The 72,089-nt window shown below is 32.0% G+C and overlaps 4 protein-coding genes and 1 long non-coding RNA gene across 5 annotated transcripts; 2 read left to right on the forward strand and 3 right to left on the reverse strand.

Annotated features, from left to right (window-relative positions):
* Nucleotides 1-11,251: 11,251 nt before the first annotated feature.
* Nucleotides 11,252-12,265, forward strand: LOC120178439 (ethylene-responsive transcription factor ERF086-like). Its single transcript, XM_039184282.1, has one exon. It carries the CDS (start codon nucleotides 11,337-11,339, stop codon nucleotides 12,129-12,131), a length of 795 nt encoding a protein of 264 aa, XP_039040213.1. The 5' UTR covers nucleotides 11,252-11,336; the 3' UTR covers nucleotides 12,132-12,265.
* A 745-nt stretch (nucleotides 12,266-13,010) lies between these two features.
* Nucleotides 13,011-13,666, reverse strand: LOC120178423 (the record flags this gene model as incomplete). Its single annotated transcript, XM_039184268.1, has 2 exons — nucleotides 13,011-13,408; nucleotides 13,519-13,666. Coding segments are annotated over 2 exons (546 nt in total), but the record flags the coding sequence as incomplete, so codon positions are not given.
* Nucleotides 13,667-17,106: 3,440 nt separating this feature from the next.
* Nucleotides 17,107-17,700, reverse strand: LOC120178424. The gene has a single exon (XM_039184269.1). The coding sequence runs from the start codon at nucleotides 17,698-17,700 to the stop codon at nucleotides 17,107-17,109; it is 594 nt and encodes a 197-aa protein (XP_039040200.1).
* Nucleotides 17,701-34,073: 16,373 nt separating this feature from the next.
* On the forward strand, nucleotides 34,074-34,531 carry LOC120178441. The gene is made up of 2 exons (XR_005521513.1): nucleotides 34,074-34,368; nucleotides 34,443-34,531. It is a non-coding gene; the product is annotated as an uncharacterized LOC120178441 (long non-coding RNA).
* Nucleotides 34,532-50,078: 15,547 nt separating this feature from the next.
* LOC120178425 lies at nucleotides 50,079-50,651 on the reverse strand. Its single transcript, XM_039184270.1, has one exon. The coding sequence runs from the start codon at nucleotides 50,649-50,651 to the stop codon at nucleotides 50,079-50,081; it is 573 nt and encodes a 190-aa protein (XP_039040201.1).
* Nucleotides 50,652-72,089: the final 21,438 nt, after the last annotated feature.

Below are 72,089 nucleotides of genomic sequence, written 5' to 3' on the forward strand. Positions count from 1 at the left end.
GACAAGTCAGACATCTGCCTACTGAGGTAACAAGTTAGACTCGAGATGATTCGACACTAAGCCAACAGTTAAAGATCACGAACCCCTGCTGAGGTAAAAAGATGGACTCGAAACGATTCAACACAAAGCCAACAGTTGAAGATCGCGAACCAGCTCGAAAGATTTATGAAAGTAGGAGATGAAGTAGAAGTTTTTAAGACGATGCAGAACCATGATGCTCGCAGGAGCTAGGCGACTTATAGATGTACCAGATCTTCACTTCCCCAGTGTACCGAGACATTGTCAGTTTTTCGAGAATTGTTCTAGGAACAATTATTTTGGGATCAATTCATTGTTGCATTTGCATCACGCATTTTGCACTCACATTTTTGCATATTTGCATTTGCATGTGCATCTTTTGCATTAGTATATGCACATTGTGCATTACATGGTATATATTGTATCTCAACATTTGCATTAATCACGGTTCCCGAGAGTAATTCGCGGAGAATCTTGTGATAAAGGTTTTAAGGTGAGATGAAGTCACCCCATTCGTACCAAAAAAAGTTTGAGAGCTATGGACGTGATGCTATCACCATCTGAAGATCAAGGTACCTTACTGATAATTGCGGGGCATTGAAGTGCAAAGTTCAGCATCTAATCGATTCAGGTGCATGGACATTTGATGAATGACAGGGCATTATGATGTAAACCGAGAAAAATCATTGCAGCCACTACGAACTTTTGATGCACTCACATATTGTCTTATTTGAACTTGTTTTTCTATTTATGTTTAAATATTTGTAAGTCACTTGACGTTCAAACATTTTAAATAAAATGTTTCCTTCTTAGGAAATTAACAATGAAAACATTTTAATCTTGAAATTCCTTGAATATCATCTTAATTAAAAGCTCTTTAATAATTGAGGTTGCAAATCTTTGACAAATGGCAAGATTGAACCCCAGTAAAACAAAAACCTCTTAATCCTACTCTAGAAATACATCACAATACATACCATTCTCTTGAAGGAACCGATCTAGTTTTCTCCTCGCATGAAGAGGCAATCAAAAGGTTTGGCATTCAGGTATGTGTCAAGAGCAAACAAAATGGGTCATCGGGCACATGAAATAGCAAAGCTGATTAGTTTATACTTCTGTTAATGACGTTCAATGATGATCATGATCTTCTCAGATGGAATAGTCGAGTAGGTGAATCTAATTAGGTTAGTTGCTTGGAAATTGAACTCTAACGATGAGATTTTCTGACCTACAACAAACACCGAGACTACAACAAGCTTAAGAAATGGAATCAGTATACCCAGAATATATATATGAATATATACAATAAAATTGAGCTATTCCGCTAAAGTAATTGGTTATAGAGGAAACTCGAAAGCCCTGGCTTTATGAATAGATTACATTCAAACCATGACAATGATTGGGTACTTGGCAGTTCGGTGTTTGCTCCATTGTGATTGTCAGGTCAAAGACTTTGTGACAACATGAATCCTTCAACTAGCCGAACAAAGGCAATTATAATATAAATGCAATAAAGCTGACTTCAACTAGCCAAACAATGGTAAATTATGTCTAATTTACTAAATAAGGAGTTTTGGTGAACATGGAAAGGGAGTTGAGGAACACATGTTATAGTTAACTTCACACAAGCACTCAGAAATCTCATTTTTAGACCGATATTTCTACACTGACTTTGGTAGAGGAGTCTACGAAGCTTCAAAAAATAGAAGGTTTCAGAGAACTGAAACAAAAAGTGTTAATAAAGAGTCTAATAATTGACTATGCTAGTTGTGCCATTTTGTACGCCTCCGATCAAAATGCCAAGCCAAGAAAGAGGGGCAGACCATGATCTTTATGATGACCAAATCTATGAAACAAACCTTAGAGTTTAGGTAGCTAACCTCGAAACCAACCTTTCAATCTTGATATTTGTTAAAGATTTACAGCTATTAAAGATTAAAAGAACAGTTGATTCTTTTGATATCCAATGAACTCCTATTTATGATTTGTTTCAATTGTGAAACATAGAAGGAAGCAATATTTTTTTTCAAAATTCCTTTTGATATTTTTCAAAATTTTGAAAATTCAAAGGAAGAAAAACATTTTCAAACGAGATAAGTTCTCTAGAAGTATCTTGGAATTCAACGAATATCCCTCCAAAGCACATGATCCAAGCTGGTGCAAGGGAAGATAAATTTTTGGGGTAAAATTTGATGGGGCAAGGAAAACAAATGGTCTCAAGATTGAAGTTTGCAAGAGTACACCCCGGTGAAAATGAAGACAGATTGAATCAGGGATAGACTGAAGACTGTTCATACAACTATTCCCTTATAGATTGAGAAAATATACTTCAACACATACATACATGATACATAAAATTTGCATCTTTGCATCAAACATGCATCACCATATGCAATAAAGACTTTGATTTCCCCTCTTTTGAGGACAAATTCAATAATTCATCAAACAAACGTCATCATGACACCCGAAAACATACAAGGCAATCATAAATACATCATTTCGATCTTTAGGAAATAAAAACTCAGAAATGACCAGATGTCTTCAACCTGAAAGAGAACAAGCAGATTGTCCATCGCCTTTGAGATTGTTTCCCTTGAAACCAATTTTATCTCGCTTGAGAATATTTCTTTCAAACAATTTTCGTCTCACTTGGGACATTTTTTTTCCTTTGAGATGCAAATTTCGAGTTTGTTTCACTTAAAACAAAGTTGATCTCACTTGAGATTGTTTCTTTCAAAACAATTTCGTCTCACTAGAGACATTTTTCTATAAAATACAAATTCTGAAATTGTTTCACTGGAAACAAAATTGATAAACTATGAGAACGTTTCCATGGAAACGAATTTTGTCTCTCTTGAGACATTTTTCCTTCAAACGAGTTTTGTCTCTCTTCAGACAGTTTCCTTTTAAACAAATTTTGTCTCTCTTGAGACAATTTTTGTCTCCCTTAAGACAATTTCTCTTGAAACATAAACTTTGAGAATGTTTCCCTTGAAACAAATTTTGCCTCTCTTAAGATCGTTTTCCTTGAAACGAATTTTTCTCCCTTGAAATGAATTTTGTCTCTCTTGAGACAAATTCCCTTGAAACGAGTTTTATCTCTCTTGAGATAGTTTCCCTTGAAACATATTTTGTCTCCCTTGAGATATTTTCTCTTGAAACATAAACTTTGAGAACGTTTCCCTTGAAACTAATTTTGTCTCTCTTGAGACAGTTTCCCTTGAAACAAATTTTGTTTCTCTTGAGATAGTTTCTCTTGAAACAAATTTTGTCTCTCTTGAGATAGTTTCTCTTGAAATACAAAATCTTTGAATCTGTTCCCTTGAAACAAATTTCATCTCCATTGAGACAGTTTCTCTTGAAACAAAGTTTTGTCTCTCTATAGACAGTTTCCCTTGAAACAAATTTTATCTCACTTGGGATAGTGAAGAAAAAGATTTCAGAAAAGAATTAGTCAACTTTTCAATCTTTGGAAATATGGATCTCAGCGATGATTCGAGGACCTTTAGGGTCAATACCTTGATACTTCAAACACCAAATTACTAATACATGATAATCTTTTACAGGTTTGAAAATCTTCAAAGAGAAGATAAACCGATCAACATTTCTAGTAGAGAATTCATAATGAAGAGATTGTTCAACTGTTTTCTCGATTATATCACAGAAGGAGGTAGATCAGCATCGACATCACGTTTGATTCCATCATAGAAGAGGTGGATCGATATTTTTATTTCGCTCAAATCCATCGTATAAGGATTTGGATCAACATCAACTTTTTGCTTGATTCTATCACAGAGGGAGGTAGATCAGCACGACATCTCGTTCGATTCCATCACAGAAGGAGGTAGATCGACAATTTTATTTCACTCAAATCTATCGCATAAGGAGTTGGATCAACATCAAATTTTTGCTCGATTCTATCACAGAAGGAGGTAGATCACAACGACATCTCGTTCAATTCCATCACATAAGGAGGTGGATAGACATTTTCATTTCGCTCAAATCCATCGCATACGGAGTTGAATCAACATCATCAATATTGCCATTCTTTCTCGATTCCTTCAAATACAGAGTTGGAACAACACCAATACTTGGCTTATCCATCTCATACGTAGTTGGATCAGCAACATCAACATTGTCATTAGCTCGATTCTTCACATATTAAGTTTAATCAGCAACACCTATCAACATAAGAGTGAAAAGTTCAGAATTAAAAGAACTTGGAGCTCAAAGATATCAGATGACCAAGCTGGATGAAAATTGGTGCTTTACGTCTTTGTTCTATTCCTGTTTCACAGCAACGAGCAAAGAGGGGCAGCTGTATTCACCAATTTTTAGCCCCGTACCAGGCCCAAAGTTCAACCCGGATCCAACCCGAAATTGACCCGACCCGGTAGGCCACCGTTTTATTCATCCACCGACAGCCACAATTGCTACCAACCGAATTCCAGCTGGATCCACAACAAAAGCACAACTTTTTCAATTATTTTGAAAAAAAGTAAAAAAAAGAATAAAAAATGTACAAATCAGGCTATATAAACCCGAACAGAAAATGTAATATGGGGGTTCCATTCCCATTCAAAAATCAATAAAAGCAGGAAAAAAGTTCAAAGATTTTTTCTGGTATTTATGTTTTGTTTTATTTTTATTAGATTTAAAAAAAAAACAAAAAAGAGGGAAAAAGGGAAAAAGGGCATTATAACGTTCTGTCGAAACCTCGCCGTGTTTCGAGGGTCGGTTCACCGATCTGAATGGTGATAAGGAGCGTCTCGAGGAGGGGAGCGACATACTGAAATTTAGGCTCGATCCAACGACGGACGGCGGAGCCCATATCCGTGACCACCGCGACGAGACGAACAAGCCTCGAAAATTTGGTGGCCAACGACCACCGGCCGTACTCCTAGAGAGATGAGAAATCCTCTCTCTACTTCTTTTAAAAAACAAAAAATGAAATTATAAAAAAAATAAACGTTTGTTATTTATAGAAGGACTTTAGGGGTAAATTTCGTTTTAAATCCCTGATATTTGCGCGTGTTTTGCATTCTGGTCACCTTTAGGGACCAAAATTGGTATTTTACCTTTCTTCTATGCATGCTTTATATTTTTTGTTTATTCACTGTTTTAGTCCCCAAAAGTTTCCCATGTGTTTACATTTTGGTCACTGGACCTTTCGTTTCTAATTTGTTGTAATTTTATTATTATGTTCTATTTTATTTTAATTAGTCACTGTTAGTTTCTGATATAGCTACCGTTATTTTAATTTTTTCATTTTTGTCACTGTTTATTTCTGATTTAGTTACTAACTTTTATTTTCTTGTATTTTAGTCATTTTATTTTATTTTGAATCAAGCTTTAATTTTTACTTTATTTTAATTTAGCCCCTTTGCATGTTTAATTTTAGTTTGGTGATTTAAAATTTATGCAATTAGGTCTTTGTACTTATTTTATTTTTTATTTTATGTTTTTTTTACTATTATTATTATTTGTTTTTTTAAATTATTTTATTTAAGTTTATTATTTGTTTTGATATGTTATAGATTTATTTCTTAGATTTAGTTTTAAATTAAATTAATATTCGAATCAAGCTTAGAAATTAGGATTTCACACTAGTTTTAATTAGGGAGCAATTCGAGTCGAGTTTTTGTAATAGATGCCCGATTACTCGAATCGACTGTTTGAATTTTAAAATTAATTAATAATTAATATTTTCTAAAAAACTTTAAGTTTAATAACTTAGATTAATTAAATTTTTAATTAGCCCCCTAACTTTAGAAGTTGTCATTTTAGGTCCTTATTCTTTTAAGTCTTTTAGAACTCGGTACTTTAAACCTTAACCTTTTTAGTCCCTGAACTTAGATTAGACTCTTAATATTGACATAATTAAATAGGTTAAATAGAGACTCCATTTTAACTTAGATCTCAAATTAGTCTATTAATTTAGGGGATAATTTGAAGTGACTCTCGCTTAAAAGCTCGAGGGGCCATTTCGGTAATTCGACTCAATAATTAATTAAAATCAAATATGATTAATATTAGAGCCTACATTTTATATTTAAGCCCTTGGGTTCTATAATTTTCATAATTTGTCACTGCAAGTTAGAAAAAGCCTTAATTTACTTTAGATTAATTAGGATTCAATAAAATTTTGTTTGATTGCATTTTATTTTAACTTAAAGCACTGTTCACTCATTTAAGGAATTAATAGTATATATCCCGCAATCATGCTCAGGGGTTGACTATTGGTAACTCCCTAAATAAGTCGACATCCTTTTCAAAACCGCATGTTTTCTAAAAAGCGAGGCAATGTTCGGTTATTAGACATAATAGTTGATCTCTCGTATTTATGCTCGGGGGCGGATGCTATCGGTCTCAATAAACGAATACCCTTTTCAAACTCTGCATCCTTAATGATTTTTAAATTAAATAAAGATCGAACTCAAAATTTCTGATTTTAAATATAGGGTAATCAACTAGGTACCAATTTTTGGGTGCTTGTGGGGGTGGTAATCCTTCCCCACGCGTAACCGACTTTCGAACCTAATTTTGGATTTTCGTAGACCCTAAAACTCAGTATTTTAATAAAAATAAAATGTTTTATTAAAATCACCCGGTTTTTACGGTGTTTCAATCTCACCTTACATGATTGGTGGCGACTCCTCACATTTCGAAAAATCATTTCAAAGAGAAAAACCCCGAGTCGGTATCAGTTTTCTTAATGGTTGGATATATGTTTAGTTTCCTAAGTGACCAAGGTTTGAATCTTTTTCGCCCCAATTTGTTTTCTTTGTTTTCTTTCAACCAGAGGGTGGCACGTGCCATTCTTTGATTGGTGGAAATAAATATATTAAATTAAAATAAAGTTAGTCATCCAGCCGAATGGTGACATGTGGCATGACATGTGACATCATTCGATTGGAGGATTCAATTTATTTTAATTTATTAAAAGTAGGATTAAATTGAGAGAATATGTAAATAGAAGGGACTAAATGTGTGATTATATCAAAATATTTAATTATTGTTAATGACATTTAACTCGGGGTGACCACATCTTAATTAAATAAAAACAAAAGTGACCATATCTTATATTTTTTGAAATCAGTGACCAAAAGTGGACAAAACACAAACATAAGTGATCATAGTGTAGTTAACCCTTTTTTTTAATAATACACCTGATGATATTGAATTATATGTGAATGTACATGCATTTTCATATTATATGGAACTCCAATTTTAAGCACGAAACCAAGGTCAACCTCTATAATCAAATTATTGTTAGTACTTGTAATGAAAAAAGGGTTGTTACCACTTCCCCCTAAGATCTTCAATTTTATGAAAAATTCTAGAATGGATGTCAAATATTGATATCCACCACTAATTTTATAAGGTAAAACTAATAAATGGACATTAACCTATATTAAAATTATATTTTTAGATAATAAACTTTCAAAAGTTATATAATAGACATTAAACATTAGATTTTATTATAAAATAGACACAACACCATTATATATCATTAAGATGATGCGGCATGTAAAATTAATAGAAAATATATTATTTGACCATTTAATTGTAACTAAAATTTTCTTTTAATGTTAATTTTAATTAAAATAATTTTTATTATGTTAGTTAAATTGAAAATAAATGAATATAAATAAATTAAATATTATTTTTTAGTTCATATTATAAATATTGACTTTATATCATACAAATTATTTGATATACTATCAAAAGTTAAGGATTGTTTCAATTATTTTTATTTAAGTTTGAATGTATTTTTCTTATTAATGTGATATTATAATTTTTTTGGATGTATTTTTTTAAAATTGTGTTTAAACTTCTCAAACAAAAGTCAAATGCTTGAATCACATCATTCAATAAAAAATAATTACATCGTTGAAAATTCAATTTTTTGGATATAAAAAATTATAAAATTATAATTTACAAATACAATACGATTAATAAATAATTAGTTATAAAAAATTTGATGAATTATTATTTTTAAATATATAATTTTTTAAATTTTAAAAATAAATTGGTTATATATATATATATTGAAAATTTTCTATTTTGTTTTTAATAAAATCTAAAGTTTAATGTCTATTTTATAACTTTTCAAAATCCAATGACAAGTGAAATCATTTTAATAAATTTAATGACAATTTCTGAATTTTACCGTATTTTAATTAGTGGTGCATATGGGTGCACATCATTAATGATGCACATCGGTGTGTCACTCCTATAGACTCATCCTGCACTTATATACTATCTCGATTATATTTAAAGTCTTAGTTTAAGTCCTTAAATAAAACAAATATCATATAATATATTATTTTTATCTATAAAACTTGAACTTAATTTTTTTAAAAATAATCTGAAATGATTATAAAATGGTATTTATTCAGAACTTTTTACCTATTGACAAGGTACATACATCAGACTCAAAACTTTTAGGGATATCGATATTTATGTTTTTACCACTAAAGTAAGGTGATAGTTAAACTTGAACCTAATAAATTACTTAAAAAGAATGAGGAATTTCTTGCGATAACAAATTCAAAGGTTTTTGGCTTTATATGACGGTGGAAGATTGACATTTCTATTTTGGTGCTTAGTTAAGAGATACAAATAATCCCTTTAACTACTCCCTTTGAAAAAAAAAGAAAACCGACAAATCCAAGAATTAATTTCTAAATCGACTGATTTAATTTTTGCTACATATGTGGATTCACATGTGTTAATCAGCATGCTAATTTGTTTCTTCCTCTTGTTTAAGCTGCGGTTTTTGTTTTTCTGGTTTTTTATTCAATCATAGTTTTATGAGTTCTCGAATTTAATTTTATTCGAATATTTTGAGCTATTTTAGTCATTGAATCAAATGTTCGAGAGACTATCAATCATTTGACAATAAACGTTCATATCCCTGCATACGTGATGCTTAAGTTGATGACTCTTATTTTATGATCAAACTTCATTTGATAAGATATATATTGATATATATAGGCTTAAATATACAAAAGGTGCCCAACGTATGCATTTAGTTCCAGTTTAGTGCCTAACGTTTATTTCGTTCCAGTTTAGTGTCTAACGTTTCATTCCGTAACTCAAATTGGGTCAGGCCGTGACGTACCGTTTAGTTTGGTTGTTAAGTGACAATTGTTACAACTTGGTAATTCTAAAATTTTATTTAAAATTAAAAAATTAAAATTATATATATTTTAAAAAGAGCACAAATTTTGAAATAAACCCAAAACTTAGAAAACCTTCATTTCAACCCATAAATCCAAGCCAGCCACAAGCTTTTGCCGTCAACGAAGCTCCACCAGACCTCCCCTCCCCTCAGCGACCTAAACCCCCATGAAATCTTGACCGATCGACGGTCGATTGGCCGTTGGAATCTCGTGGGATCGCGATTTTCATCCTAGGGTTCGTGGGGTATAAAACGTTGATTCATCATCGATCGATCGTCGATCGATCACGATTTAATGGGGTTTTGATCGCCGAGGGGAGGGGAGGTTGGGTGAAGCTTTGTCGACGGCAAAATCCGGCGACTGGCATGGGTTTAGGGGTTGAAATGAAGATTTTTAAAGTTTTGAGTTTATTTCAAAATTTGTGTTTTCTTTTTAAAAAATATATAGATAATTTTAATTTTTTAATTTTAAATAAAATTTTTAAATTTACTACGTTGTTTACATGTCACTTAACGGCCAAATTAACGTTGTTGATGGTCCGGGCACCTAAATGAGTAACGGAATGAAACATTAGACACCAAACTGAACGAAATAAACGTTAGGTACAAAGCTGGAACAAAAGGTATACGTTGGACCCTTTTTGTATATTTAAGCCATATATATAATGAGGACTTGATCTTTTATATAGTATCATACATATTTTATACGATTAAAGAAAATCATTTAAAATAAAATCAATATGTATCATACCATACCAACAATTTGATAAGGATAGTTAATGATATTAATATTTGTACCCACCAATAATACTATAAAGGTAGGAGAATAGATTATGGAAAATTAACGTATATGGATTAAGTCACAAATCCAAGCTTAATAAAGGGATTAAACAAATCAAAATTTGACCTTATCTTTTATATAGTTATACGGTGGGATAAAGTTTTGGTGTTTTTAATCGATTTTTTTAATAATTTGAGATCATTTGATAGGTTCAGTATTATCAAAACTTAATTGAATAAATCAGCTAATCGAGAAATCGATAGTCCGACCAATGGTACTAAATCAAATATAGAACATTTAAAAAAATTGAGAAAATTAAGCTAAAAACCAATCTCTATAATACCTATATCCTTCTTACTTATAAATCAAAGGATATTAGAACATGTTCGATCTCATATTTTCTTACATATTTTATTAATAATGATATCAATCGAATTAAACTCAATCAATTTTTATATATTTACTTAACTAAATTTGGATCCAAAATTGATGATTTGATTAGTTTGATCACTTTACTCAATTTGAAGTGATTACAAGGTTGTATCTCTTGAGAGTTTTTCTTAATCAATTGACAAAGCACACATTCCTACGTACACAATTTCTTGAATCCAAATCTTCTAAAAAGATGTTACCTTTTGTCAGTAAAATAAGGCTAAAAATAATTATATTTAAACATATTCGAATGAAACCCAAAGTAAAGTACATAAAAATGATAAAGTACACAAATGGTCCCTCTACTCTAACAAATTACTTTATTGAGTCTCTCAACTATTAAAAGTTACAAAAAACCTGACTATTAATTATGTTTCAAATTCGTCATTTTTTGTTAAAATTTTGATGTCAATTTGAGTTTTACTTTAATCTGCTGACTGAGATATGATAAAATTTTGATCTTATAATCTCAAATAATTATCATATCTTAGTCAACATATTAACGTCCAACTTAGACTATCGTTAAACTTTTAATGGAAAAGGACGAGTTTGGAACATAATGAATAGTTGAGTGACCATTTTGTAACTTATAATAATCGAGGGACTCAACAAAGTAAGTCCTATAGTCAAGGGATTATTTTGTAACTTTTTATAGTCAAGGCAGTCAATTAAGTATTATATTATAGTCGGGAGACTATTTGTGTACATCCTAAAAAATGTAAAAGTAAGTGAAAAAGGTAAGCTGTTCTTCCAGGGAATGACAACAGCAAGCAATGACCCTCTTTATAAGACTTCCTTCTACACTTTGAACTCACCACTTCCATCCAAAATACCATATCTCTCTTTTTCTCCCATCTCTACATTCTCACCTGTGCCATATATATATATATATAGAAGACTGGCTCCATTACTAATTTCATGGAGATGTCAACGTCAAAAACTTACGAAGCTATTGAAACCGAATCTGGTTTCGCTTTGCTTCAAAGGAACACCGCCCCATCACAGCCCGGCGAAAGGAGGGGTCGAAGAAAGCAGGCCGATCCGGGGCGGTTTCTAGGCGTCAGACGTAGGCCGTGGGGTCGATACGCGGCGGAAATCCGTGACCCGACGACGAAAGAAAGGCAGTGGCTCGGCACGTTCGACACGGCTCAAGCAGCAGCCCTTGCTTATGATAGAGCTGCACTTTCCATGAAAGGAACACAAGCAAGAACAAACTTCGTATACTCCAACAACACTACTACTGCAGCTGATTTGCATCCCCTTTTGTCTTTTGATGCAATCCAACCCACTATGGAATCTGATAACAACATTAATAGTGCAGATGAAAACAGTTTCTTTTTAAGCGGTGATCGAAGTGGAAACTCTGGTTATTTGTCTTGCATTGTCCCTGATAACTGCTTGAAACCTCCTCAGATACCAACTGGTTCTGTTTCTTCACATGTTCCAAACATCTGCAACTCTTACATGAGCCAAAACCCCATTGAAAACCGGTCGTTTTCTGGTAACTATGCTCAGGGTTCTGTTTGGAGTGGTGATCACATGCAGCAACAAACATCCTGGGAGATGAACTCTAATGAACTCTCGGCTATATTCAACCCTTCCCCATTGGTGGTTGAAGACGATACCAGCAACTACAACAACATGATGATCCAAGAAATCTCTTCAATGGCTCCTTTTAGTGATGTAGCCGACTTCGGGTATTCACTTTTTTGAGTTCTTTTTAAGGCTTTTGCAACTCAACGCATCTATCAGCATGGAAGGTTCAATGTCGTTTTCAGTTTGTCGATGTAATTAAAGTTTTGAATCCTCGTTTTGAGGAATGTTGTCACCTTAACTTTCCCAAAGTTAATGAAAGTTATGTTCGAAAGTGTTGTGTCATGAAGTTGAGAATCAACTTTGAAGTAGAAAGATCAATTCAATGGGGGTAGTATTGCATGATTGTCTGTCTCTTTGGGGCTACCTGCTCAAGGTTTTTTTTCCAACAACCCTAGTTATGTTGAGAATTAAATTTTAATGCTGAGATAAGGCATCTACATTGGTCACACAACAATCTCTGTTTTAATGCTGAGAGAATTAACAAATCTTTTAATTACATGCCTCTTTCTTGATGGGGAGCAGGGAATGGTGCCCACAAAACATGCAAGTCTGAAAGCCGCTGAAAGAACCCTTCTTTCGATAGGGTCTAACCGATTAAGAAGTAAGCGGCATGATGCCGTATACACGGTTACTTCCGGCATCCATGCTAACAAGCCGTCTAACACCTGAAATCATTTTTCATGATTATCGTAAATGAATCATCTCGAAATATCAATGTCTACATTAGGTATCCTAATGGCCACCACTGGATCCATCATCACTATAACTAGTAACCTTCTTAACAGTGCATGACCATACATAGCAGCACATCAGATCATTAGAGCACTGAGTCAACTTCAAGCTTTTGTATTGGCAAAAACAGTTAAAAGCAAAAAAAAAAACAAAAAAACAAAAAGTATTAAAGGCATTCATAACCAATATGTCAAGCATGATTTAGCTTAAAAGAATCAACTCAAAGGAACAAGATTAAGTTTCAACCTTTTTAATGTCAATATCCTATAAATGCTGCACCTTTAGCAGTTTTTCATGATATAGCTTTAGCAGCTGAGATGCTTCCGCTCTACGGCAGTGGTTGATAAAATTGTCAATAAACACACGATCTGAACACTCCAACAATGCCTGCAAGTTAATGCGGTTGATGACACCTTTGGACAACAAATCTAAAGCAAACAGACCCCTAGGAACAATCTTTTTCTCCATGCTCATCTGCACAAGTTGGGTACGTTTCGTAATAACTCTAGACGAAAAACCCATTTTGTTCACAAGGAAATCCATGGTTATCATCAATTTCTCGTCGGAATACCTAATGAACAAGGGATTCCTCCGAAAAGTTTCCAGAAGCTCCTCCTCAGACAAACCAAACTTCTCAAAAACTTCAATCTCCTTTACCATATCTTTTAACTTGATTGGATTTCTAGAAAATGTTGTAGGCTGTGAGCCAAGTGTTAAAGCAATATTACATTCAGCAACTCCATGATCCAGCAAAGTATTGATATTGGCTAACAAACAATAATCGGGAAGTACCCTATAAGGCGCGGTTGGCGTTTCAAAGCTCGAATAATCTTCTCATCGGACTCGAGCAAAGTACTAAGGAAATCATAAGATGGGATTATTGGATTTTCTAAGCTTGAGGACAAAATTCTGGGGTTACAAGACAAGGGGGTGTTTGGTAAACAATTTTTAAGAAGATTTTAGCTTATTTTAGCATAAATAGTTTATTGGTAGTTAAACATTTCATTTTTAGTGTTTGATAAACACTTTTTTAAAAGAATTTATTGTGTTGCGCAAAATAAACTGAAAATTAAAACGTTGAAAAATCCAGCGGTTTGAGAGAGCTTATTGTAAAATAAGATGTTAGATGACATATTTGACCTTATAAGTTTCATAATTACATCCTTGCTATAAAATTTAATCTAATGAAATATTCTTATTCGTTTGTACTTGTTTGGATTTATATCTCTTTCTTGAATATTTATGTAATCTAAATTTATTTTCAATGAATTTTGTGTAAAATGAATTTTATGCAGCGTCTAATGATGAATTAATGAAATTTTATTTTATTATTATATTTTTTTGTTGTATATTCTAAAATATATTTTAGTTAAGAAAATATAGCAAACATGAAAGTGATATTTTATACATGATTAATAATACTTATCAATCTCACAAAATTAATATTTTGTATATATTAAAATTAAAAAATATATTAAATTTTTTAAAAAATATTCACTAATTTCTTAAGAAATTTTAATTCCTTCCCAAAATAATTTTATCAAAATAATTTGATCACAATAAAAACTAAAATATAATATATATATATATATATATATTCACTTAACAATTAAATGTATCATCCCTTATTTATCATTTTACTCATATTAACTATAAATTATCAATTAAATTTTACTAGAATAAACGTTAATTAAATCAATTTCTTAAATCAACTAATCAAATTAGTTGATCAAACACACTACTAGAATCAACTACCAACTATAAATTCTTTGCCAAACACCATCAAAATATAGCAAGGGCAAGGTCAGGGATCGAAACACCTTTAGAGATTAAGAAATCGAGTTTAGGCAAAATGGTTTTTTTAACCTTTGAGGTAATCACCACTGGGCGTCTCATGATGAGGCGGGCGATTTTGGGTTTTGAGAAACCATGGTTCTGGTGAACTTCAATGACCGAGTCGGGTTTTCCTGGGTTTCGAAATGAACATGTTTGGAGGCTCTTAAAGCATATTCTAAGGACAACCCACATTTGTTCTTGCTGTATGATACTGTAAATGAATGCTCATTTGAAGAACTTGACAAGCATCTGAGAATTATCAGAGACTGTGAAATTCCTAAAAGATTGTGAATTTGAGTGGTCCTCCCATGGAGAATTGTTTTGCAGAGAAAGTAAAACATGGGAAAGTGTAATTAAGTTAAAAAAGACAATGGATTTACCAGGTTTTGGGTGGAAAAGAAAATAGATTTCCTCTTTGAAATTTGAATGGAGGCAGCTTCTGGGTATAAAGGAAGAAAACCCCTGCAGTAAACCTTAAAATAAAAAAGAAACAACAATTCTTGTCTATACTACTGTTTTTTTGAAATTAATCATTAATATCCGATCTATTGACCGACTAATCCAGATCGAGTACTGCAGAGGCGAGAACTGTCCTCCAAACTCAGTTTGCTCTATTTGCAAACGTCAGGATTCAAACCCCTGACATTACTTAAGGAACCTAATGCCTCATCCCACTATACTAGCTTATTGGTTGTCTATCCTACTGTTTAGCTTCATTAGAGAAACAAAGCTTATTGAGTTTAGGATTAATTCCTATTCTAGCCCTTATACTATAGTAAAAAATTCATTTAGTCATCTTTTATATAATGTCTAAATTATCTATAACACCTTAACCCACAATTTTTAAAGCACAGTCAAATTCATTATCTTATTCATGTTGTAATAATAATAACATCAATCATATTAAGATTCAATTGATTTTTTACTAGATCGATATGTGTTTAAATATTTTAGGTTTTATTTTGAACCGATTGATTTTAAATCGAGTGAATTTCGAATTTGAGTTCTAATCACTTTGATTCCAATTATTTTAGGTTTGAATGTCAGGATTTTCTAGTTGTATCACTTCATATTCAATAATTCGAGTTCAATTTCACATATTAATGGGTTTAAGTTAGATAATAATAAATTAAAAGTTTATTTGTAATTTTGTTCATGTATTATCAATTTGACCATTAAAATTGTTTGAATTGAATCATATTTACCACATAAATTATTATGATTTAACATGTAAATAACTCATTGTGTTACGGTACACATTGGCATAGTAGTATTCAATCCCTCCTTAAAACCTATTCAAATTACAGACTACAAACTAAATGATTTCAATGATTAAGAAATTGTTATCGGTTGCAGTCTCAAATTTGAACATAGCATATGCTAAGATATGAATGTTTATTGTCAAATGATGAGACTATGACATCTACATCGGCCACGTAATTTCTGCTTTTGACACTGAGAATTAACCAACCTTTTAATTTACAAAGCTCTTTCTTGGGGCATTGGGGGAGCAGGGATGAAACAACCCGTTCCTCGATACATGATCGGCAATTTACTCAACTCTAACCGAGTAAGTACTGAAAAATGTCGGTAAGAGATGATCCATCCACACGGTTACTTACGACTTCCACAACAAGAAGCCATCTAACACCTGAAACCGGTTTTCACAGTAATAGTAAATGATTTATATCCCAAAATAGACGGCTAAGTTCGAGATAGCGGACTTTAAAAATTAAAGAAAGAAAGAAAGCAAGTCACCGGGGTTTAGCCAATTGTTCCATCACTTTAGGCCAAGAATCAGTGCGCAAGATTAGGAAAGCTGAATCCAAGTACATGCAACTTATATTAGTAGGAACATGAGAATATTCTTAAATTATAACTTTCATACGAAGACGACGTTTAATGTCGAATCAGCTGTTCACTACATTCACAGTTCGAAACTGAGATTCTTCGATCAAAATTACCAATCATGCAACCTCCGGACTTCAAGAACATTGTAAAGGTACAAAAAAGAAGGCAATATCAACAGTTAAACGCATAAACCAAAGAAAAGGAAAACTGATTTCACAAGTCACAACAGCTACCTAATGCACAGTCATTTCATTCAGATTATGTATAAGCTCTGCCTGCAATTGAAGCTGAAAGTAAATTTTGCATGCTTGAAAGATTATCAATCAAGAAAAAAGCTACGAGATTGTATCAAAAGCATTCTTACCGAAAACCAAGTATGATTTAGTTAAATGACAGACTAAAATGGAACACGAATAAAATCTGAACCATTAATCTCAATAATCAACATCCTATAAATGCTTCACTTATCACCATCTACTCCCCAATTCTTAGAAAGATCCAACTTTCATGATATAGCTTTAACAGCTAAGGTGCTTCAGCTTTATGGCGGTTGATAAAGTTCTCGAAAAAAACACATGATCAGTAGTGTCCAACAATGTCGCATGTTAATGCACTTGACGACACCTTTGGACAATAATCTTAGAGCAAACAGACCCTCGGAACAATCCTGTTCTCATGCTCCTCTCAGAACCTGGGGACGTTTCACAATAACACTAGACGGAAAGCCCATTTTGTTCACAAGGAAATCCATCATCACCATAGATTTATCCTCAGACACCAACATGAACTTGGGACACCTATGTAAGGCTCCGGAAACGTCCTCCTCGGTCCAACCAAAATTCTTAAAAGCTTCAACCTTGCTCTTGAATGTCGGTTTGCTTATCATACTCATCGCATAGAGTGCTACCATAAACATCCGCTTGGACGGATCAAATCCCATTTCCTTTGCTTCCTCTACCTTAACCTTAAACTTATTTGGACTGGTAACAAATGTTATAGGCATTGAACAAATTGCTGAAGCAATGTTACATTTAGCAACTCCATTATCCAGCAAAGTATTGATATTGGGTGACAAAATATCACAAGGATTGTATCCCATAAGGCGCGGACAGCGTTTCATAGAAAAGAAAACCTTCTCATCGGATTTAAGCAAGGTTCTAAGGAAATTATAAGATGGGATTATTCGATTTTCTAAGCTTGATGAAAAAAAGGATGGGTTATTAGACAAGATATGGGCAAGGCTATGGATTGAAACACCTTTAGACATCAAGAAATCGAGTTTAGGCAAAATGATTTTTTTAATATTTGAGACGAGCTCTGCTGGGTTTCTCTAATGAGTCGGGTGATTTGGGTTTTGAGAACCATGGTTCTCTAGAACTTCAATGACCGAGTCGGGTTTTTCTGGGGACTCGAAATGGACACGTTTGGAGGCTCTTAAAGCAGATTCTAAGGACAACTCACATTTTTTCTTGAGGTATGAAACTATAAATGAGTGCTCGTTTGAAGAACTGGAAACTCATCTGAGAATTATCAGAGACTGAAATTCCTAAAAGATCGTGACTTTGAGAGGTCCTCCCATGGAGAATAGTTTTGCAGAGAAAGTAAAACATGAGAGAGTGTAATCAAGTTAAAAAGATGGGATTTACCTGATTTTGGGCTGAAAAGAAAATAGTTCTCTTCTATGAAATTTGAATGGGGGCAGCTTCTGGGTTTAAAGGAAGAGAACCCCAGCAGTAAGGCTAAAATTATCGGACATTTCAGTTGATTTTGCAGGTCGGGTAAAATTAGATATATGTTAACTCAGGTTGATTTGACATTAATCCAGACCGGGTTCAGGTCAGTTATTTTCAGTTCAGATCGATATCATTCAGGTCAAAAGTTCATGTCCGAAGCATATAAAGATCAGGTTAATTTAGGTTCGGGTGAAATTCAGTCGGATCGTTCGATTGGGTCACATCATTGACAAATAATTCAGGTCGGATGTTTATCGGATACAGATTGAGTTCAGGTCGGGTCGTTTTATTTTTAGGATTAATTATTTTGTCATCTTTCGTGATTGTTGAATTGAAGTTGTAATTGTATATGATTTCGAGTAAATTAAGAGAAAATAAATATCCATGATCAATTTTTAAAAAATATAAATTTAAGACAAAATTGAAGAAATGTAAAATTACAATAAATTTTTAAAATATAAATTAAACAACATACATAGGTAAATGACTAAATCGAAATAAATTTAAAATGTGAAGTTTTTAATTAATATAAAAATGACTAAATTAAACACATTTAAAAAGTTCTGGGTCAGTAACAAAAATATAAATAACAGCAAACAATGAGCCAAATGAAGATATAAATATAAATTTAAGGACTAAATTGAATACATATAAAAGTGAAATATTTAAAATTGAAATAAATTAAAAAACACAAAAAGATTAAATCGAAATAAATGCAAAATGTGAAGAAATGATGAAAAATATAGTAAATTGCAATCATTTAAAAAATTGAAAAAATATAATATATATATATAATATAAGTTTATATATAAACTATAATTATATTATAAACTATATAATTATTATAAGCTATATATATAAATTATGTTTATATGAACTATATATGTAAATTATATATGTATAAACTATAAAAAATATATAGTTTATAAACTATAATTTATATTATATATATATATATATATATATATATATTATTCAAAGTGAGTGGTGAGATAAAGCTTTTTAAAATAAAGATTTTTTTGTATGAAATTTTTTGATTTTATTTGGGAATTTAGAGGGAAATTGAGAAATTTTGAAAATAAAGGGAAATTGAGAATTTAGAGAGAAATTAAAAAATTGGAGGGAAATTGAGAATTTAAATTTTATTTGGAAAGATATTTTGGGTTAATTAGGCTCATGCTCCAAAAAATATATAGTTTATAAACTATAATTTATATTATATATATATATATTATATATATTATTCAAAGTGAGGGGTGAGATAAAGCTTTTTAAAATAAAGATTTTTTGTGAAATTTTTTGATTTTTTGGGAATTATTGAGAAATTTTGAAAATAAGGGAAATTGAGAATTTAGAGAGAAATTAAAATTGGAGGGAAATTGAGAATTTAAATTTTATTTGGAAATATTTTGGGTTAATTAGGCTCATGCTCCTCCAACAATCATCATTTTTCAACTGGTATTTGATTTTTGATTTCTTTCATTTTAGTTATGGTTTAATTGTAAATATCTTCTTGAATTTTCATTCGATGCAATTTAATCATGTATACATTCTAATTACTTTTAATTTCTCTCTCCCTCCCCCTCTCTCTCTCTCTCTATATATATATATATATATATATATATATATAATATATATATATTATAAACACTATGCATAAACTATATAAAGTAATAAATTACATATTTTATAAAACCCTAACCCTAAACCTAAACCCTAATCATAAACCCTAACCTTAACCCTTAACTCTAAACCCTAACCTCTAAACTATATATAACTTATAGTACATGTATATAAACCATGTATAGTATATATAAACTAGATATATATAACCTATATATATATAACTATATAAAGTAAATTACTATATAGTTTATATAATACTAGCATAAACTATATAAAGTAATAAATATATAGTTTATAGAAACTCTAAACCCTAAACTCTAAATTATAATCCTAAACTTTAAACCATAAATACTTAACCATAAACCATAAGCTCTAATATAAAGACCAGATTAATGCATATATTTGCAATAAAAGAGTGGACTTATGTATTGGACCTATGTAAACTAATGTAAATGGACTAGTACTATTGCAAATGGACTTAGGGTTTTTATTACTTATTCATAACAACAAATAAATGGGCTATTAATGTGAATTAACCTAACATGCAATTAAAATACTAATTATGCAAATGAAATTAATACGGCATGTACTACTATTATGAACATATAATATGCAATATGACATACTAATTATTTAACACCTATTTAATCATGTTTTATATAATTTACATTTAAATATTTTATTAATTTTATAAATAATTTTATATAATATGTATGTATAAACCATGTATTGTATATATAAACTATATATATATATAACTTATATATAAACTATATAAAGTAAATTACATATACAGTTTATAGAAACACTATGCATAAACTATATAAAGTAATAAATATATAAATTATAGAAATCCTAAACCCTAAATCCTAAACCATAACTTTAAACCATAACTTTAACTTAAACACTAAACACTAAACCTTAAACCCTAATATAAATAGACTAACCCTAATGCATATATATTTTGTAATAAAAGAGTGAGCTTATGTATTGGGCCTATATAAACATAATGTAAATAGACTAGCATATCGCAAATGGACTTATTTTTTGATTTATTATTACTTATTCATAACAACAAAATAATGGGCTACTAATGTGAATTAACCTACATGTAACTAAATACTAATTATGCAAATGAAATTATATGACATGTACTACTATTTATGAATCATATAATATGCAATTTAACACATAATTAATCATGTTTTATATAATTTACATTTATATAATATTATTATTTTTATTAAATAATTTTATATAATATGTATGTATAAACCATGTATAGTATGTAAAAACTATATATATACCTATATATATACAAACTATATAAAGTAAATTACTTATATGGTTTATAGAAGCACTATGCATAAACTATAAAGTAATAAAGTATATAAATATAGAACCCTAAACTCTAATTATAAACCCTAAACCCTAACCTTAAATCATAAACACTAAACCATAAACCCTAATATATGAACTAGCACTAATACATATATATTGTAATAAAAGAGTGGCTTATGTATTGGGCCTATGTAAATTAATGTAAATAGACTAGCACTATTGTAAATGGACTTATTTTTGGGTTTTATTATTACTTATTCATAACAACAAATAAATGGGCTATTAATGTGAATTAACCTAACATGCAACTAAAATACTAATTATGCAAATGAAATTAATACATGTACTACTATTTATGAACCATATAATATGCAATGACATACTAATTATTTAACACCTAATTAATCATGTTTTATATAATTTATATTTAAATAAGTTTATTAATTTTATTAAATAATTTTATATAATATGTATGTATAAACCATGTATAGTAAATATAAACTATAGTAAATATAAACTATATATATAACCTCTCTCTCTCTCTCTCTCTCTCTCTATATATATATATATATATATATATATATATATATAGTAAATTACTTATATAGTTTATAGAAACACTATGCATAAACTATATAAAGTAATAAAGTATATAAATTAGGAACCCTAAACCTTAAATCATAAACCATAAACTTTAAACCATAAATACTAAATGCTAACCAAACCCTAAAACCTAATGTAAATGAACTAGCACTAATGCATATATATTTGTAATAAAGAGTGGGCTTATGTATTGGCATATGTAAACTAATGTAAATAGACTAGCACTATTGCAAATGGACTTATTTTTGGTTTTATTATTACTTATTCATAACAACAAATAAATGGCTATTAATGTGAATTAACCTAACATGCAACTAAATATTAATTATGCAAATGAAATTAATATGACATGTACTACTATTATGAACCATATAATATGTAATGTGACATACTAATATTTAACACCTAATTAATCATGTTTTATATAATTTATTTAAATAATTTTATTAATATATTTATATAATATGTATGTATAAACCATGTATAGTATATATATATATATATATATATATATATATATAAGTAAATTACTTATATAGTTTATAGAAACACTATGCATAAACTATATAAAGTAATAAAGTATATTTTTATAAAAACCCTAAGCCCTAAACCCTAAACCTAAACACTAAACCATAACCCTAATGTAAATAGACTAGCACTAATGCATATATTTGTAATAAGAGTGAGCTTATGTATAAAGCCTATGTAAACTACTGTATTGCCAAAATTATTTATTAATAATGTAAAACATTAATATATATTACATAATAAATACTTTCATTATTAATATTATTTTTTCTTTAGATAAATTAAACTATATAATTTATATAAATTAAACTATATTAAATTTCCTTTGCATTATTAATCATGTTTTATCTAATTTACATTTAAATAATTTTATTAATTTTTTTAAATAATTTTATATAAGGTCTATATATTAATTTAATTATCATAATAAATATTTTATTATAACATTTAAAAAGTAATCATATTAATTTTTTAATTACATCATAAGTTAAACAACTCATAATTTATTAAAATCTATAATTTCGTCCATGGTAATATATAAGTTAGGTAAATATCATATTAGGTTAAAACATGTCAGTTCATAACAGGTCAGGTTGAAAACATGTTTGGGTAATACTAGTTATTTACCAGGTCAGTATTGGGTTCAGGTTCATATTAGTCAGATGCAGTTCGGGTATCATATTTTCGGTTCAATTCAGGTTCAGGTCGTTCTCAGGTCGGGTTCGGATCCACAATTTCCAGGTCCAACTCGGGTTCATGTTAACACCATTCCGACTCGATTCTGTTTCGGATCGCCACAGTACATGTCAAAAACAATTTTGACTCGAGTCGTTTCAGTCAGTTTTACAGGTCGGGCCAACTTTTTACAGCCCTACCCAGCAGTAAATCTTGAAAAAAATCAAGTCTTTTCGAGCCTACTATTTACCTTTAGTGTTTGGAGAACCGAATCTTTATTGAGTTTAGGTTTAATTCCAATTATACTACAATAAATTTGGCTTAATATAATCGCCCAAACTATAATTTTCTTTTTTTATTTTGGTGCCAAAACTATTTTTTGGTAATTTAGATGCTTAATTTAACGTTATACTTTTAGGTGTTTTGAACTATCACAATTATACTTTTAGGTGTTTTGAACTATCACGACTATTAAATTTCACAGTTATATGACACATGACGCCTTTATAAAATTTTAAAAAATTAAAATTATATATTTATAAAAGCCATAACGTTTTTCAAACACTAAACTTTGAAAATCTTAATTCTAATCCCTATTTCTACGCCTGTCATCACCGTTTGTCGTCATTACTATCGATCGAGCCTCCATCAGAACCTCCACCCGATAAACGTCCAAACTTGACGACTCAGAATGTTAGAGTGTATAGCTGAGGCTTGTTATATTCGATTATGGGTTGTTGTGGTATGCCTGTGTCGTTATGGGTCTGGGTTATTATAAATAACCATTGATATTTTTGATGTAACACACGTTTTCATTATGAACAATAAAATTTTTGTGGATTTTAATTTCCCCTTTTTTATCTTTTTTCCCATAACTACTTTCAGTTAGGGTTTTTGCTTTCTTCTTCTAGATCTCCATTCATCAGAATTCTTTATGGTATCAGAGTCATTTCTTTGGTCATTGATCGATTGTGTTGTTGAGTATTGATGTGTTGTGCTTGTTTCGTTGCATTCGCCATTGCTTCAGTATATTATAGCTTTCGTTGTTCGTCTTTAGATATGGAAGAGTGATTTTCTTCTCCTCCCATCTGGTGATATTGCTCTTTGTTCTTTAATTTCTCATTTCCTATGAGTTTTGTGTAAATTTGGTGATGTTTTGCATTCAATTGCTACTTTTGTTTATGGACTATGTCTTTTGATTTGTGTATATTCGTGTGTTTTTGTTGTTCTCCTGCAATTGAGTTTTTTTTCTGTTCGTGCTCTTTTCTCTGGTGTTTCATCGATGAATAGTCTCTCTGATAATAGTCAATCTGAGTAGAGTTCGCTTAATTCTTCTGCTCGTTTGTTTTCAATAAAAAAGATCAATGTTGTTTTAGGTGACTACAATTACTTGTTGTGGCACTAGCAAGTCTATCTTATTATCAAAACTCGCAGACTTCTTAAACACATTGATAACTTGATTGTTCCTGAATATGAAAATAAATTATGAATCTCGAAATAAGTTTTGAATATGAGAAGGAATTCTAAAATGTGGAAGTAATGGTTATGAAAATGAATTGTGAAATTTTGAAAGTGAAAGATGAAAACGAAATATGAAAGTTATAAATGTATGAATGAAAGAGAATATGATGATTATTATGTATGCTATTGTTATAATGGTTATGACAAAATCACGATATGATGATTTTCAGGTTCCTGATGAGGAAAAATAACTTGAATAAATTGGTTTGACTATTTAATGATTTTATTTGAATTTAAGTTAAATGTTTTAAATTGTTAATGATATTTTTAAGTTTTATATAAGGAAATATATTGTTTTGTGTTGTCAAGTTGTTTAATATTTAATATCACCTTAGTTTGTTTATAATGCCTCACTAAGTGCATACTTAGCGTGTGATGATTTCACATGTAGGTAAAAAAGCAAGTGAAGTATAGAGTTGAGTTCGACATCAATCAACAAAGAAAAGTTACAGGTATCAGTAATGACATCCTAATAATTTAAATTTTCTAGATAACATGTATATAAATAAGAAATGTCTATGGTAGATTATCATGGATATAAATATGATTTTAAGTTGAATGTTTAGATAAAAAAGAGATATATTAAAATTAGGCAGTTTTTAAACAATATAGTTTAGTATGGCATTACCAAAACTTGGTCTAAAACCAAGTTTGGTTTATATGATAATTTAGTATATTTTGATTTTATATGATTAAGTGATTTTAGTAAGAAGGTTAATTCTAAAAATGTTGAGGAAACAAAATTTTTACGGTATTAAGTCATGGAATGTTAGAAAAAGTCAATGTGACATCTTTAATTCGTATTTAAGTATGTATATGGGTTAAGGGTACAACAACTATTTATGGAAGTTTGGCATGCCTCTGCTAAGCAAGCTAACCGTCTGGTGTGAAACACGTCTACGATTTTGATGGCTAAAAATTTGACACATCATGCTCATGTGAAGCATGTTACATAGATTTCCATTTCGCGTGAGAAGGTTCTTGTTGGGTCACTCATTGTAAACATGTTCCTTCCACTGAACAAGTGGCAGATGTGCTCACAAAGCCCATTGCTCCTTCTTTGTTTAAAGTTACGCGCATCAGATTGAGTGTTTTTTTTCGTGGGAAGAGGTTCAAGAAAGAGAAACCAGAAGAATGTTAGAGTGTATAGCTGAGGGTTGTTATATTGGTTATGGGTTGTTGTGGCATGTCTGTGTCTGTTAGATGAGCTTTGGTTATTATAATTACCCATTTATATTTTTATGTAAACACGTTTTCATTTTGAGTAGTAAAATTTTTGTTGACTTCAATTCCTTTTTTTTTCTTTTTTTTTTCTATAATTTCTTTCAGTTAGGGTTTCCCCTTTCTTTTCTTCTTTTATATAATTACTTTTAGTTAGGGTTTCTACTTTCTTCTTCTAGATCTCCGTTAATCAAAATTCTTCATAGAACCCATAAACCTGAAGAAGAAAATGGTGAAGACGAATCCCAAATGGTGAAATTGCAATACCAATTGTTCCGACGACACTCACAATGATAAGAGCCATGACATACATCCGACAAGGGATACTCAAAGTCACAAACTTTAGGACTATCATAGTAATCCTCATATGGGTCTTCAGTTCTTCAAACGTGTTGAAAAGTCAACATTTGTAGGCTAATTTTGGTGGAAATTGTTGGGAAACTTTTGGGAAAGTGGTGCATTTATTGCACCGAATTCAAGCTGGAATTTGTTGAAAAATGAATGCAAAACATAATTTTAGTATTGTAATTTAGGGTATTTACAAATTAGTCCTTAAGCTTCAACTATAAATACCCTAGCTCATTTAGCTTCAAAACCATCCCAAAGCATTCTAGCTTTCTTCAATACTAGATAGAATTTAGAGAGTTTCTTGAGAGTTATCTCCTTTTATCAAGAAGAATTATCATTGTTTTCTCCTTGGTAGATTGAGAGAAGTTGTAATTCCTATTTTCTCATAGTGAAATTCTTCTACCGTTGCCCATGGTTTTTACTCTATATTATTTAGGGTTTTCCAAGTAAATTTTGTGTCTCTTTTATCTTCATTTTTATTTTCTCAAATTATCAGTTGTAATTTTGCTTTATTCGACAGCCGTCTTCCGCAACAATTGGTATCCGATCCAGATTTGAGTGTGTATTATCTGCTTATTGTCTTTGTGTTTCCACCAAAAGGTGAATCCTCCAACATAAGAAAGTAAGAAGGTATTACCCATTCTTTGAAGGTTCCAGAGATTTCACGATAGTGAAATAGTGGGAGCTATCCGTAGAAGCTATGGCAACGGAATTTGATATTGAAAAGTTTAATGGGAGAAATTTCTCATTGTGAAAATTGAAGATGAAGGCCATCCTGAGGAAAGACGGTTGTCTAGAAGCTATCAGTGAAAGGCCGTAGATTTCACAGACGACAACAAATAGATCGAAATGGACAGAATGCTATGGCAAACTTTCATCTAGCATTACAGATGAAGTATTATCAACATCAAGGAGAAGAAGACAAGTAAGGAGATCTGAGATCTTTCACCAAACTATACGAGGCCAAATCCTGCACAATAAAATTTTCCTTAAGATAAAATTATACACTCTTCGGATGCCAGAATCTACTTCAGTGACGAGCACTTAAACACACTGAACACGTTATTTTCTCAGCTTACATCCTTAAGATGTAGAATAGGAGAACAAGAACGTGTTGAACTTCTACTTCAAAGTCTACCTGATTCGTATGATCTGCTTATCATCAACTTGACAAATAGTAATTTCACCAGTCTAATCTTCGATGACGTTGCAGTTGCTGTTCTAAAGAAGAAAATCGTGCAGAACAAGGAAGACAGACAAGTAATCTGCAACAAGTAGAAGCGTTGACAATGATGAGAGGGAGATCAACAGAACGTGACCAAAGTAGTAGTCACAAACATGGTATCGAGTCAGGAGCAAGAAGAATTTAAAGTGCTACAATTGTGGAAAGAAGGGTCACCTGAAGAAGGATTGTTGGAGTCTAATAAAATTTCCAATCCACAAGGCAATACCGCAAACACTTCAGATGATGGAGATGCTCTATGTTGTGAAGCGTCAACCACCGTAGAAGGTAGAAAGAGATATGCAAATATATGGCTCATTGATTCGGGAGTAACATATCACATGACCTCAAGAAAGAATGGTTTTATATTATGAACCTGTCTCAGGAGGATCTGTGTATAGTTGCAATGATCATGCCTTAGAGATCGTTGGCGTGAGAACCATCAAATTGAAGATGTATGATGGAACAATTAAAGTTGTTCGAGATGTTGGCACGTGAAAGGCCTGAAGAAAAATTTATTATCCTACGGATTGTTGGATAATAATGCAAGCAAGATTGAAACACAGAAAGAAATCATGAAGGTGTTACGTGGAGCGCTTGTGGTACTGAAAGGCGAAAAGATAGCAGCAAACTTGTACATGCTGAAGGGAGAGACTTTGCTAGAACAGAAGCCTCTGTTGCCTCATGTAGTTCAGATTCTGCAAATGCTATGGCATCAGAAACTTGGACATGTCAGAACAAGGAATGAAAGTTCTTGTGGAGCAAAGCTACTTCCAGCTTAACAAAGGTATCACTTCCTTTGTGTGAGCATTGCATAAACAAGTAAGCAGCACACCGGTTGAAATTAACACATCAAATTCTAGAGGCAAAGGTGTTCTAGAATTGGTTCACTCTGACGTATGGCAAGCACCAGACATCCCTAGGCGGAGCAGAAATACTTTGTCTTATTTATTGATGACTACTCCAGGAGATGTTGGGTGTACCCTATTAAGAAGAAGTCAGACGTGTTTTCACTTTCAAAAACTTCATAGCGCGGGTGGAACTTGATTCTGGAAATAAGATCAAGTGTTTCAAACAGATAATGGAGGAGAATACAAGTGAAGAATTGATGACTTTTAGGAAGAAGGCATAAAAACAGTTCACAGTGGCGAACACTCCTCAACAAAATGGAGTGGCAGAGCGGATGAACAGAACCTTGTTAGAAAGAACAAGAGCAAGTTGAGGGATGCAGGCCTAGAAAATCATTCTGGGCAGAAGTAGTCAATACCGCCTGTTATTTGGTGAATCAAGCTCCATCAACTGCAATAGAGCTGAAGAAACCAATGGAAGATGTGGACTGGTAAACCAGCTGATTATTCAAACCCATGTATTTGGAATTATTTGTACGTGATGTACAACTCCCAAGAAATTTCAAAGCTGATCCAAAATCCAAGAAATGCAAATTCTTGGGGTATGTGATGGTGTAAAGGGGTATCGCTTATGGATCCCACTGCCTACAAAGTGATCATCAGAGATGTTATCTTGTAGAAGATAAAATACAAAGAAAGAATAATGATAGCGCTGAAAGTTAGAGACTACAAGATACATGTGGAAAAGGGGTTGAACAAGGAGATTCTTCTGAAGCAGAACCACACATGATGAACAAGAACCAGAGAGTTCTGAAGCACCAATAACTCGTCAATCAGATCGTGTGAGACGTCCAATTGGCAACTCAGATTATGTTATAGAAGGTAATATTGCATACTGCTTTTAACAGAGGACGGTGAGCCATCAACATACTAGGAGGCAAACAACTCAGATGCTTCACTGGATGATGGTGATGCAAGAGAAATTGAAGCCTTTATAAAATAATACATGGGACCTTGTGCCACTACCACAAGGAAAAGAATCCAATTGTAACAAATGGGTCTTTAAAATCAAGCGAATGGTGACGATCAAGTAGAGAGGTACGTGCAAGACTGGTGGTCAAAGGATATGCTCAAAAAAGAAGGTATTGATTTCAATAAATATTTTTCTCCTGTGGTTTGACTAACAACAGTTCGAGTAGTTTGGAATGTGTGCTACATGGACTTACATCTAGAGTAGTTAGATGTTAAAACAACTTTTCTTCATGGAATCTGAAGAAGAAATTTACATGCTCCAGCCTGAAGGTTTTGAAGAAAAAGAAAAGAAGAACTTGTTTGCAGGTTGAACAAATCTCTGTACGGTCTAAAGCATACACCGAGGTGCAGGTATAAGAGATTTGATTCCTTCATTATGTCCTTACAACAGACTTAATGCTGACCTTGTGCTTATTTTAAGAGGTCTGGTGATAAAGATTTTGTTATATTGCTGTTGTATGTGGATGACATGTTGGTTGCAGGACCCAAAAAAGATCATATTGAAGAATGAAGGCACAAATGACTAGGGAATTGAATGAAGGACTTGGAACCAACAAACAAGATTATAGGGATGCAAATTCATGAGACATAAGTAATAGAAATTTGGCTTTCACAAAAGAATTACTTGAAGAAGATCTTGTCACGATTCAGTATGCAAGATTAAGCCAATTTCTACCCTCTTCCTATTAACTTCAAATTATCCTCCGTATGAGTCCTAGCAGTGAAGAAGAGAATGGTTATGTCTCGAGTGTCGTATGCATCGGCAGTGGAAGTTTAATGTTCGCTATGATATGCACAAGACCAGACATACACAAGCAGTGGGAGAGGTTAGTCGGTACATGAAAAATCCAGGCAAAGAGCATTGGAATACAGTAAAGAGGAAAAGACCTCAAATATTGCATTATGTTATGGAGGATCAACTTACTAAAATGGGTGTAGATTCTGAAAATGGGTGTGTAGATTCTGACTATGCAGGGGATATTGATAAAAGCAAATCTACTACATGATATGTGTTCAAAATTGCTGGTGGAGCTGTAAGCTAGGTTTCAAAATTACAGTCAGTTGTGGCTACATCAACAACAGAAGTAGAATATGTAGTAGCTACACAAGCCAGTAAAGAAGCAATTTGGTTGAAGATGCTATTGAAGGAGCTTGGGCACAATCAAGAGCATGTTTCTCTGTTTTGTGACAGTCAAAGCGCCTTGCATCTAGCAAGGAATCCAATATTTCATTCAAGGACAAAGAACATACGAGTTCAGTACCATTTCATTCGTGAAAAGGTGGAAGAAGGGACGATAGATATGCAGAAGATCCATACCAAAGATAACATATCATATTTCATGACGAAGACAATCAATACTGATAAATTTACCTGGTGTCGATCCTCCTGTGGCTTGTCAGAGACGTAAGCAACATGAAGGTACAAGGTAGAAAGAATGGTGTGAAGATATGATTGTTCCAATCAAATCTTCAAGTGGGAGATTGTTGAAAAGTCAACATTTGTAAGCTAATTTCGGTGGAAATTGTTGGGAAACTTTCGATGAAAGTGGTGCATTTATTGCACCGAATTCAAGTTGGAATTTTGTTGAAAAAATGAAAGGCAAAAATAAAAATTTAGTCATTATAATTTAGGGTATTTACAAATTAGTCCTTAAGCTTCAACTATAATACCCTAGCTCATTTAGCTTTAAAACCATCCCAAAGCATTCTAGTTTTCTTCCAATACTAGAGAATTTAGAGAGTTTATTGAGAGTTGTTTCTCCTTTTTATCAAGAGAGAATTATCATTGTTTCTCCTTGGTAGATTGAGAGAAGTTGTAATTCCTATTTTCTCATAGTGAAATTCTTCTACCGTTGCCCGTGGTTTTTACCCTGTATTATTTAGGGGTTTCCACGTAAATTTTGTGTCTCTTTATCTTCATTTTTATTTTCTCAAATTTCCCCTTTCTTTCTTCTTTTCCATAATTGCTTTCAGTTAGGGTTCATTTTTCTTTTCTTCTTTTCTATAATTGCTTCAGTTAGGGTTTTTACTTTCTTTTTCTAGATCTCCGTTAATCTAAATTCTTCACAGAACCCATAAACCTGACGAAGAAAATGGTGAAGACGAATCCCAAATGGCGAAATCACAATACCAATTATTCCGACGACACTCACAATGATAAGAGCCATGACATACATCCGACAAGGGATACTCAAAGTCACAAACTTTTAGGACTATCATAGTAATCCTCATATGGGTATTCAGTTCTTCAAACGAGCATTCATTTATAGTTTCATACCTCAAGAACAAATGTGGTTGTCCTCGGAATCTGCTTTAAGAGCCTCCAAACACGTTATTTTAAAACCCTAAAAAAACCTGACTCAGTCATCGAAGTTCTCTAGAACCATGGTTCCTCAAAACCCTAAACCACCCAACTCATCAAGAGAAACCCAACAGTGCTTGTCTCAAATGTTAAAAAAAACATTTTGCCTAAACTCGAATTCCTAATCTCTAAAAGTGTTTTCATCCTGACCTTTCCCATATCTTGCCTAATAACCCAAAAATTTTGTCCTCAAGCTTAGAAAATCGAATAACCTCATCTTATTCCTTAGTGTTGTGCTCAAGTCTGATGAGAAGAGAATCCAAGCTTTGAAATGCAATCCATGCCTTATAGGGTTCGATCTCGATGATAGTTTGTCAACCAATATCAATACTTTTCTGGATATAGAGTTGCCAAGTAATATTGCTTTAACACTTGGTTCACAGCCTACAACATTTTCTAGAAATCCAATTAAGTTTAAAGATATGATAGAGGAAATAAAGGAAATATGATTTACTCCTTCGAAGCCGATGTTTATGGTAGCACTCTCTGCGACGAGTCCGATTAGTATGTCGACATGAAAGAGGAAGATTGAAGTTTTTGACAAGTTTGGTTGGCCTGAGGAAGAGTTTTCGAAGCTTTTTAGAGGAATCCTTTGTTCGTTAGGTATTCTGAGGATAAATTGATGATGAACTTGGATCACCTATAAAGGAAAGGGTTGTTTCATCCCAAGAAAGAGGCCAATGTAGATGTTTTTTTTCTTGTCTTTCAAGGCTATAAATAAACACCCACGACCTCTACCAGGTTGTGGGTTTGAATATTTCTATTGCAAACCAACCTTTGAAAAATTACATTGGATTAAGTTTTTCAATGTGAGGGCAAGACATTAAAAATAGGAATAAACATGAACTTGATAAATTTGCTCAACTTTGTCCTTGAACATTGTACATGTTAATTCTTGAACTTGATTTTTGGTCCGTTTTGTTCATTTTGGTAAGGTCGGTTATGATCAGGAGTGTCACATCATCAACAATATTAAAAACTTGTTTAGTACCTAAACTATCAGTTTTAGTCTATTTTAATACCTAAACTTTCAATTTTTTCAAAACCATACCTAATGTTTAGTTTTTGTTTCATTTAGTAACTGCCGTTAAAAACTTCAGTTTGTTCCATATAGTATCCTTGTTCAAAATTTAACGTTAAGTTTGAAAAGATTGAAATTTTAGGTACCAAAACGAATCAAAATTGGTAGTTTAGGTACTAAACACGTTAAGTTTTTAATGGCGAGGTACTAAAATGAAATGAAAACTAAATGTTAGGTATGATTTTGAAAAAATTAAAAGTTTAAGTACTAAATGGACCAAAACTTTTAGTTTAGTTCTAAATGCATAGTTATCCTATTAAAATTAAAAATAGTTTATCCTTGTGATATTTTGTTACCCAGCATCATACTTTGTTGGATTATGGAGTTGTTGAGCGTAATATTGCTTTAGCACTTTGTTTTACTTCCTTCAACGTTTTGTTAGTAGTTTGAATAAGTTTATGGGATTGAATCCATCTAGGCCAGTTTCATGGTAGCACCCAGTGTTATATGAGTTCGATGAGCAAATCAACATGGAAGATGAAGTTTCGTTGGTCCGAGGAGGAGGTTTTCACAGCTTTTCAGAGGTATGCCTCGTTCATATGTCTTCTGAGGATAAATTGACGACGGTCATGGATTTCTTCGTGAACAAAACAAGCTAAACGACAAGGGATTTACCTGTTTTTGGAGGTACAAATTAGATTTCTTCTTTGAAGGTGTGCTTTGAAGAAGATACTTGAAAAGTTAATTTTCATGTATCTTTTAAGGGACAAAACAATTTTTAATCCTTAAATGTCATAAACTTTTTCACTTTAAATTGGTATTAATTTTGAAAAGTGATTTTAAAAATTACTGTAAAAAGTACTTCAACTTAAAAATATAATATTCGAGGATAAAAATATAATTGCAAGTCAAAAAATTAGAAATTTGAACTTATGAAGTTAGGTTAAAAATCACTTTTCCAATTATGATTTAAATTAATTTCTAAGTATTTAGCATTCCGAAAAATATGTCACATTTAAAATACGCCACATGATAATCCCAACACCACTGGTGCCACTCACAAACTCTGCAATAACTTCAATAATACACCCATGTTGTGTGTACCACTACCCACTTCTAGACCACATTCCATGTCTCCTCATACTTAAGTCCTTGGGTCCAATCATCGGTCTTCAACGTGCAATTTAATGTTTAAGTGTGTTCTCTCCTCATGTACTTAATCGTTTTCAAAGTATTTTCTACGAAAATCAAGTCCGAATCGGCGATCGAAATCACTGCAACAATGTCCCGAGCAGCAAATCCGGGGTATGCCGACAATGTCCGAATACGTGTAGCTATGGATGTCGGATTTAAATGCTTTAAAAGATAATACACTTGTCATCATATCGTACGTTCGAATTTCAATTTTTGGTTTAAGAGAATTGTGAATTATATAAAATGGGTCCCACAAATGTCACATGAACAATGCAAAAGCGTGCACAAATGTTCACTTTCACCATCTATAAATAGAAGCTCTTAGCAATAGCTTAGCTTCCAAGTAAACCCTAAATATCATTGCATCACGCATCAGTTTCCAACAGCATTCTTGTTCTGTTTTCATGGCTCCAGTACCTAGTTTTCCCATTAATGTTGGACATATTGATGATGTCCAAGAACTGAGAAAGACCAAACCAACACAAATCCCTCGAAGATTTGTCCGAGACAATTCCGAGAGACCAAAACTAGCCACGATTGTTCCCTCACCTAATGACATTCCCATTATCGATCTTTCTAAGCTCGTGGAATGACAGAGACGAACAAGGAAGACAAATCTTGTAACTCAAGACCGCCTGCGAGGAATTAGGATTTTTTCAGGTACTAACATGCTTGAAGTTTTACACTATGATAATTGAACTCGAATTAACTTGAGTCACATGTTGTTTTTTCAGGTTGTGAATCATTGGATCGACCCGAGTGTGGTTGAAAACATCGAAAAAGTAGCCAAAGATTTCTTCATGTTACCTTTAGAGGAAAAACATAACTACCCAATGGCTCCAGGAACAGTTAAGAGCTATGGTCAAGCCTTCGTTTTCTCAGAGAACCAGAAACTGGATTGGTGTAACATGTTTGCTCTCGGGGTTAAGCCACTTTGTTTAAGAAACCATAAGCTCTGTCCATCGAAACCGGCTAACTTTAGGTACTTAAATGAAGATACCGTAACCATAATCTCCAGCCTCGAATTGGCTAAATTTTGGTAACTTTTTTAGTTCATTTTGCAGAGAAACTTTGGAAGTTTATTCAAGAGAAATCTGACAACTCTGCACTCCAAGTGCAATCATATCATTTGCACCAAAGGTGTTAGTCATAATGTATACGAATGTAGTATATTAAAATCAGTATTACTCAACACAATGATATGCCAAATGTACTTACGATTCTCAATACAGTATACAATAGGCTTTTCAGGTAGTATTATAATCATTGAATAATCAACAGTTCAATATCGGAAACATTTTCTATTCATTACCATAAAAACATAAAATTGAGTAGTTCATACCCTAAACCATTCATAAAACTTTTATTTAAACATTATGGAAATAATCCTTAATTAATTAGAAACCATACTTTAAAATAATATGAGGTTGAAATATCGCAAGTCTCTCTCGATCAGAATAATTAAATGAATAAGATGCACTCACCTTTGCCTTACTACCGAACCTTTTATGCGATACTCCTAATCAAGAGCTTTATCTTTTCCTTTCGGGTCATTTGGTTCGCTAGATTTATTGTGATCTGACAACATAACATAATAACACAAAGTATTCGAATTATAAGTTAGTATTATACTAACATAAACTAACTTTGATAATATAAAAATGTATAAAAAATAAAAATCGATACTTAATTGATATAAAACTAAATCATATATTCATAATAATATCAAACTTTCAAAAATCCTCATTTGACTTCATGAATATTTATTTTCATCGTCAACCCTTCAAATTTTGCCAATTGCACAATCCAATCACTAATTATGAATTCTTTATAGAATTCATCTTAACTTTTCCATTAAATTCATATTGATCCTTCACCATTATGACCATTGCACATTAATTACCAAATTTCCAGCACCTTAATAAAATACTGAAATCAATACTTTAAAATCCAATAATTTGAAATCAAGTCCCTAGATTCCTAGGACCTTTCGAATTCCACCTTCCAATTTCACCAAATTTAAAATTTGGTATCAAACAACATTCCAACTTAAAATTCCAGCATATAATCATTATAAATCAACATTGAGTACCTCAAATTGTACATTTACACTTTAAAGTCCCACAATTCTCATAACTTGCAAACTAGCCCCTTTTCTATTTCAAAGTTCCAAATTGATCCAAAATGATCTCCAAATCACATAGAACACTTCTAATATCCATTCTAAACCATGGGAAAATTTTCAATATTTCCCCCCTAATTTTCTTCATATGGCCGATATCATTAAACCCAAGATGTGGCCGAATATTATTTAAGCATGTACAAATAATTTTCATCATCATACATGCTTTAGGAATAATCTCCAACATCAAATTCATAATAATCTTCCTTTAAATCATTCAAAATCCATAAACATTTAATAAACCCTAATCACCAAATCTCAATATCCAAACATGTTTAGCATGAATTTCGTATACCAAATGATAGAGAATTTGAAGGAGAACATTTTTTTATTTTACAATTTAATCCAAAATCCTATTAAAATAGCTTAAAAATGAAAAAGAATTTTTTTTCTCATCTTGTAGGGGTTCATGGCAGCAAGATGATGGAGAAGAACTTTTGATTTTTCTAGTAATTTTCTTAATACACTAGGCATTTAACTAATTAAATTGAATTTATAATTCAATTTATATTCAATTTATGAAAAATCCCTAATTTACCATTAATAAATCTTGAAAATTACCAAATGCCATTGCATTATCTTCCATTAAAATATTCCTTGGTCAAAGATGAATCCATTTAGCTTTGACTTCCTACTTTGGCCATGTAATTTTCAAAAATTACATTTTAGTCATTGAATTGCCACTATTCGACCAAAATCTGATAAATTACATTGATCAGTGCTAAATTTCTCCAATCTAAAATATGGACATAATATTTCCAACCCTTATCTAACATCCTTCAAATTTTCATAAAATTATGGTTTGATTCGATTATCCGATTTCTATACCGAACTTTACCGCTTTATAACTTTTAATATAAATCTAGTACCGAAAATCTGATTCCCACGAAAATTATTGTTTTAGGCCAAAATTTTCATTTACAGGCTAAAATATACAACTTTTCAAAATTATATTTTTGGTCCCTAAACTTTTATAAAGTTTATACTTTAGCCCCCAAACTTTTAAAACTTACATTTTAGTCATAAACCAAAATTTGGGGTATTATAATTCTTCCCCCTTAAAGAATGTTCTCCCTCAATTTTTCCATATGTATCTATATACATGTTGTAACAAGATGAGGAAACTGTCTTTTCATATCTTATTATCGTTCCCAAGTCATTTTCTCAACTTTATGATTTCACCAAAGAATTTTTACTAGTGTAATTGTCTTATTTCTCAGTTCTTTGACTCCATGAGCTAAAATATTTACAAGTTCCCTCCTCGTACGTTAGATCCGGCTGAATCTCAATTTCTTCTGGTGGAATCACGTGCGAAGTATATGATTAATACTTCCGTAGCATTGATACAAGAAACACATTATGATTTTTTTCATTTCTGGAGGTAGTGCTAACTGATAAGCTACCGGTTCAACTCTTTTGATAATCTTAAACGAGCCAATGAATCTCAGACTTAACTTTCCTTTGCTCCCGAAACTCAGAATTTTTACTACCGGTTCATTTCACCAATGATTAATTCTCCCTCTTGATATTTGATCTCGTTCCTCTTCAAATCAATATAAGATTTATGTCTGTCAACAACTATCTTGAGATTATCTTATATTGTTTGCACTTTGTCTTCCACTTCTTTGATCAGATCTGGGCCAATTATGCCTCTTTCTTTTAGCTCAAACCAGTTCAATGGTGTCCGACATTTTCTTCCGTATAGAGCTTCAAAAGGAGCTATCTTGATACTCGATTGATAACTATTATTATAAGCAAACTCAGCCAAAGCCAAAGTACTTTTTCCATGATCCTTTAAAATCAATAACACAAGCCCTTAGCATATATTCAAGTTTCTGAATGGTTTGCTTATATTGACAATCTGTTTATGGATGAAAAGTTGTGCTGAAGATTAGTTGACTCCCCAGAGCTTCATACAGAGACTTCTAGAATCTCGATGTAAACCTCGGATCTCTTTTAGAAATTATCGAGACAGGTACACCATGAAGTCATACGATCTCTTTAATATACAACTCAACATACTTATCCATCGAGTAATCTGTCTGACCTGGGATAAAGTGTGTTGTCTTAGTCAATCTATCTACAATCACCCAGATCGAGTCTTTCTTACTGGGTGTCAAAGGTAAACTTGTCACAAAATTCATGGTAACCCTTTCCCATTTCCATTTGGGAATGATAATAGGTTGCAGCAAACCACATTGCACCTGATGCTCTGTTTTACTTGCTGATAGGTTAGACATTTAGATATAAACTCAGTTATAGCCTTTTTCATATTTGCCCACCAATATCGACTCTTCAAATCTTGATACATTTTATTCCCTCTAGGATGCATAGTCAAAGGATTCTAATGAGTTTCAGAAAGAATATCTTTCTTTAATTCTTCATCATCGAGTATGCAAACTTGACCCCGATAATGTAAACATTTATCAGGCTTAACTTCGAAGTCTTTCATTTCACCTTTCTTCACTTGCTCGATCATTTCTAAACATTTTTTATCTTTACTTTGAAGATCTTTAATTCAATCTAATAGTAAAGGCCTCAATCTCAATTCTACAATAAGTGCACCATCATTTTTCATTGATAATTGAGCATCTAAAGCTCTCAAAGCAGATAATGTCTTCCGGCTAAGTGCGTCAGATACTACATTCACTTTCCTAGGATGATAAACAATAATCACATCATAGTCTTTTAGAAGCTTAATCTATCTCCTTTGTCTTAGATTCAATTCTTATTGAGTTAGCAAATACTTTAAACTTTTATGATCTATATAAATATAACATTGCTCACCATATAAGTAGTGGTGCCAAATCTTCATAGCAAATACCACAACTGCCAACTCTGAATCATACGTTGGATAATTTTTTTCATGCATCTTTAACTGTCTCGAAGCATAGGCTATCACTTTACCTTATCTCATCAAAACATATCCCAAAACATTATGGGATGTATCACTGTAAATCATATAATCCTTACCCGATTCTGGATGCACTAACACTGGTGCTTCTGTCAAAATCTTCTTAAGTGTATATAAACTTTCTTGGCACTTTTTAGTCCAAACAAATGACACATCTTTCATGAGCAACTTAGTAAGTGAATCATCGAGAAATTCTTCACGAATCTCTGATAATAGCCAGCTAATTCCAAGAAACTTCAAACTTTGAAAACATTCTTCGGAGTCTTCCACTCTACTATAGCTTGTACTTTCTTGGGATCTACTCGGATTCCCTATGCTATAATCACATGTCCAAGAAAAACAACTTCTGACAGCCGTAATTCATATTTCAATAACTTAACATATAACTTTTTATCTCACAATGTCTGAAGTTCAATGCGGGGATGTGAGCCGTGCTCCTCTTTGGCATTAGAATACACCAAAATATCATCAATGAACACGACTACAAATTGATCCAAGGATGGTTGAAACACCCGATTCATTAAATCCATGAATTATGCTGGAGCATTAGTCAATCCAAATGGAATCACTATGAACTCATAGTGACTATATCAGGTCCTGAGAGTAGTCTTTAGAATATCTTCCTCTTTAATCATTAATTGATGATACCCTGATCGAAGATCAATATTCAAAAATACTGAAGCACCCTTGAGTTGATCAAACTGATCATCAATCATCGAAAGAGGTTACTTGTTCTTTACCGTCACTTTATTCAACTTACGATAGTCTATACATAGCCGCGTCGATCCATCTTTCTTTTTAACAAACAATACCGATGCACCCCACGGAGACAAACTCGATCTAATAAAGCCTCAGTCAAGTAACTCATGTAGTTATGCCTTTAACTCTGTGAGTTCTGTTGGAGCCATTTGGTAAGGGGCCATCAAAATAGGCACAGTACCAAAAAAAATATCAATCTTAAACTCAACTTCTCAATTAGGAGGTAATTTGAGTAACACATCAAGAAATACATATTGAAATTCCTGTACTACCGAAATATCCTCCAATCGAACCATAAATGTTTGGGTGTCAATTACATTTGCCAGAAAAGTTGAGCAACCTTTTTCCATCAATTTTGTTACCGTCACTAAAGATATTACGTTGGGAAATTATTTCACTTTTTCTCTGATTACTATTATTTCATTACCCTATACAACTTTCAAAAATATCTACTTCATGCAAAAATCAACCCAACCATAATGTGAAGATAACCAATCCATGCCCAATATAATCTCGAACTCGTTAAACAACAATTCCATAAGATTCGCTAGGAACACCACCCCTTGAATCTTTATGGGACATTTTCTGCTCATCTAATTTACTCTAGCACTATGCCCCAGTGGATTCATAGCTATCATATCACTATCAATGGGTTCTAATGGAATACCTTTATCTCTGAATAATTTCAAACTAACATAGGAATACGTAGAACTCGGATCAAACAAAACAAATATATGTTCATCATAAAGATAGAAAGTACCTTCTATAATCTAAGGATCATCACAATCTTCTCTAGTCTTGATATTATAAACTCTAGCTGGGACACAAACATCAGGCTGATAAGCTATCTCATAATATCTTCTCCCTATACCTCATTTGCCTCGGCCTCACTGAGATACAACTGTAGATCTTTCTATCTTAACAAATCTATCTCTTGCAAACGGGTAGTCTATGACAAAATGACCCATGTATCCACAACGGAAACAAGCTCTCGAAACTATTCTGCATACCCCAGGGTGAGCCTTACCACAATACTGACATGGTGGAAACTAACCCTGTGACTGAGTTGATTTAACAGCTCCAATATTTGTCGTCTGAATCTAATGACCTTTTTCTTTTACTTCATATCCTTTTCGACTAGAAGCACTACCTTGCAAATTATTTTGGTACTGATAACTCGAACCTCGATCTCTTTTAGACTGGAACGAGGATGATGTTCCTAATCTTTTTGACTGACTTATCTGATCAATCATATATTTTTAATCTTGAGACATTTCCAAATATTTAGCTTTATTTACCTTTTCCTGAAAAGTGGTCAAATTTGCAGTAAACATAAGTTCCTTCTGTCTGGGGTGAAGACCTCAAATAAATTTCTAACATACATCTTTCTCTGTAGGAACCAACTCTGAATCATATAGAGCATGCTTATTAAACTCACATTCATATTCGTAAACAGATTTATTACCCTAAATTAGATTGAAAAAGTCAAGCTTCATATTCGTAATAAACTGTTCCCTGATATATTTCTTCTGAAATACCTCCAAGAAAAACTGCCAAGTAATCTGATCTGGGGGAACACGCGTCTTCACATTTGTCCACCAAATAAGAGCCTGACCTTGGAGTATTGAAACATACCCTCCAATCTTTCCTCGTCCGAATAGTGAAGACTGTCTAACATCATTTTCACATCTTTCAGCCACATATCCGCGACAATTGGGCCTTCATTTTCTTCACCTTTAACTTTATATGCCCCTAAACGTTTCAACTCTTTTGGAATTGACAATCTTGGAGCCGAAAGAGAAGGAGGATGAGGTGAGGGGGAGGAGGGGGAGGTACTGCCACTAGCTGATATCGAGCTAAAATAGCCTCTAATTACTGCAGAAATGTCCCCTGATCTAGAGCTGGCACTTCCTCTTGTGCCTGTGCTCACTGCTAATCATGCTGAACATGAGGTGCATGCTCTACCTCATTATTACTGCCACTACAGTACCAGTTCCCTCAGGAACCTCATGTTCGGTAGCTCGTCTCGAGCCCTCCAAATATAACATCTAAACATTCACAATTATCTATAAGTTATCAAGGAGTAGTATCACAAATTAAATCATAAAATCATACCCATAATTTCGATATCTTAGTGTCATGTACATAATTTTAACATAACATAAGCTCGGTTTAGGTCGAGAATCTGCTAAACCTGCAAATCTGATACAAATAAATGTAACACCTATAACCCGTATACGTCTCAAAATACGAGTTAAAGATGTCACATCAGTATTACAAACATTAGTTGAATAACAACTTTTAACTATTTTATCGATTCACATAAAATCATAAAATAATATTTAATCTTTTAAAACGAGTCTGATTTTAGGTAATAATTTAGACGGTTTAGTGTTGTTTAATAACTTATATAAAATTACCTAAATACTTTTTAATTTAAAAACATAAATTTATATTTTTGTTGCTTACGCATAATATTCTGACATACAAACCAAACCAAAACTAAGTAGTTCTAATTTACTATTATATACCAAAAATAATAAATATGAAAAAAGCAAAGTAACAGACATAAATATACATGCCACTAACAGTCAAAAGTAACATTGAAGATGTCTTACTGATATTGGTAGTAGATATGATCTCTGTGAGTTCTGTTGGAGCCATTTGGTAAGGGGCCATCGAAATAGGTGCAGTACCCGAAAAAAATATCAATCTTAAACTTCACTTCTCAATCAGGAGGTAATTCAAGTAACACATCAAGAAATACATATTGAAATTCCCGTACTACCAAAATATCCTCCAATTGAACTTTAGATGCTTGGGTGTCGATTACATTTGCCAAAAAAGTTAAGCAACCTTTTTCCATCAATTTCCTTGCCGTCACTGCTGATATTACGTTGGGAAATTATTTCACTTTTTCTCTGATTACTATTATTTCATTACCCTATGCAACTTTCAAAAATATATGCTTCATGCGAAAATCAACCCAACCATAATGTGAAGATAACCAATCCATACCCAATATAATCTCGAACTCGTCAAACGACAATTCCATAAGATTCGCTGGGAACACCACCCCTTGAATCTTTATGGGATATTTTCTGCTCATCCAATTTACTCTAGCACTATGCCCCAGTTGATTTATAGCTATCATATCACTAACGATGGGTTCTAATGAAATACCTTTATCTCTGAATAATTTCGAACTAATATAGGAATACATAGAACCTAGATCAAACAAAACAAATACATGTTTATCATAAAGATAGAAAGTACCTTCTATAATCTAAGGATCATCACAATCTTCTCTAGTCTTGATATTATAAACTCTAGCCGGGGCACAAACATCAGACTGATAAGCTGTATCAGAATATCTTCTCCCTATACCTCATTTGCCTCGGCCTCGCTGAGATACAACTGTAGATCTTTCTATCTTAACAAATTTATCTCCTGCAAACGGGTAGTCTATGACAAAATGACCCATGTATCCACAACGGAAACAAGCTCCCGAAACTATTCTGCATACCCCAGGGTGAGTCTTACCACAATGCTGACATGGTGGAAACTGACCCTGTGACTGAGTTGATTTACCAGCTCCAATATTTTTCATCTGAATCTAATGACCTTTTTCTTTTACTTCATATCCTTTTCAACTAGAAGCACTACCTTACAAATTATTTTGGTACTGATAACTCGAACCTCGAACTCTTTTAGTCTGGAATGAGGATGATGTTCCTAATATTTTTGACTGACTTCTCTGATCAATCATAAATTTTTAATCTTGAGACATTTCCAAATATTTAGCTTTATTTACCATTTCCTGAAAATTGGTCAAATTCGCAATAAACATAAGTTCCTTCTGTCTGGGGTGAACACCTCAAATAAATTTTTAACATACATCTTTCTCTGTAAAAACCAACACTGAATCATATAGAGCATGCTTATTAAACTCACATTCATATTCTTAAACAGATCTATTACCCTAAATCAGATTGAAAAAGTCAAGCTTCATATTCGTAATAAACTGTTCCCTGATATATTTCTTCTGAAATAACTCCAAGAAAAACTGCGAAGTAATCTGATCTGAGGGAACATGCGTCGTCACATTTGTCCACCAAATAAGAGCCTGACCTTGGAGTATTGAAACTATGCCCTCCAATCTTTCCTCGTCCGAACAATGAAGACTATCTAATATCATTTTCACAACATTCAGCCACATATCCGCGACAATTGGGCTTTCATTTACTTCACCTTTAAATTTATATGCCCCTCAACTTTTCAACTCTTTTGGAATTGACAATCTCGGAGCTGAAAGAGAAGGAGGATGAGGTGAGGTAGAGGAGGGGGAGGTGCTGCCACTAGTTGATATTGAGCTAAAATAACCTCTAATTACTGCAGAAATATCCCCTGATCTAGAGCTGGCACTTCCTCTTGTGCCTGTGCTCATTGCTAATCATGCTGAACATGAGGTGCATGCTCTACCTCATTGCCACTGCCACTACAGTACCAGTTCCCTCAGGAACCTCATGTTCGGTAGCTCATCTCGAGCCCTCCAAATATAACATCTAAACATTCATAATTATCTATAAGTTATCAAGGAGTAGCATCACAAATTAAATCATAAAACCATACCCGTAATTTCGACATCCTAGTGTCATGTACATAATTTTAACATAACATAAGCTCGGTTTAGGTCGAGAATCAGCTAAACCTGCAAATCTGATGCAAATAAATGTAACACCTATAACCCGTATACGTCTCAAAATACGAGTTAAAGATGTCACATCAATATTACAAACATTAGTTGAATAATAATTCTTAATTAATTATTTTCTTTTCATCTTAAAACATTCCATATCAACTTTTAACTATTTTATTGATTCACATAAAATCATAAAATAATATTTAATCTTTTAAAACAAGTCTGATTCTATGCAACAATTTAAACTGTTTAATGTTGTTTAATAGCTTATATAAAATTTCCCTAAATACTTTTTAATTTAAAAACCATTTAAAAACATAAATTTATATATTTATTTCTTACGCATAATATTCTGACATACAAACCAAACATAAATATACATGCCACTAACAGTCAAAAGTAACATTGAAGATGTCTTACTGATATTGGTAGTAGATATGATCTCTGTGAGTTCTGTTGGAGCCATTTGGTAAGGGGCCATCGAAATAGGCGTAGTACCCGAAAAAAATATCAATCTTAAACTTCACTTCTCAATCAGGAGGTAATTCGAGTAACACATCAAGAAATACATATTGAAATTCCCGTACTACTGAAATATCCTCCAATCAAACTTTAGATGTTTGGGTGTCGATTATATTTGCCAGAAATGTTGAGCAACCTTTTTCCATCAATTTCGTTGCCATCACTGCTGATATTACGTTGGGCAATTATTTCACTTTTTCTCCGGTTACTATTATTTCATTACCCTATGCAACTTTAAAAAATATATGCTTCATGCGAAAATCAACCCAACCTAATGTGAAGATAACCAATCCATGCCCAATATAATCTCGAACTCGTCAAACGACAATTCCATAAGATTTGCTGGGAACACCACCCCTTGAATCTTTATGGGATATTTTCTGCTCATCCAATTTACTCTAGCACTATGCCCCAGTGGATTCATAGCTATCATATCACTATCGATGGGTACTAATAAAATACCTTTATCTCTGAATAATTTCGAACTAACATAGGAATACGTAGAACCCGAATCAAACAAAACAAATACATGTTCATCATAAAGATAGAAAATACCTGCTATAATCTCAGGATCATCGCAATATTCTCTAGTCTTGATATTATAAGCTCTAGCTGAGGCACAAACATCAGACTGATAAGCTGTCTGAGAGCTGTCTTAGAATATCTTCTCCCTCTACCTCCTTTACCTCGATCTCGCTGAGATACAACTGTAGATCTTTCTATCTTAACAAATCTATCCCTTGCAAACGGGTAGTCCATGAAAAAATGAACCATGTCTCCACAACAGAAACAAGCTCCCGAAACTATTTTGCATACCCCAGGGTTAGTCTTACCACAATGCTGACATGGTGGAAACTGACACTGTGACTGAGTTGATTTACCAACTCCAATAGTTGTCGTCTGAATCTGAAGACTTTTTTCTTTTACTTCAGATCCTTTTAAACTAGAAGAACCACATTCTAATTTATTTTGGTACTGATAACTCAAACCTCGACCTCTTTTAGACTGGAACGAGGATGATGTTCCTAATCTTTTTGAGTGACTTCTCTGATCAATCATAAATTTTTAATCTTGAGCCATTTCCAAATATTTATCTTTATTTACCATTTCTTTAAAAGTGGTCAAATTCGCAGTCAACAGAAGTTCCTTCAGTCCGGGGCAAAAACCTTGAATAAATTTCTAACATACATCTTTCTCTGTAGGAACCAACTCTGAAGCATATAGAGCAAGCTTATTAAACTCACATCCATATTCGTAAACAGGTCTATTACCCTAAATCATATTGAAAAAGTCCTGCTTCATATTCGTAATAAACTGCTCCCTGATATATTTCTTCTGAAATGCCTCCAAGAAAAATTTCCAAGTAATCTAATCTGGTGGAATACGCATCGTCACATTATCCACCAAATAGGAGCAAAACCTTGGAGTAATGAAACTATGCCCTCCAATCTTTCCTCGTCCGAACAGTGAAGACTGTATAACATCATTTTCACATCATTAAGCCACATATCCGCGACAATTGGGCCTTCATTTGCTTCACCTTTAAATTAATATGCCCCTAAACTTTTCAACTCTTTTGGAATTGACACTCTCGAAACCGAAGGAGCAGGAGAATGAGGTGAGGCGGAGGAGGGGGAGGTGCTGCCACTAGATGATATCAAGCTAAAATAACCTCTAATGCCTGTTGAAATGTCCCTTGATCAGGAGCTGACACTTCCTCTTGTGCCTGTGCTCCTTGCTAATCATGCTTAACATGTGGTGCATACTCTACCTCATTGCTACTGCCACTACTAGTACCAGTTCCCTCAGGAACCTCATGTTCGGTAGATCATCTTGAGCCCTCCGAATCTAACATCTAAATATTCACAATTATCTATAAGTTATCAAGGAGTAGCATAACAAATTAAATCATAAAACTATACCTGTAATTTCGACATTCTAGTGGCATGTACATATTTTTAACATAACATAAGCTCGGTTTAGGCCGAGAATCAGCTAAACCTGTAACTCTGATACAAATAAATGTAACACCTATAACCCGTATACATCTCAAAATACGAGTTAAAGATGTCACATCAATATTACAAACATTAGTTGAATAGCAATTCCTAATTAATTATTTTCTTTTCATCTTAAAACATTCCATTATCAACTTTTAACTATTTTATTGATTCACATAAAATTATAAAATAATATTTAATATTTTAAAACGAGTCTGATTTTATGTAGTAATTTAGACAATTTAGTGTTGTTTAATAACTTATATAAAATTGCCTAAATACTTTTTAATTTAAAAACCATTTAAAAACATAAATTTATATATTTATTGCTTAAGCATTATATTATGACATACAAACCAAACCAAAACGAAGTAGTTCTAATTTACTATTATAGACCAAATAAAATAAATATGAAAAAGCAAAGTAACAAACATAAATATACATGCCACTAACAGTCAAAAGTAACATTGGAGATGTCTTACTGATATTGGTAGTAGATATGATCTCCAAAAGATGCTCGGTAGGCTCCTCACAACACGTCCCTTTCTTTATCAGAACCTATGGATGAACAAATCATTATACGCTAAGTATAACTTAGTGAGGCAATAATAACCCAAGGTGAGATAAAATAATTTAATATATAACAAATAAAATAAAACAATTAAAAGAATTCAATAAGATCTTTATATTCCCAACCGCCAATTCAAGCCAATTTCATCATAAAAAAACCTGAAAATGAATATCATCCCATGATTTTATCAAAATCATGATAAACATTACCAGATAAGATAATAATTTCATATATCTTTATATTCAGACAAGTTTAATAAACTTTCTCAATGCATTTCACAGCCCAACGTATATTTAATAGAATGCAAGGTACGTGAGTCAGACAGAATATGCGCGCTAAATAGTATTTTACCTCCCCCTTACCCCATACATATGGGAAAAAAGGGACAACCATATGAACTCCAAGTGCAATCATATAATTTGCACAAAAGGTGCCAGTCATAATGTACACGAATGTACCAGGTCAGAATCAATATTACTCAACACAATAACATGCCAAATGTACCTACGAATCTCAATGGAATATACAATAGGCGTTTCATATAGTATTATAATCATTGAATAACCAACAGTTCAATTCGGAATCAATTTCAATTCATTACCGTAAAAACATAAAATTGGGTAGTCCATACCCTAAACCATTCATAAAACCTTTATTTAAACATTATGGAAACAATCCTTAATTAATTAGAAATCATACTTTAAAATAAATATAAGGTTGACTTATCGAAAGTCTTACTCGATCAGAATAATTAAATGAATAAGCTACACTCACCTTTGCCTTACTATCGAACCTTTTAGCGATACTCCTAGTCACATGCTTTATCTTTTCCTTTTAGGTCGTTTGGATCACTAGATTTATCGTGATCTGAAAACATCACTTAATAAAACAAATTATTCAAAATATATGTTAATATTATACTAACATAAACTAACTTTGATAATATAAAAATCTATAAAAAAATAAAATCATTACTTAATCGATATAAAACTAAATCATATATCCATAATAATCTCAAAACTTTCCAAAATCCTCATTCGAATTCATGAATATTTATATTCATTATCAACCCTTCAAATTTTGCCAATTGCATAGTCTAATCACTAATTATGAATTTTTTTCTAGATTTCACCTTAACTTTCCTATTAAATTCATAATGATCCTTCACCATTATGATCATTGCACATTAATTACCAAAATTTCCAGCACCTAAATAAAATACTCAAAAAATACTTTAACATTAAATAATTTAAAATGAAGTCTTTAAATTCATAATACCTTTCGAATTCCACATTCCAATTTCACCAAATTTAAAATTTTGTCCAAACAACTTTCCAACTTAAAATTCCATCATATAATCATTATAAATCAACATTGAGTACCTGAAATTGCACATTTACACATTAAAGTCCCATAATTCTTATAACTTGCAAACTAGCCATTTTTCTATTTTAAACTTCCAAATTGATCCAAAATTATCTCCAAATCACATTGAACACTTCTAATATCCATTCTAAACCATAAGAAATTTTCAATATTTTCCCCTAATTCTCTTCATAAGGTCGAACCTATCAAAGTACATAGGGTAAACTTTTCATTCAATTTCAAGCATGAACTCAACTTCCTTAGATCAAATTTATGTTATTCTAATAATCACAACATCAAATTGAATCAAAATCAACCAATCTCAATAAACCCAAGATGTGGTTAGATATTATATAAGCATGTACAAAAATGTTTCATCATCATAGACGCTTTAGGAATAATCTCCAACAACAAATTCATAATAATCTCCCTTTAAATCATTCAAAATCCATAAACCCTTCATAAACCCTAATCACTAAATATCAATACCCAAACATGTTTACCATGATTTTTTATAACAAATGATAGAGAATTTGAAGGAGAACATTTTTTTATTTCTCAATTTAATCCAAAATCCTACTAAAATAGCTCAAAAATGAAAAAGAAATTTTTTTCTTACCTTGTAGGGGTTCACAACCGCAAACTGATGTAGAAGAAGAACTCTTGATTTTTCTAGTAATTTTCATAATACACTTGGCATTTAAACTTATTAAATTGAATTTAAAAATTCAATTTATGAAAAATCCTTAAATTACCATTAATGAATCTTGAAAATTACCAAATGCCATTGCATTATCTTCTATTAAAATATTCCTTGGTCAAATATGAATCCATTTAGCTTTGACTGTCTACTTTGGCCATGTAATTTTGAAAAATTACAGTTTAGTCACTGAATTTCCATTCTTCGGCCAAAATCTGTTAAATTACTTTGATCAGTGCTAAATTTCTATGATATAAATATGGAAATAATATTTCCAACCCTTATCTAGCTTCCTTCAAATTTTCATAAAATTATGGTTTGATCCGCTTATCAGATTTCTATACCAAACTTTATCGCTTTTAACTTTTAATACAAATCATGTACCAAAAATCTCATTCCCACGAAAAATTATTATTTTAGGCCAAAATGTTCATTTACGGGCTAAAATATATAACTTTTAAAATTTATATTTTTGGTCCTTAAACTTTTACAAAGTTTATACTTTAGCCACCAAACTTTTTAAACTTATATTTTAGTCACTAACCAAAGTTTGGGGTATTACAATTCTTCCCCCTTAATGAAAATTCGCCCTCGAATTTTCCATATCTATCTAGTTATCTAATGTAAAATGATGAGAAATATCTTATTATCGTTCTCAAGTCGCTTTCTCAACTTTATGATTTCGCCAAAGAACTTTTACTAGTTGAATTGTCTTATTTCTCAGTTCTTTAACTCCATGAGCTAAAATCCTTATAGGTTCCTCCTCGTACATTAGATCCGGCTGAATCTCAATTTCCTCTGGTGTAATCACATGCGAAGGATTTAATCGATACTTCCGAAGCATTGAGACATGAAACACATTATGAATTTTGTCCATTTCTGGATGTAATGTTAACTGATAAGCTATTGGTCCAACTTTTTTGATAATATCATACGGGAAAATGAATCTCAGACTCAACTTTTCTTTGTGCCTGAACCTCAGAACCTTTTTCCAGGGTGAAACTTTAAGAAATACTTTATCGCCCTCTTGATATTCACTCTCTTTCCTTTTCAAATCATCATACAATTTCTGTATGTCAACAACTATCTTGAGATTATTTTGTATTACTTTCACTTTGTCTTGTACTTCTTTGATCAAATTTGGGCCAATTATGTCTCGATCTTTTAACTCAAACCAGTTCAATGGTGTCTGATATTTTCTTCCGTATAGAGCCTCAAAATGAACCATCTTGATACTCAATTGATAACTATTATTATAAGAAAACTCGACCAAAGGCAAGTACTTTTCCCATGATCCTTTAAAATAAATCACACAAGCCCTTAGCATATCTTTAAGTATCTGAATGATTCTCTCATATTGACCATCTATTTTGTTGATGAAAAGTTGTACTGAAGATCAGTCGAGTACCTAGAGCTTCATGCACAGACTTCCAGAATCTCAATGTAAACCTTGAGTTTCTATTAGAAACTATCAAGACAGATACCCCATGAAGTCATACAATCTCTCTAATATACAATGCAATATACTTATCCATCAAGTAATCTTTCTGAACTGGGATAAAGTGTTTTGTCTTTGTCAATCTATCCACAATCACCTAGATCAAGTTTTTCTTACATTGTGTTAAACATAAATCTGTCACAAAATCCATGGTAACCCTTTCCCATTTCCACTAGGGAATGGTAATAGGTTGTAGCAAACCAGATGGCACCTGATGCTTTGTTTTTACTTGCTGACAGGTTAGACATTTAGATACAAACTCAAATATAGCCCTTTTCATATCTTCTCACCAATATCTACTCTTCAAATCTTGATACATTTTATTCCATCCGGGATGTATAGTCAAAGGACTATAATGAGCTTCAGAAAGAATATATTTCTTCAATTCTTCATCATCAGGTATGAAACTCGACCCCGATAATGTAAACATTTATTAGGCTTAACTTTGAAGTCTTTCGTTTCACATTTCTTCACTTTCTCGATCCTTTCTAAACACTTTTTATCTTTACTTTGAAGATATTTAATTCGGTCTAATAATGCAGACATCAATTTCAATTCTGAAACAAGTGCACCATCATTTTTCATTGATAATATTGTATCTAAAGCTCTCAAAGTAGAAAATGTTTTTCGGCTAAGTGCGTCAACTACTATATTCGCTTTCCTATGATGGTAGTCAATAATCACATCATAGTCTTTTAGAAGCTTGATCTATCTCCTTTGTCTGAGATTAAATTATTTATAAGTTAGTAAATAATTTAAACTTTTATGATTTGTATAAATATAGTATCGTTCACCATATAAGTAGTGGCACCAAATCTTTAAAGAAAATACCACAATTGCCAATTGAAAATCATGCGTTGGATAATTTTGTTCATGAGTTTTTAATTGTCTCGAAGCATAGTCTACCACGTTACCTTCTTGTATAAAAAAAACGTCCCAAACCATTATGAGACGCATCAATATAAATCACATAATCCTTACCCGATTCTAGTTACACTAAAACTTGTGCTTCTGTCAAAATCTACTTAAGTGTATCCAAGCTTTCTTGGCAAATTTTAGTCCAAACATTTTTCGGAGTCTTCCACTCCAGTATAGATTGTACTTTATTGGGATCTAATCAATTTCCCTTTGCTAAAATCACGCAGCCAAGAAAAAAAACTTATGATTTCCATAATTCACATTTCGATAACTTAAAATATAACTTTTTATCTTGAAATGTCTGAAGTAGAATTCGGAGATGTGAGTCGTGCTTCTCTTTGGTCTTAGAATACATCAAGATATCATCAATGAACACAACTAAGAATTGATCCAAGTACGGATGAAACACCCGATTCATTAAATCCATGAATGCTACTGGAGCATTAGTTAATCCAAATGACATCACTACAGACTCATAGTGACCATATCAGGTCCTGAAAGCCGTTTTTGGAATATCTTCCTCTTTAATCTTTAACTAATGATACCCTAGTTGAAGATCAATCTTCGAAAATACTAAATCACTCTTGAGCTGATCGAACATATCATCAATCCTCGGAAGAGGGTACTTGTTCTTTACTGTCACTTTATTCAACTGACGATAGTCTATATATAGCTGCATCGATCCATATGTCTTTTTAACAAACAATATCGGTGCACCCCATGGAGACACACTTGGTCTGATAAAGCCTCGATCAAGTAGCTCTTGTATTTGTGCCTTTAACTGTCTTAGTTCTGTTGGAGCCATTATGTAAGGGGCCATCGAAATAGGCGTAGTACCTGGAAAAATATCAATCTTAAACTCCACTTCTCGATCAGGAGGTAATCCGGGTAACTCATCAGGAAATACATCTAAAAATTATCATACTATCAGAATATCCTCTAGTCGAACTCCAGATGTTCAGGTGTCAATTACATTTACCAAAAATGATGAGTAGTCTTTTTCCATCAATTACGTTACCGTCACTGCTGGTATTACGTTAAGAAATTATTTCACTTTTTCTCCGATTACTATTATTTAATTACCATCCAGATCTTTCAAAAATATATGCTTTATGCGAAAATCAACCCAAATATAATGCAGAGATAACCAATCCATGCCCAATATAATCTCAAGCTTGTCAAACGATAATTCCATAAGATTCACCAGGAATACCACCCATTGAATCTTTATGGGACATTTTCTGCTAATCCAATTTACTCTAGTACTATCCCCCAGCGGAATCGTAGTTATCATATCACTATCGATGGGTTCTAATGAAATACCTTTATCTTTAACTAATTTCAAATTAACAAAGGAATGCTTAGAACTCAGATCAACCAAAACAAATACAAGTTCATCATAAAGATAGAAAGTACCTTATATAATCTCAGGATCATCGCGATCTTCTATAGTCTTGATATTATGAACTCTGGATGGGGCACCATCATCAGACTGATAAGCAGTCTTAGAATATCCCATCCCTCTACCTCCTCTGACTCAACCTCGCTGAGATACAACTATAGATCTTTTTGTATGAACAAATATATCTCCTGCCAATGGGAAGTTATGACAAAATGACCCGTGTCTCCACAACAGAAACAAGCTCTCGTAACTATTCTGCATATCCCAGGGTAAGTCTTATCATAATACTGACATGGTGGAAACGAATCCCTTGTCTCTAGTAGATATTGTCTGAATCTGACAACCTTTTTATTTTACTTCAGATCATTTTCGACTAGAAGCACCACCTTCTGATTTATTTTTGTAGTAATAACCTAAACCTCAACTTCTTTTAGACTGGAACAAAGATTATGTTCATGATATTTTTTATTGCAGTCTTCGATCAATCATAAACTTTTCATCTTGAGCCATTTCCAAATCTTTAGTTTTATTTACCACTTCTTGAAAAGTGGTCAAATTCGTAGTCAAAAGATGTTCCTTCAGTTTGGGTCGAAGACCTCGAATAAATTTCTGACATACACCTTTCTTTATAGGAACCAACTCTGAAGCATATCGAGCAATCGTATTATACTCATATTTATATTCGTAAATAGGTCTATTACCCTAAATTTGATTGAAAAAGTCATGCTTCATCTTTGTAATAAATTACTCCCTGATATATTTATTCTGAAATGCCTCCAAGAAAAATTGCCAAATAATCTAATCTGGTGGAACACGCGTTGTCACATTCGCCCACCAAATCCGAGCCTAACCTCGGAGTAATGAAACTATGCCCTCCAATCTTTCCTTGTCTGAACATTGAAGACTGTCCAACATCAATTTCACATCATCCAGCCACATATCCACCACAACCGAGCCTTCATTCGCTTCACCATTAAATTCATATGCCTCTAAACTTTTCAACTATTTCAGAATTGATACTCTCAGAGCTGGAGGACCAGGAGAAAGAGGTGGGGCGAAAGAGGGGGAGGTGCTGCCACTGGCTGATATCGAGCTAAAATAGCCTCTAATGCCTGTAGAATTGTCCCCTGATTATCAACTTTTCATTATTTTCTTATTAAAGACATTTGTTGAATAATAATTCTTATTAATTATTTTTTTTTCATCTTAAAATATTCCATTACCAACTTTTAACTTTTTATCGATTTGTGTAAAATCATAAAATAATATTTAATCTTTGAAAACAAGTTCGATTTTAGGCAATAATTTAGGTAGTTTAGTGCTGTTTCGCAATCTATATAAAATTTCCTAAATACTACTTAATTTAAAATCCATTTAAAAAATAATTTATATATTTATTGTTTACGCATAATATTATGATATATTAACCCAACCAAAGCTAAGTAGTTCTAATTTACTATTACAGACCAAATAAAATAAATCCGATAAAGAAAACTAACATACATAAATATACATGCCACTAACAGTGAAAAGTAACATCAGAGATGTCTTAATGATATAGGTAGTAGATATGATCTCCAAAAGATGCTCTGTAGGCTCCTCACTACACCCCCTTTCTTTAACAGAACCTACACATTAAAATCATCACACACTAATTATAACTTAGTGAGGCTGTAATAACTCAAGGTGAGATAAAACAATTTAAAATAGCAAAATAAAATAAAACATTTAAAAGAATTCAATAAGATCTTTATATTCCCAACCGCCTATTCAAGCCAATTTCTTCATAAAAAACTGAAAAATCAATAGCATCTCATGATTTTGTCAAAATCATGATAAACATTACCAAATAAGATAATTATTTCATATTTCTTTCTATTCAAACGCATTTAATAAATTTTCTCATTTCATTTCATAGCCCAAAGTATATTTAAGAGAATGCAAGGTACGCGAGTAAGATAGAATATGCGCGTTAAACACTTCACGGTGCTATCATCAGAATCAGTATATGCACTCCAACTGTAATCATATCATTTGCACCAAAAGTGCCAGTCATAATGTACATGAATGTACCAGATCAAAATTAGTATTACTCAACACAATGACATGCCAAGTGTACCTACGACTCTCAATGCAATAAATAATGGAATTTTCAGATAGTATTATAATCATTGAATAATCAACAATTCAATATGGGAATCATTTTATATTCATTACTGTAAAAACATAAAATTGGGTAGTTCATACGCTAAACCATTCATAAAACTTTTATTTAAACATTATTGAAACAATCCTTAATTAAATAGAAATCATACTTTAAAATAATATGAGGTTGACTTATCGCAAGTCTCCCTCAATCAGAATAATTAAATGAATAAGTTGCACTCACCTTTGTATTACTACCGAACCTTTTTTGTGATACTCCTAATCACGTGCTTTATCTTTTCCTTTCGGGTTGTTTGGATCGCTAGATTTATCATTATCTGACAACATCACATAATAACACAAAGTATTCGAATTATATGTTAGTATTATACTAACATAAACTAACTTTGATAATATAAAAATCTATAAAAAATAAAATCGATACTTAATCGATATAAAACTAAATCATATATCCATAATAATCTCAAAATTTCCAAAATCCTCATTCAACTTCATGAATATTTATTTTCATCATCAACCCTTCAACTTTTGTCAATTGCACAGTCCAATCACTAATTATGAATTCTTTATAGAATTCATCTTAACTTTTCTATTAAATTCATATTGATCCTTCACCATTATGATCATTGCACATTAATTACCAAATTTCCAACACCTAAATAAAATACACAAATAAATACTTTAACATCCAATAATTTGAAATCAAGTCTCTAGATTCCTAGGACCTTTCGAATTCCACCTTCCAATTTCACCAAATTTAAAATTTGGTCCCAAACAACTTTCCAACTTAAAATTCCAGCATATAATCATTATAAATCAACATTGAGTACCTCAAATTGCACATTTACACATTAAAGTCCCACAATTATCATAACTTGCAAACTAGCCATTTTTATATTTCAAACTTCCAAATTGATCCAAAATGTTCTCCAAATCACATAGAAAACTTCTAATATTCATTCTAAACCATAAGAAAATTTTCAACATTTTCCCCTAATTTTCTTCATATGGCCGAACCTATCCAAGTAGGGTAAACTTTTCATTCAATTTCAAGCATGAATTCAACTTCCTTGGATCAAATTCATGTTATTCTAATCATCACAACATCAAATTGAATAAAAAATCAACCAATCTCAATAAACCCAAGATCTGGACGAATATTATATAAACATATACAAATAATTTTCATCATCATACATGCTTTAGGAATAATCTCCAACATCAAATTCATAATAATCTTCCTTTAGATCATTCAAAATCCATAAAATGTTCATAAACCCTAATCACCAAATCTTAAAATCCAAGCATATTTAGCATGAATTTCTTATACCAAATGATAGAGAATTTGAAGTGAACATTTTTCTATTTCACAACTTAATCCAAAATCATACTAAAATAGCTCAAAAATGGAAAATCAATTTTTCTCTCACCTTGTAAGAGTTCAAGGTAGCAAGCTGACGGAGAAGAAGAATTCTTGATTTTTCTAGTAATTTTCATAATACACTTGACAATTAAACTAATTAAATTAAATTTAAAATTCAATTTATGAAAAATCCCTAAATTGCTATTAATGAATCTTGAAAATTGCCAAATGCCATTGCATTATATTCCATTAAAATATTCCTTTGTCAAAGATGAACCAATTTAGCTTTGACTTTCTACTTTTGCAATGCAATTTTTGAAAATTGCATTTTAGTCACTAAATTTCCACTATTCGGTCAAAATCTGATAAATTACACTGATATGTGCTAAATTTATCTGATCTAAAATATGAAAATAATATTACCAACCCTTATCTAACATCCTTCAAATTTTCATAAAATTCTGGTTCGGTTCGATTATTCGATTTTTATATTGAATTTTATCGCTTTATAATTGATAATACAAATCTCGTACCGAAAATCTAATTCCCACAAACAGACTGTTCATTTACGGTCTAAAATATATAACTTTTCAAAATTACATTTTTGTCCCTAAACTTTTACAAACTTCATACTTTAGCCACTAATCTTTCTAAACTTATATTTTAGTCAATAACCAAAATTTGGGGCATTACATTCTCGGATTTAAGAGTTGAATTATTCAGATAAAATTGAGTTCATAACAATTATCATATCTTAGTTAGCATGTTAACGTCCAACTTAGTTAACTATCAATCTTTTATGAGAAAAGGATAAGTTTAGAACATATGAATAGTCGGATGACCATTTTATAACTTTTAATAGTTGAGAGACTCTACAAAGCCATACCTTATACTTGGAGGATCATTTTGTAACTTTTAATAGTCGAGAAACTCAACAAAGTAGCGCCCTATAGTCGAGTGACCTTTTGTATACTTTAATGTAAAATGTTTGATATTTTAAATAAAATATACATAGTTTAAATATTTATTTACCAACTAAATTATTATTTAACTAAGATCACACTTTGAAATTAAATACAGAACAAAATTAGACTGCCCAATCATATGTTGGTTAACTATATACTTGTTTTGCATTTGTAAGATTATATCGCTTGCGACGTGGGCTTTAAGACATGATAATTCTCTTTTCCTTAATTCGATTTGTTCCGAGATTATCTAATAGTATGTAATAGGTTGTTTAAAAATACTCGACCAGAACTATCCAACCCATTGACCTACTAACCTGGTTAAAATTTACTGGGTATTTGAAATGAAACACCCGAATTTACGGGTTGGGTATCCGGCCCTCTATCTTAGATGGTTTTCTGGTCTGACCCGGGTCATAAAATTTGCCTTAATAGGAGACCTAAACACCCGATTAGCCGGTTCTCTTTTCAGGCGTTTAGACAGAGCAGCATGCAGTATTCAACTCTTTGCTTCTGCAATTCCTTTTAAATGTAATTAATTATAACAAATATTCCATATCTTTCCTGTAGTGTAAATATGTGATCACACCTAACCTTATCGGATCAAAACTCACACAGAAGACAATTAAAAAACTTAAATATCACGAGCAGAAAACCCTACGAATAGTATGAAAATGCCACAAACAAATGAAAGATGAAATGTTGAAGTAGCAAATACGACATAATACGAGGAAGAATAAGGAAAAACGTTGAAATTCAAGACTATACAAAGACCATTATAACAATGAAAAGTCCTAGAAATATGAAATTTTAAGTTTTAACCATGCAGACAATAATAGAAACAGGATCGCAGAATGAAACAAAATGTTGTAATCAAATTAAACAAAACATAATTGTGAGGGTTGTTGATTGGATTAAACCTTCTTCTAATTTGTTGTATGTGGTTCTATTATTGAATTGGATGTCAGAACTGAGTAAAAGAAATTTGATTTTCAATAAAAAATTAAATTAGAATTGGGTACCCTGTTACCCGAATTAGCGGGTACTCGTAAAGCTATAATGGATAGGGACATGGCCGAGTTTTTAATATCCGAAAATTTCAGGTACCCGAAAATGCGGGTACTCGGATAAGAACACCCGTATATGCACAACATGATATTTCTAATAGTTAATTTATTTGGGTACTCTTTTCCCTTTAATTAGGATTTAGAAAGGGTTTTTAACGAGATCCACATTTTAAAAAAAATGGTATGATTACTTGTAACGCGTCGGATCCCAGGTTAAGAATTTGGGCTATCCCGAGATGGGCCTTGAATAAATTCTTTGACTTGGAGGAAGCCTTGACCTAAGAATAAGTGAAATTGGGCTTGAGTTGAGCCCAACAGTGGATAAAAAGGGAATTTTTAGTTTGCAACGAAAATCAGGAGGACCAAGGGAGTAATTATATCATTGTTTCCTTTAATTGAAGATGATATCACGTCTGAAACCAAACATCTATTTTTCTTCATTTCCTTGTTTTCTTCTCTTCATATTCTTCTTCTTCTTCCCATAGAAAATTCAAGAAAGGTAGAAACTTTATTGTTTTCCTAGTGTTGCAAGGGAACCTAAGGTAAAAACCAAAATCATCTCACCTCCAGCTTCATTTCATGCCCCCATTTGTGAGTTTTGGATAAGGAAAACCAAAAATGGGTTTAGTAGAGGTTTTAGAAACCTAGATTAAACCAGTTCATTTTTAAGGGATTTGGACCTCTAAAAACGTTTATTTTCCTTTCCAAACTTCCCCGTAATGTTAGTAACTTGTATTTTGATTTTGGCTTAATGAGAGAAGTTGGAGAGAGCTCCAAAGAAAAGAGGAAAGAGAAGCTCACCTTCTGTTGAGCCTTGGACACTTTCAATAACCTAGGTTTATCAGGTAACTCACTTCTTACTAAACTCTACCACATGTAGCTCATTAGGTGAGTTTTGGTAGGTTCCATAATCATCGTTTGAGTGTTTTCAACATGTTTATAGACTCTTTATGACCCATATTATCAGATAAAACACTTAAACATCAATTGTGGACCTCAATAGGGCTTTTAGGGTAGAAACATAGGATTTTTAAGCCAAACAAGGCACCTCGTAGCAGGGGTATTGATACTGTAATAAAAGTATCGATACTATTCTTCATTCAAGAAAACATTAGACAAATTTTAAAGGGAAGAATCGATACTCATTTAGGGAGTATCGATACCTAGGTCTCAGTTTCAATACTCACTGGATTGGTATCGAGACCGATATTCTAGTGTTCAATTTTGGTATCAGTACTCACATAGAGTATCGATACCAAGATAGGGGTATCGATACTAAAGTAATTTCAAAATATAGTAGCTAATTTGTGTATCGATACTCAGGCAAGTATAGATACACTAGTATCAGAGTATCAATACTCAACCTAGAGTATCGATACTACCTTACCCAATTAACATAAATCAGTCAGAGAGTATCGATAACAACATGTAGGTATCGATACCAAAGGGTTAGTGTTGATAATAAAGGGTCAGTATCGATATCTATGAACAATTTTGGATAAATAATCCAAGCATTAGGGGATCAAACTTGAGGTACCACAAATACACTATAATAATAGCAAATAAGACTTTGAGCTATAACAATAATTAATATCAGAATAGTAGAAACAATAACACATAGGTTTACATAAAACTAGCCTTGTTTGACACTCGAAAAACAATAAGGACAATTGAGTCTCTCTTAGCAGAATATGACAGTCAGTGGATATCCAAGTCAGTGCCAAGACACTTCAGCAGCGACTAGGCGCAGATGCCCCAAGACTCGACAGAGTAAGTTGGTGGGTGTATGTTTTCGATGTAGATTTTGGATCTCACCCTGGTGTATCCAAGGGTTTACCGGCAAGCTAGATGGGTGTGTGAGCTCCAAGATGCATAACCCTCAATCACACCATGATGACATCCAAAGTTTAGTAGATCAGTATTTTACATGTTTTATACCTATGACACTAGCCAACTCTTTTAGTGAATGCATTTATTATAGTACAATTATTCGTGAGGCATTGAGCTCGTAAACTCAGTGTTTGGAACGTGTTTCCTCACGCATGTTCTTAGAAGGCAATTCATGGGGAGTTATCATCACCAGACATTCTAGTGCAGCAGATCAAATCATTCGAGGCTTTCAGAGTGCGTCTTGAGTCATTCTTAGAGGACATGTACTATCATATAAACCCTTGTGTATTCAGTCGTAACTGTATTTTGTGTTAAACTAAGTACTATATTATTTTGGATACTTTTAGGAGCTCTCCCGTAGTGTAAACATTATTATCATGTTTTATTTTAATCTCTATGGATGAATTTTTATCAGTTGTTTTATAAAGCAATTTTTAATAATTTTTTGGGTCATTATTTCAATAGTCCCGTATAACATTGTAATCCATAGATCTTCGGGTTGGAATTGATTAGGGTGTTACATTATCTGTCTCTATTATCAAACCTTCTCTACACATGCCTTTTCAAGTCCATACACGATCCAAATTGGAGATCCCCCAACACCTTTGTATCCATATGATTTTTCCTCAAAAAGTTTATCTCTAACATAAAATAAAATCATTGTCGTTGCCGTCGTCGCCATAAATTTAATCCCGATTGAAGAAGCCTTTCGAGCTCTTCTTCAAAGGCATATCATCTCAAGTTAATGAGAAACAAGCAAAAAAAAAAAAAAAACCCTGAAAACACAATGTTGGATTAAAATTCATAATTATGGGCACATACTTATATTGTTATTATAAAATATGACATAAATTGACTAATTATGTTATAAGTTTCATGAAAATAAAAATGTAGATACTATTAAAGTTGTGTTTATAATTTGATAAGGGGCATAGTTATAAGTACGAACAATAATTGATTCTTAAATCAGTTATATAAAGTGGTTATGGTCCCCAAGAAATAGATAATATTGTATTTTCTCTTATCTAGTTAGAGAGTTGCTTACTTAAGAAAATTATATTTTCCTTGAAGGTCATAGCCAAAGAAAAACTTGGAGATTTCAACCTAACTAAATAAAGACATAAAGATTTCAATCTATCAATTAATCTATGTATACTTCTGCAAATCTAGTATTTCTAGTTCTTGATGATTTGACATGATTTGATATTGATTTAATTTGCATATTTATTATGTTTTATTTCTAACATACAGTGATCATCAAATATAGACATGGTGAAGGACACTCGAGTTCGGGTTAAGAAATTGGTCGAGTTCTTCGAGCCAGTGTTATCTACGATGTCTCTGTTGGACCAACGTCTTTGGTTTATGAAATGAAACTCTTTGATGATTTTTAGAAAAAGAGAAAATGAATAGAGAGGGGAAAAAACAAGCTAATGGGATCCTTAAATTGTGCATTCCGGGAATCAGACCCCCATCAATACCGTGCGAGGTATTACGATACCACTACTTAGTTATAGACACAATATTTTATATTACGGAACAAACAAATTATTACTAAAAACATAGAAAAAATTAAAATATAAAATAATTTAAAGATTTTAGAGGATGAATGTTCTTATCTGCACTCCTCGATCCATCTTTTGGGTGCAACGTAGGTGTTGTAATCCGAATTATAAGGGGTCTTTGACGGGCCCAATCTTGCTTGAGATAACTGGTTTGAGCTAGTGCAGGTCCAAATAAATAACTCCGATGTCTATGCCATATTGAATAACTCGATCTATGCCATATTGAACAACTCAAATGCAGCTTCGAGCCCTCATGCCCTAGTCAATCCAGTGCAAGGCATGGATAGTTGATTTTAATTAAGTTAATTTTTCGAGAAGCAAACTGTCATAAATGTGGAGTTTTCAAGTCATTCTGTATTTCATGTTATGTTTTTAAAAGATAGGAGGGCAAACTACACCATGTTCCCTCAACTATACGATATTATTTTATCGAGTCCCTCGACTATTAAAAATTATAAAATGATACCCTGATTATAGAAAGTTAATTTGTTAAGTCCTTTGACTATTTTTGTTTTTTTCTCAGCAAAGAATAATTATTTTATTTCGATAGCACACAAGACCTCGTAGGATGCCTCGTTAAAAACCTCCATATTCTAGTTAGAGGAAAAGAGTACATCCTACTAGGCACAAAAGGAAAAGAAAAATACAAGGAAGCAGCCCCAACAATACCTCCGGGCAAAAAACCAACATGCATTTAGCCCCTGCTGACAAATCTATCATAAACAACTTACCCAAGCAAACCCAAAGCCAACGATATACCCAATTCCTTTAAATCCGAGATTACCAGCTTAACACCACACCAAACCAAACAATGAGAACAGAAAAATAATCCAAAGCAGCAACAATATGAAACCACAGCACAGATTACCAACCATTACGCAAACAACAAAAGAAGTAACTAACATAAATCCCAAAGCAAATAGCAATTGAAATACCACCATGCTATTAAAAGTTACAAAATAGTCACTCGACTATTCATTATGTTTCAACGTCATACTTTTTCGTTAAAAATTAACGGTTATTTGAGCTAGACATTAACATACTAACTGAGATATGATGGTTCTTTAGGATAATGAGATCAAATTTTATCATAGTCAATAGGTTAACGTCCATCTCAGATTGCCGTTAATTTTTTGACCAAAAAAAAAAAAAAAAGAGTTTGGAACATAATGAATAGGAAAGTGATTGTTTTGTAACTTTTAATAGTTGAGAGTCTAAAGAAAGCAACTCCCTATAATGGGGACCATTTTTTAACTTTTAATAATCATGAGACTCAACAAAATAATATTCTATTGTAAGGAGACCATTTATGCACTTTACCCAAAATATTAATCTCATATAAAAACAAAGGAATATCCTAGAATTTATAATAGATTAAGAGGTAACATTGTACATGTTATCCGATAGTAACAATCCGAGTCTAAATTGGAACTTGAGAAAAAGTAAAAAAAAATAATCAAATTATTTTAAACTAAAATATAATCAAAAGGAAATAAAATACTCTTTATATTTTGATCTTGTGATCGAAATTAGTTGAGGCTTGTAGCTACACAGTTTCCTTAAGATAGTTTTTGGCCACTCTTTAGTGCTTTAGATCTTTTGGTCTTCTGTCTCCCAATATACAACAACTAGATGATTGTAACGTCCCGAATTCTAGATTAGTAGTTCGGGTCAACCCGAGACCTTTAAATAGAACCCAAATGACTTATTAGAATAGTTTAGAACTAATATATTGGATTGGGCTTGAGTTGAGCCCCAGAATTATAGAAGAAGTGATGATTATGTTATGAGATAAGAAAAGGAGGGACAAAAAGTGTAAATTCCCCTTGTTCAAATTGGGAGCTGAAAACCCCCTATTTTATATGATTTCACATGAACTACTGTCCATTTAATTCACCAAACACTCTCCTACTTCCTTCTATCTCTTTTACCTTCTTCTTTCTTTCCAAAGTTAAGATTTCAAGAGTTTCAAGGGTTAGTTTGGTTAACCAAGGTAAGCTTATTAATCTCCACTCTTCAAGCTTCAATTCAAGATCTATTTTTCCTAGTTTTATGCTTAGTTTCCAAAAATGAATTTTTAGGAGGTTTAAGAGAATCATTAGATTCTAGGTTGTTTTGATAAATTCAAGTGCTAGGAAATGTCCTTATCTTTAATCTATCTACCTAGTTAAGTTAGTAATCTCTTTTCTTACCTTTGATTAGTGAAAGAAGTTGGGGAAAGCTCAAGAGTAAACGGGAAAGAGAAATTGCCTCTTGAGTAGATTGAGGGCTTTAATAGCAGCTAAGAAATCAAGGTAACACATATACAAATCTTTTATATCTTTAGTGTGTCATTAGAAATGCAAGGTGGCATATTTAAATGAGTTAAAACATGTTTCAGTATTTTCATGGTAGATTCCAAGTTTTAAGTTTTTAACATGATTTAAAGTCTTATTTATTACCCCTTATGATCACATAAGACATTAATAATAAATGGAAACCCCAAAGTATCAATGTGGGTGAGTTTGAATACCCAAAAAGGGCATTCCCGAGTCTGAGTATCGGTACTGGAGGAACTAGTACCGATATTGTTCTTGTTTCATACTTAAAATACATGAACTTTGTGTGGGCATTATCAATACCTCTTGAAGGAGTATTGATATTGGGGGTTTGGTATCGAGACCGGGGCTTGGAATTGAGACCAATATTCCAGTAGTCATTTTTTATACTGATACTAAGGGAGTATCGATACTCTCAATAGGGTGTTCATACCAAGTGTCAATTTTCAACATCAAAACCAATTTCAGTATCGATACTTCGGATGGTATCGATACCATATTCTGTGAGTATCGATATTGGGTTAGTAGTATAGATACTAGTCACTCATTTTCAGCATGAGTTTAACCTTAAGGTATCGATACCCAAGGGTGAGTATTGATACGCTAATTCAATTTTAGGCATAAAACTCAAAAGGTTTTAAGGGGCAATAGGGGTTCCCAATGACTCTAATTACTCTCAAATAATACTTCACTTGGAACAATAATATTTTTAATCACATTAGAAACAAGATCAAATAAGGTGAAATGAAACTTGCCTTGGTTAAACACTCGAGAAACAATCAGGACACCCGAGTTACTTTAGAAGTGATACTAGTAACGAGAAAGTAGTTTCAGCCTGGATATCCTTAGGTAGAGCGCGAGGCATTTAAAATTGACTAACTAGGGTGTAAGGTCTGAAACTCGCAAGGGTGGTTTAGTCGAGGGTGTTGTGTATGATGTAGAGATTCTGTGCCTCATTCTCGGTAGACTAGAGGGGTGCGTGAGCTCCGAGATGTAGAACCCTTAGCCGCACCATGATGTCTACCATTGAGTAGAAAGTGCAGTATACAAGTATACTCACTATTGTATATTTCCAGTTAATTTGAGCATTTAGTGAGTACTTCTAGTATGACTTAATTGTTAGTGTGACATTGGGCTAGTTAGCTCAGTGTTTGGAATTTGTTTTCTTATGCAGGTTAGTAGCGAAGTGGTTGAAGAACCTTTTGTACAATAGAGATTTTAAAACCAAGTGGTGTGCAGAATACGTCTTAGAGTATTCCATTAGAGGGCATGTATAATTGTAGACCCCTTTATTTTGTATATTTGAGTCGTAACTCAATTTGAACTATGGTATGTATATTTTAATTATAAGTTGTCTTGGGAGCTCCTGAATGTAAACTCTTTTATGTGGATGTGGTCAATTTATTTATTACGAGTATTTTAAAGAAAATTTTTGGTTAGCCACTGTAACACCCTAACTCGTATCTGACCCGAATACGATTCCGAGATGTCACATTGATTTTCAAAACCTTTTTCTTACAAAATGTCAAGACATTTGATTTTTTTAAGAAAATATGATAATATATTGTTGAATCATGTTTGTTATAACCAATTTAAGAAAATATACATTTTATGAATAGTAACATACGACATGAACAGTGAACATTACCATATGAACAGTACCATGAATAGTACCCTGCTACAGTACCCCCGAATGTTAAAATTTCTAGATTGTAATAGGGGAACCGATTCCCTACTATAGGGAATCGACCCTGCTACAGTACTTCCGTAGAATACGTATAAATTTATAAAAATCTAAGGTTTCATCCGTATAAAATTTCCCTTTACATATACACATTTAAAACATTATAAAATTCAATCATATGATTTTACAAAACTGATTAAAACATATCGGATTCAAATATTTGTTTACATGCCAACCATTATAAGTATTACAAAATACATACTGTTAACTTCTTTTCTGATCTGATCTTTAGTAAGGAGAAACTGACATGTCTTGCTTAACTTTTATCATTCTTCCTCTTCTCGGAACCTACACGTGAAACAATCACATGCTAAGTCGATGACTTAGTGAGGCATATAAAACATATAATATAACCATATACCATTTCATATAAACATAAGGCATACATCTGCAAATACTATCATTAACCCCTTTTACATACCATATATTCATCATACAACACATATATCACTATACCAAGGAATAAACTTATCATCAGGTAATTTCTATAATATATTTCATATTACCAAATATACCTATCATATATAGTGTATTTGTTATTATCTCCTTTTAACCCATGTACACATGTCACTAATTCTTCTTATCATATAAACATATACTAAGATCATGGAACAAATATATCATTATTACAAAGAAATACACATAGCATCCTATAATTCATGCAATACATTTCATATCACCACAAGCATATGCATCTTATATATTGTATTTGTTATTGTCTCTTTATTAGCCCATGATACATTGGTGAGAACTGAAGGTATGTGAGTACATTGAGGTTGTACACTAATTCTGTCACCACAACTCATATAAATTCCCACTAGAGGCACTGAATATTTGTCCCGAATGACCACTATGTCTCGAAGGACCACATATCACATATGTCCCGAAGGACCACTCCTTAAGAACCATATACATAATACAATAGACCAAATAAGTGTACCGAAGCACCACATACATATTTCACGGAATTACATATATGTCCCGAAGGACCACGTAGAATTGTCCCAAAGGACCGCGTAGACCCTCGACTCTTGGCATGCCAACTATACCTATAGCTCTCGTATCATTTAACATGGGCATTATTATTTATCATTTCACATATTCATATAAGCTCATAACTTTGTTCATATATGCCTGTAATTAGGTAGTATGTTTTCACGTAGTTCATGTCAATTCTCATATCACACGTATCACAAGTCCATGTATTCAATTAGATAGTTTCATACGACTTATATCATTTCTCATGTTTTTATATAATCACATATGTCACATCTTGTTCATATATACATCACATAGCACATAGAATAACATATAAACTTATGCATAAATCATTTCCATTTGATTCACATGTCACCTGTCTCATTGCTTATATCTCTTAAGCACTTAGTCATTTGTCTCATAATTTCATATATTCACATATCACTTATCGCATGGTTTATATTTTATGATCATGTAATCATACCAAACATATTCACACATACATGTATCCACATAAATCACGTGTAGAAATGCACTTACTCTATAAAAATATATGTATTCATTTTATTGCTCTTATAATCACATATAATAACATATACCTATTTTCATGTACTCATGCACATATAAGAATTCCATCAACTATATCAAATTTTAGGAGTCATTTCTTACCATAGTAACTCCGACACTGGCTCATCGCATGCCAATGTATGTTCAATAACATACGTACAATTAAATTGCGCTCACCTTATCCTTGTTCTAATTCGATCCTAATCCTTTGATTATTCTGGAACTTGTTTAGGCTCAATATCTACATAAATATAACATTTCAAAACAATTATCAGAAGCCTAAACCTCAAACTTGATGTTAATAACTTAAGCTAGTTTAATGAACCAAAATTCCAAAATTCCATTTTTTCTTTAGGGGGAATCGATACCCCCAGGGGGAATCTTTACCCCTGCATAATCTGGAATTTTCGTTCAAGCCCATAAAATCACTGTTCATGCACGAAAATTCACTATATCAACTTAAATTCTTCATGTTTCATTCCCTTTCATATTCTTAACTCAAATATACATACTTAAATTAATTTCTACTCATTTATCTCATCTTAAACCTCAAAATCTTCTCCTCTTTATGAACTTCAATAATCATACCAAATATTCAGTATACTCTAAATTCAATTTTATCACTTCATATCTCTTAATTAAACTGATGACAAGTCAAATTTAACTTCAAATTCAACTTATCAACTCTTTTCCGAAAATTTATTTAGAAACTCATTCTCTTTAATCTTTCATAACTTCTTCATCTTTTGATTTTAAGATAACTTAAGCTTTCCTTAAGCTTAGTTATCATCTAATGATCAAAACTAATTCATAAAATCAACAAATAATCAACTAAATCGAAACTCACCTTTGCTCAGCACGTTGGAGAAGAAAAGAAGAAGAAGAAGAAGAAGAAGAGTTTTCCAGATACTCTCCCCCCCAACGTGTTTATCTCTTCTTAAAGAGATAAAAAATATCTTTCAGGACAAATAACCATTTTTCCCTTTAATTCCTTTAATAATTACTAATAACTTTCAGGAAATATCCCCAAATAAATCATTTAACTATTCAACTATTCTACTTTAATCATCAAATTCTAAAATTTTACAATTTGGTTACTAATCCGGTATTGAGGATGTTACAACCACTCCGGTGGTTCTATGTAGCATTTTATTCGGTCGACTGTGAGTCGTATTTGTTTAGGGTGTTACAATGATCAACTACAATAGTACAACAGTAGAGATCACCAAATTTCCTTACCTTTAATTATCACCGGAAAAAACTAAGGAAAAAATAATATTTTTTGAGAGGGAGAGAAAATATTTTCAAGAGAAGAAAACTCCTTGAATTGTGAGATGTAAAAAACCTGATAGATTCGCTGAGTATTTATAGGGGAATTTTGAGATAGTTTTACCACAACAAAATCTCTTTTAATATCTAAATTTAAACAAATAATAATATCTTTTAAATTTAAAATTTTAAACATGAGAGTTTTACTCAACCATATATCTTTTAATATCTAAATTTAAACAAATAATAATATCTTTTAAATTTAAAATATTAAATGTATATACAATTATTTTATTATTCAAATTAAATAAATATTATTTTAATTTGACACTCATTTTATTATTAAATTAAATAGATATTATTTTAATTTAAAATATTAAAAAGTATATAATTATCTTTGATATTCAAAGTTAAAAATATAGCACATATCTCTTTAAATTAACATATTCAAAGAGTAATTATCCAACTAATATTCAAATTAAATAATATCTTCTAATGCAATATTTAAAAGGACTTTGAATTTAATATAAATATTAAACTCATCAATGTAAATCATCCTTTTTTCCAACAGTACATCAATATATTAAGCATATCTTTTGAGGAAAAGGGCAATAATCCCATGACAAGTAGTATTACATCGACTTTTTAATTGTCTGATTTTACGGCATCAAGTGGGTAGGATAAGTAGAGTGGACAACTATGACGATGGTTCGTAATGGTAGGACATTAATCCCCTATGGTAAAAAAAAGTCCTGAAATTTATAAGTGATGCTCCGCTTTTATTATAGACTTTTTTATCATTATATTCTACTTCAATAGATTTCAACTTGAGAAAAGGATTTTTGGTAGCATTTGGAAAGATAACAACCCTAATTAAGTTGGGGATACTAACAATAAACAACAAAATTTTATAGCTTTCTCTCTCTTTAAATAAATATTATTTTAAAAAAACTTAAATCAATTTATTATATAAGCTAAAATTTTGGGAAATGGTTTATTAAAACTCCTATTTAACATTACAAATAACACTTGGGCTATACTTTTATATAGAAGATTTTGATTTGATTTGATTGTGTCATTTGTTTTAGAATAATCGCACATAACGTAACTTCTAAGAATTTATTGGTTTTGTGATTATTAATAGGATACTTTGATCCTTTCATCCCCAATAAATCATGGAATATAACGAAACCCTAATTTTATTATTATATATGGATTAGGAATTAATCCTACATTCGAACTTAATGTGATCTTAGGTACTTTATTCTCAAAATCAATACTTATATATTAAATGACCTAATTTCATCTTATTTTAATTAATGTTGACATAATCCTAACAATGGATAATACATAATATCCAAAGTTTTCTAGACCTTTAACTTTTTTCCTTTCTCTCAAGATCCTTTATTGCCCCGTAATCACGTAGATATGATTATATTCGAAGTTGAACCAGGTCATACATAATATACAACGTTTTCTAGACCTTTAACTTTTTTTCCTTTCTCTCTAAGATCTTTTACTGTTCCGTAATCACGTAGATATAATTTATATTCGAAGTTGAACCAGGTCAAACTCTCTACTCACCATATAAAGCTCTCTCGATATTACTTTTTCTATTCATAAAAGAAGATTCAAGATATCGATTTTTTTATCATTCGACTCAACAAAAGTTAATTTTATCGAATTGCCATTAATTGTTGCAATATTCCTTTCTTAAGAACAAAGTATTCTAAGTTACCACACAATCGCCATTGAAATATGCTCCCAAAAGATTTATTACACTCAATGAGTTCAATCTCCTAATTGTTCAAGTAATTAAGCATCGTGGAGAATAAATTCAATAACAGAAGAGGGTCCATAAGCATACATAATTTAATTTGAAGATTCTCTTTATTTATTCTAGATTAAGATGGGTATTACTTTGGCTTAGCAATAAAAATTAGGATAAAGTACATAATGATCATTAACAATGCTTAAATGATATTTTTGACCAATGAAGTTACTAAAATTACAAAATACTCTTTAAATTTGTAGAGTTATTATGAAATGGTAACTTCGTGTTATAAAAAGTGATAAACATAGATATGATTTAATGATCATTTTTATTGATTTGATAAAGTTTAATGATTATTTTATAACAATTCATTAAATTTAATGACCATGTTATAAATTTTGAGATTCCTAGAAATTAAGGTGGGGGGGGGGGACTATGGTGGACAATTTGCGTGTTTGAGAAACTCTTCTTTAAAGAGAGAAATTCCTTTAGGTACGTAGACAATGATAGGGTTTATGGTTTTGGCAACCTCCTAGATTCTTCTGATTAAATATTTTTTAATAAATTGATGAACACCATTGATTTTTTTTATTTTATAATTTGACTCTTTTATATTCGCACACAAGCACAGAGTTAGTTACTTTGGATACATAGTGGGATGGATCTCATCATTAATTAATTTGGTCTAGATTCGATTCTGAATTTAAATTTTTTTACGTGTAAGTATTATCTAAATAATCGTATTTACGTAGTTCAGATTTTAATATTTTTAAAAAATTAATTTCTTAACAACATAGATACACTCTATAAATTCAGTTGCTCAAATTCAAAATATTTAAGAAGAATAATATTATTTTTTACTAATAAAATCACTTAATAAATTATACTATTAAACTCATGATAATGAACTTTCTTAATTCCTTCCCAAAACCCATCATGCATCGTTTGTGATAGCTCAACAATAAATGATATATGAACATAAAATATACTTCCAACTCTCTACAATTCCCACAAAATAAGTTTGATACGAATAGGTTTTAAGATTATTATTGTTTAAAATAAAATGAATTATTCTTATAATAAAACTAGATGGTTTTAGAAAGGTTTAAGGAACTAGATAGTTCCAATCCATTGTTTAGAAAGTTTTGGTCTTAGGAAGTGTTCTTAAACCTTTCCTAACCT

The sequence above is a fragment of the Hibiscus syriacus genome, unplaced genomic scaffold (assembly GCF_006381635.1).
Source record: "Hibiscus syriacus cultivar Baekdansim isolate YM2019G1 unplaced genomic scaffold, ASM638163v2 tig00112349_pilon, whole genome shotgun sequence".
NCBI classification, from domain to species: Eukaryota; Viridiplantae; Streptophyta; class Magnoliopsida; order Malvales; family Malvaceae; genus Hibiscus; species Hibiscus syriacus.

Excerpts from the sequence above, each read along its gene's own strand:
- LOC120178425 (XM_039184270.1), bottom strand. The coding sequence starts at position 50,651 with ATGGTTCATTTTGAGGCTCTATACGGAAGAAAATATCAGACACCATTG.
- LOC120178424 (XM_039184269.1), bottom strand. The coding sequence starts at position 17,700 with ATGTCTAAAGGTGTTTCAATCCATAGCCTTGCCCATATCTTGTCTAAT.
- LOC120178439 (XM_039184282.1), top strand. The coding sequence starts at position 11,337 with ATGGAGATGTCAACGTCAAAAACTTACGAAGCTATTGAAACCGAATCT.